The sequence below is a fragment of the Musca vetustissima genome, unplaced genomic scaffold (genome assembly GCF_032173495.1).
Source record: "Musca vetustissima isolate MV318-11 ecotype Yass unplaced genomic scaffold, APGP_CSIRO_Mvet_v1 utg58036, whole genome shotgun sequence".
Classification (NCBI taxonomy): Eukaryota; Metazoa; Arthropoda; class Insecta; order Diptera; family Muscidae; genus Musca; species Musca vetustissima.
In genome coordinates this window covers 1-69709 of record NW_026873980.1, presented here as the reverse complement: position 1 = coordinate 69709, position 69709 = coordinate 1, and the positions used below count along the sequence as shown (strand labels likewise).

Here is a 69709-nt window from a genome sequence, read left to right as displayed (position 1 = left end):
TGTTTGCTATCACTTTCTCTTAATATATCACTTTATATGTTTTCCACCACACAGAAAATAATTATTTTCGCAAATTCCAAAAATAAAGCTTCTATATATATTTTCTCAATATATAACTCCTATTATGTGCCTTTCGTCAAATTACAACAAACTTTTAAAGTTTGATTTGGTATAAATCTTTTTTGTTTACTCTTTTTTAAAAGACAATAAAAAGCTTTATATATTATTTTTAAAAATATCTTTATTACTATATATTTTGCTTTATTTGTTATTTGAAAAGTCGCTTCTTCTTCAAGGAATTTTTGTTGGTTTATTTATGTCTATATTTTTATATTTTATTTTCATATTTATTAATTTATTTTTATAATAAATTTATTTTGCATTTTATTTCCATTTTGTGTATGTGTCTTTTGTTTTATTTTTAAATATTAAAATAATATTAAAAACCTAGAATTTCATACACAACAAATATGCGTTTTTCCTGGTAAGTGTCACAAAAGTGTTTCCTAATATTTTGGAAATAATAATACGAAGACAACTATATAATACTACTTTAAATATATTTAAAATTCTCCCAGTAAAAAATATTACAAATTTTTAGGTTTTCCAATAAAAATCCGTTTAATATTATATGAAAAACTTTCAGGCAGAACAAACTCTTGGGAATTAAAATATAGTTTATCCAATTTTTTATTTATTTTCCACAAATTTATTATTCTTCAGGGAAAATAAAAATCCGTCCACCTTAAAAACGTAATTTTACGCCAATTGATCTGAGGCGTATAAGTATTGACAACAATCATACGCATTAGATGACACACGATAATAAATTTTCACACTAAATCTTCAAATGTGATCTATGTACATTCCCTCTTCAAGAAGTAAATAAAATGATGCTCAAAATGCTACATCAAAGAATAATTGATTTGAGGCGTATGTGTATTGACAATTATTATATTTCGTTAGGTCCATATCAAGAATAATTCCAAATTAAATGAAGATGTGCGGCCAACAAATATTATTTTCAAATTATTTGCAAAATTTCAAATGCATATGAAAGGCTACAGTCGACTAAATTTCAAAAAAAGAAACTAAATTTTATGCAGCTTTATCTGAGACGTATAAGTGTTGACAGTAAACATACGCCTTAGAGATCAGGTTAGGCGTATACGTCTCGACAGAAATCATACGCATATGGTCACCCGATAGAAGCACATTTTGCAAAATTATGAATTTTCCACATAAAAGAAGATTATTTTAAACTCTCTTTCAAAATTTAATATTCATTATAAATATTTGAACACTACTTAACACTATTGAATACTCAGTACAACCCTTCTAATCAATTGTCCAGATTCCCTTCACCGTGGGTTGTATTGTGATATTAGGCCTATTATTGGCATCGACTCAAAAAAAAAAAAAAATAAAAAAATAAGTATTGGGTTCACTTCATCACATAATTATAATCTGATCATCACCGAAAGTAATAGGCGTTGTCCTTGATCATAACTGGATCCTCATGGAAAATTTCAGCGATCAGCGCTATATTTCCGGTTACTAAATAATATATTGGGTTACTAAATAATATCAGAGTACGTAAGCATATATATTTAAATATTTAAGTGTAACTCCCACATCCGAGTACATACGAGAATATAATTAGTATCAATTTAAAGGTCAACCACTCCTCTTGGATATACTATTAACTTCTCGGGTCTATGTCCTTCAGGAGTAAATATATACGCCGTAGAATGCCTCTAGAGCAACCAGAAAAAACCGACAAAAATTAAGTATTTGGTCCATTTCATCTCCTAAATATTAACCGATCTTTACAAAAACAATAGGGGTCTTCAATGGCCAGAACCCATCCTACGTGCAAAATTTTATGGTCCATAACTGTGACCTGTATCGTGTTTACAAATTATAATGGACGGACGGACACACATGTCTAGATCGACTCAGCTAGTCGAGATATGACAATCGGTATAGGACCAGTATTTCGCGGCGTTACAAACTTTTGGGGCTGCACAAAGCTATAATACCCTGACAATATAGTTGTGTAGGGTATAAAAATTCCAAACTGTCCAAAAAATAAATTTTTAAATTTCATCGACATTTTAACTGCAAGCATTAGAAGCGTAATAATAAAAAATATTCGTCATTGAATATAAATTTGTCTAAGGCGTATAAGTGTTGGCAGCATTAATACGCATAAGAGGTCAGATAAGGAGTATACGTCTCGACAGTAATCATACGCAGTATCGTCACACTTTAAAGCCACATTTTTAATCTTGATAAATTTTCACATGGTTTCTTAAGTAAGGAAAATTCTTATATAAGTTTACAAATCGAGAGTTTCGTCAGTTTTTTTATCCCTTCCAAGGGCGGTCCTTTATAAGCTCATAAATTAGACCGTTGTTTGATAAATGACGTCTTCCTTCCAGCTGAATAATTTTTAAGTTTTGGAAATATTTTCTTAGTCGTAGCCCAATGTGAGCAATTCAACTGCCTTTCAAGATGTCTGAGGCCAATCCCGGTACCAGTTTTCATGAGCACAATTGAATACAATTGACTTAACAAATGTGACACAATTTTACTCTCGATTGGCCATTTTTTTACTTTTCAAATCTTAAATTTTCTGACATTTTATCCAAAAACTCGTGCAATTCGACTACCTTTCAAGATGTTTGAGGCAAACCCGGTACCAGCACCATATAAATACTCAAATGACTTCGGACATTTTTGGGTGGCCATTTTTTTAGATTATAGATTCCAAAATTTCTTTTTAGTTCAAGTAGGCAATGAATGTTCGAACCTCTGTTTCTAGAAGAGTAGAATGCCCATCCTAAATAAATAATTCCGGAGCAGTCTGTAAATAATTCCGAAGCAGTCATCAACTCTTCGTGTTCTATTATTTGAAGGGTTTACCGTTATTGGGTATTTTCTGAAGATAAAAATATGAACAATGAAAGGCCTCGGTGATCTAAGGAGTCTAAACTAAGGACAGCTATCCCTTAAAACAGATTTTATTTATTTATTTCTTTATATGTTTCCCAAGCCACCAAGTTTTTAAATCAAAACGCTGGGTTTAAATAAAAATTGTCATGGCGTATACGTATTGGCAATAGTCATACGCAGTCATGGTCATTAATTACATTCAATGGTTAATAAATGACACAGAGTTTAGGAGGGAATAGTAAACTATTAGAAAGAGTTTTGCATTATTAGGAAATAATGCGTTCTTACTGAACCTCATCAATTTCAGGTAAGGCAGTTCAAGATTACCTGTTTCGAAGGACTGTAAATAATGTTAACACAGTCAAAAACTCTCCGTATTCAATTGTTTTGAAGGTTATTGCCTTTTGAGCGTTAAAAAATACAAACTAGACCCTATAATCCTGGGTCGATACCATAATTTTATGAAATACGTTTCCCTTTAATCACAATTTAATTCGTTTCGTAATATGACATATTTTTCCAAACCCACATGCAAGGGAATCATACCCATTAACAAAATTGAATTCACTCTGAATTTAGATTGAACTCGTCATGACGTATACGTATTGTCAATATTCATACGCCACCATGGTCATTGCAATTTAATGGTTTATAAAAGAAACAATGCTGAAGAAGTGATAAGTTCAGGGAATTCAATACATTTCCCTTTTATCGCTTTTTAATTCATTTCGGAACATGAAACATTTTCCCCAATCCACATACAAGGGAATCATATCCAGTTTCATACTAACAAAATTGAATTCACTCTGAATTTAGATTGAATTCGTTATGGCGTATACATATTATCAATAGACATACGCCACTATGGTCATTGCAATTTAATGGTTTATAAAATAAACAATGTTGAGGAAGTGAATTTAAAAGAAATAAAGATAGATGAATAGCGGACTATTAGGAAAAGAGTCGGACAATTAGAATAATCAGTGGTTACTACACATCATATGATCAGTCACATGAGGTAAGGCACTTCCTAAAATTAATTTTTAATTTGTTTTTCTGGCATATGGAAGAACTGAGCCAATTCCATTAATTCTCACGGTACTGAACAGTACAGTTTAATTATAGGAACAGCCTTTACTGGATGAACCTGAAATGTACCATTTATTTATATCCAGTTACAAAGATCCCAGTGAAACAATCACTATCCTATATAATTTAATTTTCTGACATATAATCTAAGCCAACAGCTTTCCAATGAAAACGTATAAGTATTGACAACCCTCATACGTAGGGTAGCACACAAGACATAATTAACAATTTTAAGTAAATAAGGAAATTTTAAATAAAAAAGTTCAAAGCATCGAAAGGAATTCGTTGCCACCTTGTTTTGCCACCATTAAACAGGTTACTTCTTTAATATGGGAATCAAACTAAATTTTAGAATATATAGAAAGGAATACTTGATTAGCCTGAATATGGAGTATACGTAACGTCAACACTTATACGTAGGTTGGTAAGCATTAAACATTACTACATAAAAATTCGAGCAATATTTCTTCAGATTTTTTCTAAAGTAATAATATTTTCAAGTTTAAAAACTTATTTAGCATAAATTAAATTGAATTGAAGTTTTTTAATAGAAATGAAATAAAATATCTATTTTTGTCCATTATGGCGTATAATTATTGACAACACTTATGCGTAGTAAAGTACACAAGAAAAATAATAAACATATATTTTTACCATTTCCAAATGGAATTACAAAAGAAAATATTATGAAAGCCTTTAAATACTTTTTAAATGTTGATTATGTTGATACCAAAAAGTATAGTGTTGGCATATACATTTTTCCCTCTACCTTTAAGTTCTGAATTTTAAATATATTCTTAACTGACTTGTATTAGGAAACACTTAAATTGTGACCCCAAATTTAAACGCATATTTCCGTTGCTCAAAAACCCCCAATCTTAAAAAAAAAAAACTTTAAACAACAAATTCTTCACTTGTTTATTAATCGAGATTTAAAAAAAGGTTACTACATAATAAAAAGCAAAAAAAAAGTTTTAATAAAAATAAAATATTTAAATAGTTATAAACAACACACTTTGCATGTTTGTTTAAAAAACGAACTTTTAATATATAAGATAAATTATATTAACTACGTACATATATTTATAAATATACACATAAACTAACACATATACACTTATAAAACGAAACAAAAAAAACTACATACACAAAAAACATACAAATACTCACTTTAGAAAAAAACACATAAAAAATAATAAAAACAGATTTTAAAGGTGAAAAAAATTTATTTAACATTTATGAAATTGATAGAAATGAAAACAAAAAAAAATCTATAAAAAAAGAAAAACTAAATAATAAAAAAATATTATTGAATATACTCACAACAAATATAATTTATAAATTGTATTTGTAAATGATTTATTGAAATGAAATTAAAAACATATATGGAAATTTAAATAATTTAAAAAAAAGAAAACAAGAACAACAATACTACAACAAAACAAACAAATAACATGTATGCTGAAACCTAATAAACAACAAATTGACTATATACATATATTTATGATTATATGAATATTATTATAAATATATTAATATTATTATTACTACATATTTATCTATTACATAAAACAAATTATTAAAGATTTTAAAAAGTAAAAACCAACAAAAATTGCTTTTTTACTTCAAAACTCTACTTCTTTGAGATCTGAATCTTTCAGTTTAGTTCATTTCCTTTCATATCTAATTTTTTTGTGGAATTTACGTTGTTGTTTGTCTTAGAGAAACAGAAAAAATCAAAGAAAAAAACCAAAACATATTGAAAATGGCCGCTTTAAATCGTCCTCTTAATTTGTTCGTTCACATCGTACATATCTACTTGTATTTCTATTTTGTTTCGTTTCTTTTTTTGTCTTTCTTTCTTTCGACTTGAAATTACTTTTGGAGTGCGTGCGTGTAATGTGTAATCATCATCTAGTTGTATGGCTCTCTAACTTTCTCTATATATATTTCTTATTGTCTGTCTATCTTCTTGTAATTTTTTTAGTTTTCATTTTTCTTTTGGTTACTTTACTCAATCACATAAATAAGACGAAAAAAAATAAGAATTATTTTCCCCGATGAATCATTAATCCAAACAGAAGACCATGAAGTAATCAGCACACACACACACACGTTTAATTCTCACGATTGTAATCAATATAAATATATGTGTGTGTGTATACACACATATATTTTTATATGTTCGTATAACATAGATTGCGCGTAACTGTATGTCCTGCCTTCCTGCCGTAATTGTTATAAATGTTATTATTATGGTTTTTTGTTTTGGTCTTAGAATCCCTTAAAATCGCTATTCTTTTGCGGAAAGATTATTATTTGTTGCTTCAATTAAATATTTGCTATGTATTTTTTTATAATTTTATTTATTACTTTAAATCCCTGATCCTTTTCTGTTTTTACGTTCCTTTTTTCTATTATTGGTGGCTTTGATATTATTTGATTAGTTTGCAAGAGAAAATTTAAATTAATGCTTCTTTCAAAAATTATTTTATGTTATCTTCACATTTTTTATGTACAGGGTGCCTCTAAACAAATAATGATATAAGGTCAAGTGCGTATGAGTAACGACAACAAGTATACGCAAGGAAGTACCAATTGATTTAAAGAGATATTGGGAGGTATTTGTAGAGATTGGGGGTAAAAAAGGAAAATATAAAATATTATTTACAACAATGACAGGACTCAAATCCTCAAGATAAGGAATTCAGAAGAAAATCAAAAGGACTTACAGAATAGTAACACGATTTCTTGATGTTTTTATGTACAGGGTGCCTCTAAACAAATAATAATATGAGGTCAAGTGCGTATGAATAACAATAGAAAGTATACGCAAGAAAGTACCAACTTATTAAATAGAAAAAGGGTGATATTTATAAAAATTGGTGTTTAAAAAAACTATTTGTACTAAATTGATAGGAATAAAATCCTTAAAATAAATGAATCAGGAGAAAATCAAAATGATTTACAGAATAATAACATGATTTCAAGTGCGTATGAGTAACAGCAATAATTATACGGACGATAGCACCGATTTATTTAAATAGAAAAGAATAATATTTGTAGATCTTCGTGTTCTAAAAATTTTAATGAAATATTTTTACTAGACGGACTAGAATTAAATCTACAGAATGATAACATGATTTATACTGCGTATGAGTAATAACAACAATTATACGCAGGATAGTACCAATTTATTTAAATAGAAAGGGGTAAAATTAGTGCTCTACCTATTAAAATAAAATATTTTTCACCTGAAGGACAAGAAGCAAATATCAAAAATGCGATACTCTGGTTAAAACCAAAAATGAGAATTAAAGAATACCTTCGAAAAAATCAAAACTTTCCACTTTTATTTCAAATCAATGTAGATTTATTTTATAAAAAAAAAACAATATTTTAGCAAATTAAGTTAATAAAAAATATTCAGAATCTTCGATAGAGAATATCATACGCTTAAAAATATGTTCTTGTGGTTTAAAATTTGCTACATCATGCGAAAATTCAATGTTCTTAAAAAATTTTTAAAATACTGGCGTATAAGCCATGACAATAATCATACGCATTGTAATACCATAACCTTTCCTGAAGGAATTTTATATATATATATATATATTTCATAGTGCCCAGTCTTTCGACCTTAAGGCTGGAATTGGAATATATATAGAAAAAAAATGCAATCTTTTAAAAGAATATTTAAAGTACTGGCGTATAAGTCATGACAGCATTGTAGTACCATAACTAAAAAAACTTGTTTTTGAAAATAACCTTTCCTGAAGGTATAAAAATGTATAAAAATGCACTAGTTTGACTGATGTTTTTAATAACCCTATTTTCTGAGTCATAATATTCAATCATATTTCTAATAAGTTGCCATTTGAGTCGTATAAGTAATGACAATAATCATACGTAATATGTTATCATATTTATAATAAATATCCCATGGCTTCAAGAGCAGAATACTTGCTAATCACAGTAGTCTATATTTTGAAAATATATTCCGAAAATATGAAATCAATACCAGAGGCACAAAGAAAAATTCCACTTCTTTCTTTGCGAACTACTCTTTTTTGTCAGGGTCATATTTTGTGGTGAAGTTCAATATTGTCTTCTATGTCCTCTTCTTTAGATTGAGGCTTTAACTTAATGGTCCATTATTTAAGAATCTTAGACATAGCACACAAATCTTCAATAGAAAACCATTTACAAGAATATTTGATTTTAAAAGTATTGACGTATAAGTCATGACAACAATTATACGTAGTAGTGTACCATCACTATCAATTATCATTTCGGAAATTCGAAATTTCATACTTATTAAAATATCCTGCAAATATTTGGCACTAACTTGAAAATATTTCCTTTAAATTCCACAATCATACGTAGTATGGTACCATATTTATAATAAATAATTCCTGAACTAAGATCCCCCATGGCTCTGAAAACTACTCGCTTATCACAGTTGCCTATATTTCTAGAATATATTCCGTAAAAATGAAAAAAGAAAAATTTAATTGTGGAGAATATGAATATTGTCTCTTTCTTCTTTAGACTGAGGATTTAACTTCATGATCCATTATTTAAAAATCTTAGATATAGCATACAAATCTTCGATAGAAACCCATTTACCAGAATATTTGATTTTAAACGTATTGACGTATAAGTCATGACAACAATCATACGCAGTAGTGTACCACCACTAATTTAATTTCATTTAGGGAATTAGGAATTTCGTAATTGTTAAAATATTTGGCACTAACTTGAAAATCGATCATCTGGATCATCATAATCTATTTTGATTTAAACCCAGATATCAAGCACCCTGTACATATAAAATATAACAACAACATTTTTATTAATTTTATATTTTTATTTAATTCTTTTTTCAGTTGTAAATTTATTTCCCCTCTTTAAGTGTTGCTTATTCGCTTTTTAAATCTCCCACTTTTTGGTTTAGCTTCTTCGACATATTTCCTTATATCATAATGTCAATATATATATTAAGAAAAATAATTCAATATAAATACACACACACACACCGTACATGTCATTTATGTATAAAACAACCAATACAAAAAATTAGTTAACATAACTTACTAAAATATTTAATATACATAAATGTATAATATAAGTAGGCTTGATAATTATTGGCGCACTGGCATAATTGTTATTTTTTGGCAACAAATTTCAAATATACTTAGTTCACCGAATGATATATATTGCTATATATTATTATAAATATTACAATAATTGCAATATAATTTTTATAGCAGTTTTGCGGCTTGAAAATCGAACTGAATAATATACAAATTAATTTAAAAAGTAATTGATACAATTAGCATGTTTATATGCTATAGTAGAAAAGCTGCAAGAAATATGCAATAGTAGAGAATATTCAAACAAATTAAATTTTAAGCTATAATTATTAGTCATACGCCAAACGTCATATTTTTATATAAAATACGTGGATCGAAAATGAGAACATTGAAAACATTTATTAAATGAATTTTTTAGACTTGGAAATTTTAGTCATAATTAAATAGATTTAAAATCTAATCTAGTGGCGTATGAGTATCGACAGCAATCATACGTATGAGGTAACAAATTCCGCAGTTATTGAGAAGTGCATAATATTCTAAGAATGAAATTATCACATGTGTATAAAAAGCAAGTATACTCAAGGTATACCCAATCTGAAATATTTCAAAAGTAACACTCTCATACAAATTATAAGAATTCAAAGGAAATAGAATATCTATAGGGATCCCAACAAGTGGCGTATGAGTATCAGCAGGAGTTATACGTTGAATAGGATATATAAAATAAGATATATTTACTTGAACATAATAAATATTTAAAGGCAAACATTTAAAGGTTAGATCTCACAACCTTATATCAAAAATATGGATGATGAATATGATGCATACTGTTATATATGCGATTTTTTTTTAATCATCGAATGAGTTTTGAGAAGTCTGTAATATTAGAAGTCATAAACTCAACACTAAATTCATTTTACTATTATTTTTATGATTGCCAACAAATTCTGTAAATACGATGTTACAATAGATTGTATTGTTTTTGTTTTAATTCATAAAATAGAATTGAAACAGAATATCGTATTAAGGGGACCCCCCACATTCTCGGGGTCAAAATTGTTTTTGATTTAATTTGAATCTACACTAATTCAAGAATGTCCCTACAAAATTTCAAGTGAAAATCTCAAGAACTCTTGAAGATATAGCCGATTTATTGTGTCAGCATAACGGGCTTCTCAAACTTTAAACGCGTTTTTCTCTTTTGCGAATGGCGGGCACGATAACTCAAAAACGAATAATCCGATCGGTTCCAAATTTTGACACGTTTCTCTGGGAGTGTATAGCTCTCGTATGAACTAGGATAAAGCCAATCGGAGAAGAACTTCCTTATTTTTAAACTTAGTTTGTGGAAATAAAATAGGCGATTTTCCAAAAAAAAAAATTCAAAGTTCCGCCATTTTGTTAATTGTTGTGCGAAGTAAATAATCCTAGTTAATACGAGAGCCAGACATGTACTCTTTCTAACACCGTTGGAATTTTCGGATTCCGATGTTCCAATGAGGAGTTATCATGCCCGCCATCAAAAATAAGGACTTTTGTTTGATCACAAAAAACAACAACAAAAATTTTTTGTTAATTATTTTTCTTCCTTTTTAAATCTTCAAATATATATGTGCAAAGTTACAAACATTAACAAGCATTGGTATTCATTTACCAGCCCATTTAAAATCTTAAAAATAAAAAATCGAGAATGGGGGGTTCCCTTAATACAATTTAATAATGAATATTACTTATGCCCAACAAAGGCTAATTAATAGAGTTGCTCATACGCCCCTTTCGACATCATACTTCCGCAAAGTATTATTATTGCCCATTTACCGATCTGAGAATATTAAAATTGTTATATGCTAGGAATTTTACACACTATATTAAAAAAATGTGAGGCATTTAAACTAGAATATAAATGATTAATATATATTGACATTATAAGAAAGAGGAAATATGTTTCAAAATTTTATTATTTTAGATCTCCTAAATCCCCATTAGACTCTTGGCAGGACAACGTCCTTATTTTACAATTCTAATTCAAACACTCCAAACTACGTCAAACTATCCCTTTTTATTCTCTCCTTTGTCTAACATATCATTGTTTTTGTATTCGTAAACAAATTACACAGAAATACACAGTGGAACACCTAATTAGATTATGCAGACAAACAAGACAAGCTTTTGGATATCCTTAATGATTTCTTTCATTTTTTTTTTCGTAATTGTCGGTAGTTTTGCATCCATACAGCGGGGAAGTTTGTACTCGTATCTAGTTTGTAATACATTTTTTTACAGCATGTGAAAAGAAATTGTTGGCTGCCAAAGTAGCCAAAAACAATACCACCACAAGCCACCACCAACAACAACAAGGAGACATATTTGTCAGCTTTCTTACATCATATCGAGGATTTTTAAAAAAAAACATTTTCTGTGTCATTAGCATGTTTACAAACATATATCTATTTAATTAAAAAGTTATAAAGAAAACAAAATACAAATAATGCACCATCAAGGTAAGCTGCACTTAATGGCCGTAGTGAGCAGATGAATGGCAAATCCAAGACTATCATAAAAATAACATTAAAAACATATAATGTCAGCTACATATTTGTTTGTATTGTGAGAGATCTAGAACTCAACTCCACTCTACAACTACTATTCGTCCACCAGCCACCTTCATTGATGAATGTTTTGCTAAATCAATCAATCAAAAACAAACTGTGTGATATTCAATCCGTAAGCTTTTTTTCTATATTCGTTATATTTACATATTTATATTTCAATATAAATAATCTATTTATATATTAACTAAAAAACTATTCATTTGGTTGGTTTATTACATATTTATAAATAATATTAATTAATAATTGCTTTGTATATTTCAGTCTTAGAAAATTATTTTTATTTTGCTGTGTTTTTTTATTTTTTTCTTTTTGTATATAAATTATGTGTTTTTTTAATATATATAAAATGTTTTTTTTAATCTTAAAAAAGAAGGAGTAAGCTTATAAAATAAGATATTTGAGCAACACAATTCTCAGGTCAGAATAAAATATTTATAAAAAGTGTAGTAGTCAGATCCCCTATTTATCACCCTATAAGTTTATGGGAGCGGCCAGAGCCAAACTCCTGAAACTATTTTGAATATCATACTACTTAATTAAAAAAAGTGTTTAAGCCTATTATCAGTCGTACAATAAAAATTTATTCTTTGGTGTAGAAGGGAAAAACATATATTCAAAGGACAATAAACTAAAAACTAGGGATTCCTCAAATATTTTTATCATAAAAGTATTTCAACATTGAAAATTATTCATTCGAAATTGTTAAAACGGCACCGGTTATCGGTTATAATGACTCCTATATAAAAGTCCCGAGAAAAGTTCTACCCTATATTTTATATCGTTTATAATAACATATCGCTTATAGCGACCAATTTCGCTATAAGGTTTGAAATATTGGTCATAAGCAGAAATTATTTCTAGGATATTTGGTATTGAGAACGAGTTATACCGACCCACCTTTTGGTAAAGTCGCCAGATAAAAATAGTCCCAATTTCGGTATTTTATAGATTTAATTCACATATTAATTCACATTCTGTCATATCTCTCATAGCTGGGCCTTGAAATATTTTGAAGTTCTTTGTTGCATTTTCTTATCGAGTGCCTCACCACAATAAACAGTACCCTAGACCCACCCCTAATTTTCGCTACTCATCCGTAATTTCGAATCAAGATTTCTGTAATATAAATCTTTTGTTTCACAAATATAAAAAGGTTTTTTCGAAATTTTTTTTTCCAAACTTAGTTCAAGTTCGAAGATGGGGAGTATCGGACTTTCCGATTTGAACCAAACTTTGCACAGCCTATTGTTCTAGACCCAGTCCGATGATGGAACCTATTGGTCCACTCCTTCTGATACCTCCTCCAATATTTTTAAATCCAATATCAGGCGAATGGAATGTCAGATTTGAACCAAACTTTGCACAGTCTATTGTCTTTGCCAAAACTAGACCCAGATGGGACCCATTGGTCCACTCCTTCTGATACTTTCCCCATAGCGGGTCAATATTTATAAATTCAATATTAAGCGAAGGAATAAGAACAAAACTTTGCACAACCTATTATCTTTACCAAGCCCAGATCCAGTCCGAAGAAGGGGCCCATTGGTCAAATTTTTCAATATGTGTAAATCTAATATCAGGCGAACGGAATGTCCGAATTGAACCAAACTTTGCACAGCTTCTTATTTCTACCAAGCCTAGATAAAGTCCGAATATAGGGCCCATTGACTCACTCCTCCTGTCACCTCCCCCACAAATGTTCAAAATTTTCAATACTTATAAATCCAATATCAGGCGAATGGAGTCTCCGATTTGAATCAAACTTTGCACAAAATATTATCTTTACTAAAACCTAGACTCAGTGCGAAGATGGGACCCATTGGTCCACTTCTACTGGTCTCTCCCCTACAAAGGCTCAATATATTATACATTTTTAAATTTTATCTGGAGCGAATAAAATAACAGATTTGACCAACATTAAATCCGAAACCACTTTTATAAAAACATATACCTTATATAAAACGAATAACAAAACCTGTGAGTAATTCCGAAGACCTCCGTACACCATAGCCTGAGGGTATATATCTGTCGGCAACACCGACTAAAAGTTTTTTACTTGTTAGTATATTGAATGTCCTAGATGATTTCTCTAAAAAAAGAGGTTATAATTTGGAATTTCGAATTCCCAGAGGTCTTCTATTTGCATTTTAAAGGTTTGGCACTTTGAAGTTCTGATCAATTTTAATTATTTTGAAGCTTAAAAAAGAGGATTTTTTTAACTGAAGAGGTTGTAATTTCTACTAGTTTAATGCCGCTATATAGCTTTCTCAAATAAAAATATTATCAATTGAATTATTCAGAAACTTTATGATGCATTTTTATCTGAAAAGGTTGTCACTTTAAATTTCGGATTCCTAATGGATCAAACACCTCCTGAAAAACATTTTCACACACTTTTCTGTCCCGATCGATTTTAGATCATTTGTGAGTCACAACCACTTTTATCATCCGAATTAAATCTAATTTGGCATTTCGGTTTTTTATTTAAATTTCGAGGTAAGCTCCATACTATGGTATCCGCATAATTTGGTATTAAGGGCTCGTTTTTTCAACCGAATGAAATAGTTTGATTTTTTTAGGTTTTTATAGGATATCAAATATTTCTACCGAATATATATAAAAGTACGTCCACTTCATATTGGATGGTATAAAGATTTGGAGCTGATCGAACTTAACTATCTCATTATATTTCATAAGACGGAATTCCTTGCAATTTTTTATAAATGTGTATTCGACAGCTAATTTCGATAATTTCATCTACTGAATATTTCATAGAATTTGACTTAAAAAAAAAAAAACAAAATATTCTTTTGGCTCAAAAAATAAATTATCGATATGAACCATTTTTTCAGCCGAATTCCAACTCATAGAGTTTAGATCCATTTTGCACCTTTTATATCATTGTTTTTACCAATATTTGTATCTTTACTCCTTCTTTTTTGTATATCCTAACTTACCCATTATGTTTTTAATTATATTTTCCATGTTTGATATATTTTATATTGTGTTTTTTTATTCATTTTTTAAATTACTGTTTGTACATTATTTTATAAAAACAATCCCTAAGAACATATATTAACTAAACTTTTTTATTTTTTCTTTTTTACCATCTCCAGGTACGCTTCTACTGTAAAGCCAATATATATAAAAAACAAAAAACAAAAATACTTACCTTTATAGAAATACATACTATTTTACTGTTTTAATATTTCCCAAACAAGCTCGAACTAACTAACTCAGAAACAACAAGAATAACATAAAAAACCCAAAAACAATCAAAAAGACAATAGAAAAAAGTATACAACACAAAACAAACTTTAAAAACACCTCCTTGCAACACCACAAACACAAAAGAGAATAAAAACATTTTCAAAATGAAAATGTTTTTCCAATATCTTTCCAAATGTTGTAATTGTGTACACGTACTAACCCAATATTACGTTTTTTGTTTTAGTTACATTATTAGTCTGTTGTATTGCTTTGAAAAAAATCCCAAAAAAAAAAAACTTTGTGCTAAACAACATCGCAAAAGGATGGAAGAAGATGATGATGAAAATGGACACATACACACAATATGCTTCTTATTTTATGTTTTAGAATATTTTTGAAGAAACCCAAACAAAAAAGTAGTTAAGCTTACAACATCAAGAACAACAACAAAAAGACCTAACACAATCCTCCACCAAACACCACCTGTCGCCCACTTTTGAAAATGGTAAAGCGAACGTTACAACCTGGCTTTTTTATTATTGCTTGATATTTGCCTCTAGTAGTGTTTTTTAGATGCTCCTCCCAAGATGACAACAACACATCACCATCCTCTGTGTGCTGTATGCGCTAGTACCAACAACAAAACACTTGTCGTCCTGAATTTCCCCAAAAACCAACATAATATCACTGTAAACAGTTTAACTTGTATACATCGATACAGATAATACACCTACACATATACTTACACATACATACAAACGCCTACATTTGCACCATTGCACTTTACTAATATTTTCTTTCGTCATACAATATTTGCTTTGATTTTATTTGAAATATTATTTTATATTTCTCATTTTTGTAAAATTGCCGAAATTTTCGTATTTAAAAATTACAGTCTGTTAAGATAGACTCTATATTCAAATTGTTGATTATTTTTAATATTGTCCGAACTCGTAAAAAACTCCTATTTAAATACCTTCAACCATAAGGATATACACAGTCGAAACCGTCTGTAATGACATATCGGTTATGACGATGGTCATGCTCATTAGCCGTTGTTATGACCTCATTAACCGTCTTATGAACTCATTAACCGTCCTTTTGAGGAGTTTTGAGAAAAAAAGAACCGGGTTTCTAAAATTTTGAACCGGGTAATCAGATAATAAACCCGGTTCAATAAATTTAGCACGTTTTTTCATTAGCTTTCTTATGATATGCATATAAGGTATAGAAACCGGTTTTATTATCTTAATATCCGGTTCAAAAATTTATAAAACCGGTTCTTTTTTCCTCGAAATTTACTTTTTTTGCATATTTGGCATAACTTTATAGGTTTTAAGAAAGCAACTTAGACGAATCCGACAGTTCTACATAATTAGGATGTACATATACCGAATTTATTGGAACACATACATATGGGGTTTTTGGTGACAAGAAAAGGGTAAAATTTAGAATAGACCCATAAATCGTTAAAATATCGACTTCCCGTATGTTAGGAATCACCTAAAATCTTATAAACAACATTTGTTTAGAATATTGCGAGGATGAAAAATCGCATCTTGTGATAATTGGAGTCCGGTTCAATAAATTAAGGACGTAAAGGACATACAAGGAATCGAGATAGAAGGACGCAATGTTCTACAAAGAAATTCTTTATGTGATTTTACTGCAGAAATGTAATTTCTAAAAATACATTGAATAGCTACAAACGATGATGGAAAGCTCTCTATTCGTAAATAATAAAGTCGTCAGCAAAAAAAAAACTCTGAACTTCGACCTATGACAAATTTTTCCTTTATATACTCAACAAGGTCTTTCATACCAAATAGGAATTTTCCACCCTCTAGACCATGCCCCCGATTTTGTCACACAGTGTTATTATTAAGTACATGAACTTATTAAGTAGATTTCTAAAATCAGTAAAAAATCAAGTTTTTTTTCTGACGTATCGGTCAGGTCTTCACAATCTGAGAAGGACGATAAAAATAGCACGAATATCGAATTTTTGACTTTGAAAACGCTAACTGAAATCTTCTGGGCGACATTTTTATACACTCAGGCTTATGACTAAGGAGGGGCTATAAACTTTGCTACTGCAAAAATATGCCTTGCCGAAATATTGTCTTATGACCCCATGTTTCAGATAATTTGGAGTCGATTTTCAAATATCCATTTGTCTGTCTTTCTGCCTTGCCGGTTGGTGCAAGCTTAACACATCGTAACATTTCTTACAAAATTAGTTCAGGTTCGAAGATTAGGAGTATCGCTGAACTCCATCTGGTATCGTACCCACAAAATGGTCAAAATGTTGCTGAAAATTAATTTTATAATATCATGTGAAAGGACTCTCCGATGTGAAGCAAACTTTATACAAACTATTAGCATTACCAAGTCTAGATCATGACCGTAGATGAGACCCATTGTTCGACTCCTTTCGGTAACTCTCCCACAAATGGTCAAATTCAATATCAGGCGAATGGAATGGTCCGATTTGAACCAAACTTTGCACAACCATTTATCTTTACCAAGTCTAGAGCATGTCCGAAGATGGGACCCTCTGGTCCATTACTTCTGGTACCTCCCCCACAACAGGCAAATGGAATGTCCGATTTGAAGCAAATTGTGAACAATCTATTACCTTTACCAAGCCTAGATCATATCCTAAGATGTGACCTGTCGGTCGTCTCCTTCTCTTATCTCTCCAGAAGGGGTCAACATTTATAAATCCAATATCAGACGAAGCCAAGCTTTGCATTGACTGTACCATGCCTCGATCATGTCCGGAGGTGGTACACGACGGTCACCTCCTTCTGGTGCCTCCCCCACAATAATTTATAAAGTTGTAAATTTAATTTGAAGCGAATGGAATAGCCGATTTGATCGACATTAAATCCGCAACCTCTTTGATAAAGAAGACCTTCGCAAACCATACACTGAGGATATATACCTATCAGCAACACCGACTGACAATTTGTTATTTACGAAGCTCAGAGTCTTCAAAGTCTATATAATGGGGATAATCAGTATCACATCCGATTTCAGTGGCTGAGCATTCGCTTTTACGTCATAATTACAAACGCCTCAGTCAATCTGATTCTGATGCTAATCTAACTGACGGGTTTCTCAAGACACCGGTCCCGAAAAAAAATCAAAAATTTATATGAACCCTGTATTTTTTTATAATTAATCGACGAGGTCAAAATTATTTTTATAAAATCCATAATAAAGTACCAAGTTTATTTAATTTGTTATTTTGTCGGCACCGCTTCGAAATATTCACCGAATACTCCCAAATAAAATTCTATGTTGATTTTGTCACAGCATAAATATACCACAAAAATCGGTATTTTGAAGGTTTTAGTCGCATTTTTTCCACCGAAGAAACTGTAATTTTACAATTGGGGTTCTCGGATGTAGATAAACATATTTAGAAAAATTCAATAGAGGTCCATGTTGTGGTATAGCCCTCATATCGACGCCTCCGAACCATAGTATGCTAAGTCGAAATTTTGGTAACCATCGGCCAATACAAACCAAAGTTGTAAGCAAAAATTTACTTAGCATGGTATATGAAACTTCCATACTTTGAGAGCTTCTACTAAAAAACTTACTTTTCAGACTTAGCATATTCGGAGGCGTCGATATACAGGATTCGTTTTACCCACATTATCCCACCAAAGTTAATGTAGTTTGGCATTCTGGGTTTTTGGAGACTTACATACATTTATACAAAAAAAAAAAATCGATATAGGTCTATGTTTTCACATAGCAGACATATGTGAGCCTCATCTTTCATTCGATGTAGCTATTACTTAAACTTTAACCATTTTTCCCCACCCAATTGGCTGTAATTTGTTTTTGTGGCCTCTTGTATCGTGAAAAAACATCTTTGGAATGCATACTTAGTGGGGGTTTACAGAAAAGTGGGCTCGGCCGATTCCTTTTGTTAGTTTTTTTTGCAGATTTAAAAAATGCTCATATTTTGTAGGCGCTCTGAATTATTTTCGAATCTTAAAGTACACATTTTAATTCCAGAGCACTCCTAGATACTGCATTTTCATATTTATATTCTGTCAAAATTCGAGTAAACCTACTTTAATAATTATAGATTATACTCAGGGCATGGGCCGGCTTGAAATTCTAATTGACTGCTAAATCGTTATTTACCAGTTTTTCAATTTGTTGTGGAAATGCAAGGTCCTATAAAAAACCTCTTGGGCATTTAAAACATCAATTCGTTTTTAGATCGGAAACAAGCCTTTTTCCACATACACTCCTTTAAATCACCAGGCATAATGAGGAGTATATAACAATCACATTATAAATGAATCCCAATTCTTCATTCATTAATTTATTACAGTTAATAATCTTAATTAAATAAATAAAACTATTACCCTTCATATGGCACACTAGCAAGTTTCTATTTTACTCACTCAATAATTCTCTAACTCTCTATTTTTTTTTTTTTTACTTCCATAAATAGTATTCTATAAACAAATGCAAATATTAAAAAAAAATAATAAAATAAAATCAACACAAATTGCATACATTAAGCGCACACTAACAGACAATACAACAAAGAACACCAATACACTTAGACAATACTACCACACCTAAGCAAAAAAAAAGTCCTTCAATACGTAAACCAACCAAAAAATGGATTCTCATATAAAAAAACCAAATACAACTATTACTACTACTACTGTTACTGTTATTACTCTTTTGGTCTATTCTTTTATTGTTTATATATTTTTTATCGAAAAAAATACCGAACATTTTTACAGGCTTGTATGTAGTAAGTATTGTAATGTAAACAACAAAAATGATCATATGTATGTTTTTTTGTAACTGAACTTTTTTAACTAATATTTATAAACAAAACTAAATTATTTATTTTTTATACAAAAAATATCAAAACGCTTTTTAAGCATAGCGCGCATTACTTTTTTTGTTTTATTTATTTACAAGCTTTTTTATTATATTCTTAATAATACAGCTTTATTTTTGCAGAGCTTAATACTATATGCCCCCTGCCGGCCTCTAAGCAGCTTCCGATGCAAAGTGATGGCTTTTATCAAAATATACAAATACTAACGCTTATATGAGACCAAATTGTGTATTTCTTGTGTGAAATTTCTTATAAAAAATATTTATAAAATAAATTATTTGAAATTTTTTATTTGTAAAATATTAGATTTTATGTTTGTATTTGAAAAGACAAAAATAAATTGAATTTTAATAATTTTTATTATGTTATAAATTAGTAAATTTTGTATATAAACTTATTTTCTTTAATTTTATTTGCCACAAAAAACGCTTTGTTGAGCCTCAATTTATTGTTTGCATAATTGCAATATTTTTCTGTTTGCAGCTTTTTATAATTAAGGTATTTTATTTAAGATATTCAATTATAAATGCACAAAACCATATAAAAAATTACAAAATAATGATTTAAATTGCCTTAAAAATGTTATGACTCTTAAATGGAAAAAAAATATTCTCAAATTTTTTCATATTTGGAATATATTATGAAAAATATTAATTTTATATCTCCTAAAATTATGCAACAGATTTTGGTGAATTTATTACTGCTTGATAAATCGGTAAACTGAAATCATTTGATTTGTCAACTGGCGTTATGGCAATGTAATTGCAAGATCTGTTGCATACTTTTAGGCAAATTATGAAGTAATTAATATAGTTATTAAATTGAGTGAATAGTCCAGCCAAATGTAGAGATTTTTCCTCAAATTCAAAATGTTTGAAGGAATAGAATTTTAATATAGAATATTAACAAGATATGTTTGTTATTTTTACCATTTACAGCCTAAAAGTGTGCAATAAATATGGGTACAGAAAATAATCCAAAAAATATATTGATCTATATTCATATACATCCCATGAAAAATATAAAAATATCTGTTGCCATAGATGTTGTATGAATGTTACATCAAAATGAGTGCATACTTTTAGGCTACTTATATAACAACATATGTTTTACTATCCTAAAGGGCTCCCATCTTCTTCTTTAATATTTACTTATACCACTAGGATGGTTCTGTTATTGAAAGTGGAAAATGTCGTTGGCAGTTTAGGAATTTTTCTATTTTCAGCTGTTTTCCATACAAACTGGTAGTAATGTGGTATTTTAGGTTCATGGATGTTAAAGAATTTCTTCCGAGAAAATATTCAATATAAGTATATTTTATAGAACCCAATCGATATGACAAGGATTGATTATTTCGTGTTTAACATCTTGGAAGAAATTTTACAGTATTGGTCCATTATTATATCAAACCTATCGGTTTATAATTTCCAACATAACTGTTTGTAATTTTGCATATCGGATTCTCAAAGAAGAAAATATCCTCCTGACAGAAGGTTTAAAATGTCAAAGTCCAAGTTTTGGTATATCCTCCATCGATTTTGGGGATAATATATCTTGCAGATAATTTTCAAATGGAAGAACATTTTTCAGCCACAGTGGCAGTAATTTGGGATTCACAGCATACACCGTACATCCAAGAAAACAGTTTTGTAATAGAAGTCTATGTACTGATCACCGGCTCTTCAGCGGGTTTGTCTTTTTCTAACAATATTTGCCAACCAAAGGGATTGTAATTTTTGTATACCGGCTTCTTAGGGGATAGAAATCCTTTTTACCGCATTTTTGGTTCTTCATGGTGAAAGATATACAAAGTTTGTCCTGAAATGAAGTGAAATCGTAGGGTTTTAGAAGCGGTTATAATTGCGGATTTTGAGGATCGGGTATATTCGCCTTGTATCTCTCTCGAAACATTCGTGGTTATATTATATAAATAGGGGTCTAATAGATGTTATCACCTCAATGTGTAAAATAATTGCTACTACAATAAAATTCAAACCAGAACTGCTAGAGAACGGCAAAAATTTCTCATGTCAGTGGTGTGCAATTTGTTTGTTATTGAGAGATACATTTTTGTGCAAAAACCCTTAACAAAGGATAATTTTACTGAGGCAAATTGAGGCTGATACTATTTTCCTAAGCTTTAGAAACACCTTAAGGGACAATTTCTTACTGATTCGCAATTGGCTCCTAAAAGTATGCACTCAACATTTGAAATTTTTAGACCTTTCTTTCAGCATTTTATTACTAATTTATCAATTACTGATATAATCACTGGTTGTACTTAAATTGTCGATTTCATCCTGAAAGTATGCATTCAGCACAAAAAAGAACAATTATTCTATAAAAAATAAATTAAAATCATTGCATCGTTTCTTGGTTTAGAAGTGAAAGCCACTTAAGGTTTTTCATACTGAATTTTCGATTCGCCCCTGAAACTATGCACCCAACATGCGAAATTCATTTAAAATCACTCAATTAGTTTGTTGGTCAAAGAAATTATATCTCTAACACTGATTATAGGTTGGTCATTAGCTACCACCTTAGAACACAAACGAATTGTAAAATTATGCCCCTCTTATTTAAGTCCTGCAGTTCTACACATTCTGATCAAATTAGTCATTATTATGTTGTTAGCCACACCACATTATTCCACCTTGTTTGCAAACAAACAAAAAAACCTCATTACAATAATAATAAAAATTCCTGGCCAACAGGTTGCCCATTATCCGAGAGCCCACAAAAAACACAACTGAACTTTCTTTCCCTCACCCCACCCATTGAACAATATTTTAAATGCAATTTTCTCATTTTACATATAGTAAATTTCGGTTGTGTTTTTTTTTTATTTTTTCATTTGTTTTTCTGTGTGGTCGACATTTTTTGGCCGGGCAATGACAAAAGTTTTTCGCTTAGTTTCGTTACGCTTTTGTGTTGGGCTGGTTTATCTCTTCTATGATATCATTCGCCCGCCCGCCTTTAAAACAAGTTAATAAATGTAAATTAACGCCTTTTATTTTCAACTTTTTCAGTTCAGTTGTGAACATGGGGTTATGGGAGTAGTTTTTTGTTTTGCCATTTTGGAGTTTTGTGGAAAAGCATCTGCTATTACATGTTAGCCGTAATCCCAAAGTGACTCACTACTGCCAGCGTCCGTACCACATACATTTAAAACGTTCCAAAAAAAGACATTAGTCCTGAATTTTTGTCGGGGTTTTTATTTTCTTTTTAGAGTTTTTTTCTTCTTCTTTGTTTTTATCCCTGGATTTTGTGGGAGTACATAGAATTGTAATTTGTTTTTAGACAATGTGGCGGCATCGGCTGCCCACTCAATGAAATGAATATTTTCAGTTGTTTTTTGAAGTCTTTTTGCGGGGTACTAAAAATACCATAGAAAATATCTAAAATAGTAGACAAACAAACATACTTACTTTTATATATGTATGGGATGGCAGACAACAGAGTCATGATCTTTTGCCTGTTATCATCATCACCATCCTTCCTAAAGGCAGAGCAAAAAAAGCTAAAACAAATAAAGAAACCCAAAACTGAATTTAATTGCCTTAGTGTCAAATACTATATCTCAGTCACGTAGTAGCCAGGATTTTGGGGAAAATGTTAAATTTTTAAAATTTCAAGATTTAATGAGGTTCTTTTATTACAATAATTAAATTTCAGGACTGCATGTTGAGAAGGTCAGCCATTATTATCTAAGTATTTTTTTAATAAGAAATAGGTTTTAATGACTTATGTCATGAGGCCTTATGTGTTCGCTATTCCAATGACAAGAGCTACAAAGAGTAAAAAAAAATAATGCTTGTAGGTCTAACTCCACCCATTTTTGAATTTTGATACATTTTCGATATTTGTGCCAAAATAACTCACGTTTCAGACATTGTCCAGGAGATTTTGAACTCAGCCCACACTGGCTAAGTTCTGATCTAATGACAAAAAAAAAAAACTCTCGAAGGTTCTCATCCCATTTTATTTCAATTGGAGAGGTGTATGCATATTCAGCTCTTGCCAAAGGGTCATACGATTATTGATGGGTATTTCATGCAGGTTTTTTTATTTTTTCTTTGAAAGAATTTTTTATACACTTTATCATGAGGAGAACATTCAAAATACCTAAAATCGATCAGAATTTTTATATAGATTCTTTGGAGCCTGGAGAAAATAAAATATCAAACTACAGACACTCAGGTTGGAAAATTTCTGAGATAAATCCAACTATGTAAACTGAATTTTTAGTCTAGAGTCTGAATTACCCTCATTTGTTATTTCTGATTAGAATTCTGTACACCTAATGAAACCCCAACATATCAAGTTAGAGCCATTTCGTTTGAAAACACCTTTTAAATCTTGAAAAGATCGAGACACTCATGTTTTAAATTGTTACAAAAAAAAAACAACTATGCTGTACATTTATTATTAAAATAAAAATGTAATTACCCTAGCTGTTATTTCTGATAAAATATATATGTTCAATGCAACTCTTTGTTAGCCTGGAAAAATAAAATATCAAACTACACCCTCAGGTTTTCAAAATGTACATGATATTTGATGCATTATGTAAGCGAATATAAATAAAAATGAATTACCTTCATTTGTAATTTCTGATGAGAATTCTGGACATTCAATGAAAACCCAACATATCTATTTAGAGCCATTTCGGTTGAAAACACCTCTTAAATCTTTAAAAGATCGAAAATTGTGGACTTAAAGCGTACATGTTTTAAGTAGCTTTAGGGTCTTACGAACCTATTCCATTTTCAAAATGTACGATTTGTTATCCGTAAAATAAAAATGTTTTAAAACTACACCCTGTCAGCTGTTTTACATAAAACATGTATGTTTGATGCATACTTTTAGGATGATTGTTTATACCTCCAGCCTTCTAACTAATGAGGGTATATAAACATTGCTACGTCAAAAATATGCCTCAGTGAAATCTTTTTTTGTGCCAAATTTGATTGAAACTATTTAGAGTCGATTTAAAAATGTCAGTCCGTTCGTCTTCGAGATCGGAATATTTCGTCCAAACATATATCCACTTCTAGAGGAGAGAATATCGGTCCACTCCTTGAACATAATTTTCTAATTTCATATATCCGAATTAACCAACCTTTGCACATCATAATATTTTTACCAAGCCAAGATCACGGGTTCACACCTTCAGGTATCTCACCCATTGGCAGCTGTTTTACATAAAATATTTATGTTTGTTGCATACTTTTAGGATGATTGTTTATACCTTCAGCCTTATAACTAATGAGGATATATACCCGTTGCTACGGCAAAAATGTGACTCAGCGAAATACTTTTTTGAACCAAATTCATTTTAGACAATTTGAAATCGATTTACAAATGTCAGTCTGTTCCTCTGATGGTGGCTGACATGCACTATAACTCTCGAAGGGAGTAACCTATTAATTTAAAGTCCTGTAGATCACAATACTTCTTCCAAACATATATTCACTTCTAGAGGGGAGAATATCCGTCCAACCTTTGCTTTGCACATCGTAATATTATATTTTTACCAAGCCAAGATCATGTCCGAAGATGGGAGTCATCTGTCCAGACTTTTTGGTACCTCACCCACAAATTGTGTTGAAAATTAATTTTAGATAAACATGCGAACAAGAACATCCGATTTAAACAAATTTAAGAAAAAAATTGCTCCTCCTCGGCTCTAGACAGTAATTCCGTAGACCTCCGCCAACCATAGGCTGAGGGTAATATCTTTCGGTAACAACGTCTGTGTAATATCTCCAGGGCCAGGCCATAAATTTTTTAATATACAAAAGTTTCGAACATCTACACACTGTGTAATAACTTACAACTTATTTTTTATTAATGGATCAAATATTAATTTGAACTTTTTGTAATACATAAAAAATAATAATAATTATTTTTATGTGGTTTTGCGCAATTTAAATAAAAATATATGTTTATTTTTATTAATTTAAATTATAATTCAAAATGTTATTATATATCCATATTTAAATTTGTTATTTTTATTCAATTACTGAATTAAATTTATTTACAAATATTTACCAAACAAAAAAATACTTCTTAATTTTTCAATACTATATATTTTTCTATTCTATTTTCTTTCTTTTTTTTCTTACATGCTTACTTGTCAATCATTAAATAAAAAATTTTATAATAACCAAAAATCAAAACTGGAATTTGTGCCACAAAAAAATTAAACACTATGACACCCACCATACACAATATGAACGAATGCATGCCACCCAAAATCAAATCAAATAAATAAAACAAAATATCAAAAAATATATATAAATCAATAATGAAATCTAATATCAAATTGCATGTTTCCAAAACGAATACAACACACATAACTAATAATCTTTCTTTTTTCAAATTTCTGTGTATAAAATATATAAATTTCTATAATTTTTATTATGATATGATATAGCTTCTAAGAAAATACCCATAAATGCTTCGTATGTTATATATACCGATGAAAGTGGTCAGGTATTTGTGAAATGAAGCTTTGAGCTTTTTCTAATTATTTTCTTTTTTTAATTTTAAATATTTCAACACCAATTTTGCAAATGCAAGCCGCCAACAATTTCAGCTTTAAAATATTTCAATTTTATGTTATTTATATTTTTTATTATTATTTTCTTATTTTATGTTTATGCCTTCTTTAAACAACAACAACTTAAATAAATTCCCAATTGTTTCTTGTTTTTTTTTTTGTTTTCATTTATTTATTATTTTCCTTTCCCTTCTTTATTAATTTTGCTTTTATTTCACTTTAAATCAAAATTCCCTTTCATTTCATTAAGGGCAAAAAAATAAATAATACCAATCCAAAAAAAAACACATTTCCTAAAGAAATCAGCAAGTTTTGTATTCAACAAAAAAAAAAAACGATATAAAAAATTAAACATATTTTTTTAAATTATTTTAAATTAGTCTTTAAGTCTTTCCAAAATCTATATGTTAAGCATTATAAATAAGTTAATATTTTTTATAAAACAAAACACCAACAAATCTCTCCGTTCTACTGATTTATCTACAAAGAAAAAATTTGTGTTTCAACGTTTCAACGTTTCGACATACGACACCATCTCCGTTCCAGCAGTACAAAAGAAACCAACAACAACAGTAGCAACATCTTCGTACCACCAGTAGCAGCCACCCTATAACACACCATATGGTAGATAAATTGTTATTATATTCCAAGAATACACAGAGACACCATAAATTTCCTGGATTCCTATGGCAGTGTTTGGCAGTTTTTTTTTCTTGCCGAGCAGCAACAGAAAGCACGTACCATTGCACCACCCACACATACAATTTCTTTACTGTGTACAGGGTGAAGCGTATGTATGTATTTTAAAATATTAAATTTGATGTAAAATTGAAAATGGTGAATATTAAGCTAAAGAGTGTGAGGCTCCGAGACTACAGAAAACGAACGTGTTGGGAATTTCAAATTTCTTCCGGAAATATTATACTTTGCAAAATTAAAAATCTACGTTTTGAAAGTGCTCGATGTTGTTTAATTCTCATAAAAAACTCCTTTGATACCCTCCAGAAGGATAGTTTAACTTGAATTTAGCATCGGAAACTCCATAAGGATCTAGATGAGATTAATATGCTATTCCGATTCAGTCATATCCGATTTTTTGTTGAAATTGCGATAGAGTTCGCAGTATTTATGATAGAGCTTTGGTAGTTTGCACATATGTTTCTACTACTCCAAGTGTATTTGATACAGAAAATACCGTATATAGATTCACATTTTAGTATAGCCCCCCTCCTATAGCGTTACCGTCCCAGATTCGGTATTTTGGAAATTGAAAACGCTTCAAACGAGATTTTGTGATATTATTGCAGATTTTTGTAATGTAGGACCACGTTTCAGCATTGTCTATGCATAACGTTACCTCCTCATTTATGGAATATTCTAGGTTTTAGTCACATTTGCCAACCGAAGAGGCTGTAATTTGCCATTGGAGCTAAAAAGAAAACTAAAACATTTGAAGAACTTCTTCAATATAGCTCGATATTTTGACAAAGTCTCCATATAAATGTCCGTCTCAATTTAATCTACTTTGATGCTCTTTAATCCAAAATAACTGTAATTTTGTGTATTTAGTGTGTAAAAAACTTCATTGCAGAACAATTTCAATTCGGGTTAATTTTTTTCATTGCACTTGCTAATAGAAAAGTCGCAATTTTATTGTCCGTATATTTGAAGGTCCTAGCCTACCAACAAAACTGATATGTAATATTTAGGGGCATAAAAATCCTTTCCCATGTTTTCACATATCTCCAAATATTAGTTATTTTAATGAGGTTGACAAATTTCGATCCAACCTATTTTAAGTATTTATAATGCGCAAGAAAATTATTGAGGGTGAAAACTTTTCGACACGGTCGATTACAAAATCTCCCAGCAGATTTTTTCCACTTCACTCCCATTTCTGTCTGCAAATACATGCAGGATCTGGAACAGAGCTTATAGTTTGTTAATGAAAATAATGTTTAAATTTTGGTTCACCTTGTAGATTCTATGTTTGTCTTTAACAGCCACCGCACCAAAGTTATATTAAGCAAAAATACATTCTATAGAAATAATTTAACTAATTGAAGAAGATCAGAAAGAGAAACATGTTTTTTTTTAAATTTACTTTATGCTTTAACTTCGCACCATGAAATCAGAGCAAAGGTCTAATATGTTATCGAATGAGGCGTTTAAAAAATTAAGTTTATTTGTTAAAAAAATAAAGTTTGTTGCTTCCACCAAAAAAGTTATAAACCAGTGACCGGAGCAGTATAGTCGGACGGGGCCGACCACATGATACCCTACACAACTACCACGGAACTCAATTTTTCTGCGGATGTTTATTCCGAGCATGGGCAATATTTCTTGATATTTGCACCCTCTTGCCCGATTAGAAGTAAACAGCACCTCTTCCTCACACTGACATATTTTCCAAATATTACGAGTATTCAGTACAGCTATTGTCCAGACTCCCTTCACCGTTGCTTGTGTTGTGATGTTCGGCTTTCATTTGTGGTCTATAGATCGACTCGAAAATAACACAAAAAATTAAGTTTTCGGTCCACTTCATTCCAAAATTATTATCTGATCATCTCCGAAAATTATAGGCGTTGTCCTTGACCATAACTGGAACCTTATGGAACATTTCAAAGCGATCAGCGATATAGTTCCGCTCTCTAGAGTGATAATGCGTTACTATATAATATACGAATACGGAGATACCTGTAAATATTTAGGTGTAACTTCCACATTAGAGCACATACAACAATATAATTGGTTTTAATTTAAAGTTCAACCATTCCTCTTGGATATAATATCAACTTCTCGGGTCTACGTCCTTCAGGGGTAAATATATACGATAGAATACAAATTTTGTCATTTTTCACACAAAAGTCAGGGTCCATTTGACCCGCTAAATATTGACCGATCTTTATCAAAACAGGCATGCTTATTCTTTGGCCCGATACCCTTGTCCATGCAAAATTTCACGATGTTCGGGCCATTATTACGGCCTGTGGAGCGACAAGAAAAACCAACAAAAATCAGCTAGTCAAGATATGACGATAGGTATACTTAAAGGTGGGTCTAGGACCAATATTTCGCGGCGTTACAAACTTTTGGGGCTGCACAAAGCTATAATACCCTGACAACATAGTTGTGAAGGGTATAAAAATGCAATGATTCAACTGGTAGAGGATTTCAGACACGATTTTTTACCTAATTGGTAGTAATTTTGTACTTTGAGTTCTCATTGGATAGCAAATCCCCATACCAAAAATTATGGATATCTGTCTAAGATATCTCTACCATATAACGGTATCCTGCATTATTTTCACCCATATTTGTTATAATTTTATGTTTTGAATTCTCATTGGGTAGTAAATCTTCCCAATATCGATACCGGTCCACTTATTATATCCTATACTATGTCGTTGGGGTATCATAGCTCTTAACAGCCCAAGAGTCTGTAACGCCGCGAAATATTGGCGTGCGTCACATTCCGACTAGCTGAGTCGATCTAAACATTTGTGTTCGTCCGTCTGTCCAATATAATTTGTAAACATGCTTCAGGCCACTGGTATGGACCAATCGTCAGAAAATTTTGCATGTAGAATGGGTTCTGGCCAAAGAAGACCCCCTATTGTTTTTTGTAATGATCCGTTAATATTTAGGGGATGAAGTGGACCAAAAACTTTATTTTTATCTGTTTTACTGTTCGGTCTAGAGGTCACAATTATAACCCGAACACCACCAGAAAGGGAATCTGTAAAAATTTGTATTATCTTTAGTACATATACCCGAGAAGTTAATAGTATATCCAAGAGGAGGGGTTGACCTTTAAATTTATGACAATTATAATGATCGGTCAATATTCCGTGGGTGAAATCCACCAAATCCTAAAGTGGCCCAAATTTTTTTATGCAAAATATGCCAAGGTAAGGAAGTGGAACTGTTGACCAATAATCGGTCAAGAGGGTGGAAATATCGCGAAATGTTGCCCAGGTGCAGAATATAGAACAGCAGAAAGTCAGATTTTCGTGGTAGTTGTGTAGGGTATAATAAGTTCGACCCCGTGCGACTATAGGCCTGCTCACTGGTTAACACATAATTTGGTATTTTGGGCAATTTTGAGCGACTTTTTGAACCAAACTGTCTATAATTTTATATTTTGAATTCTCAGTCTCCTTATCAAGAATTATCAACATTGGTTCACTTTTTTAGATACCCACCATATAATGGCGCCCACAATATTTATACGCTACACAACTATGCTGTCAGGGTATTATAGCTTTGAGCAGACCCAAGAGTTTGCAACGCTTCGAAATATTGGTCCTAGACCCACCATTAAGTATACCGATCGTCATATCTCGACTAGCTGAGTCGATCTAGACATGTGTGTCCGTCCGTCCGAACCGAAGTGGCTGTAAATTTCCATTGGAGCTAAAAAAACTAAAACATTTGAAGAACTTCTTCAATATAGCTCGATGTTTTGACAAAGTCTGCATATAAATGTCCGGCTCAATTTGATCTACTTGGATGGTCCTAAATCCAAAATAACTGTAATTTTGTGTATTTAGTGTGTAAAAGACTTCATTGCAGAACAATTTCAATTCTGGTTCATTTTTTCATAGCACTTGCTCATAGAAAAGTCTCAATTTTATTGTCCGTATATTTGAAGTCCTAGACCCAACTTGGAGTATACCGATCGTCACATCCCGACTAGCTGAGTCGATCTAGATATGTATGTCCGTCCGTCTGTTTATTATAATTTATAAACACGATACAGGCCACAGTTATGGGCCAATCTTCACGAAATTTTGCATGTAGGATGGGTTCAGCCCAATGAAAATATTTAATATTTAGGGAATGAAATGGACCAAATACTAAATTTTTGTCGGTTTTTCTGGTCGAAGCATCTCGAATTTTTACATGGAGAAGGGGATTGGGCCAAAGAATAAGAATGCATATTGTGATAAAAATCGGTCAATATCTAACGGGTCAAATGGACCCTGACTTTTGTGTGAAAAATTACAAAATTTGTATTCTCTAGCGTATATATTTACTCCTGAAGGACACAGAGCCGAGAAGTTGATAGTATATCCAAAAGGAGTTGTTAACCTTTAAATTAATGCCAATTATATTGTCGTATGTACTCGGATGCGGGAATTACACTTAAATATTTACGGGTGCTTACATATTCAGATATTATTTAGTAACCCATTACCCACTCCACTAGAGGACGGAAATATAGCGCTGATCGCTTTGAAATGTTCCAGGAGGTTCTAGTTATGGTCAAGGACAATGCCTATAATATTCGGTGATGATCAGATAATAATATTGGAATGAAGTGTACGGAAAACTTAAATTGTTTGTGTTTTTTTTAAGTCGATCTACAGGCCACAATTGAAAGCTCAACATCACAACATTACCCACGGTAAAGATAATCTGGACAGGTACAGTCATCGTCTACTGAATATTAGAAATATTTTTTGACATCTAGTCGGTCTAGAGGGTGCAAATATCGCGAATTATTGCCCAAGCTCTAAATATATAACCATAGAAAGTTAGATTTTCGTCGATGTTGTGTAGGGTATCATATGGTTATATCATATCACCGCCTCCGAACCATAGTATGCTAAGTCGACTTAGCATGTTTTACGTACGATTAAAGAAACTTCCATACTTTGAAAGCTTCTACTGAAAAACTCACTTTTCAGACTTAGCATACTATGGTTCGCAGGCGTCGATATGGTTGGATATAATCCCTGGTGGATATTAAAATTGTAGAGACCTATTAGAAGATAAATATTTCCAGAAATCGAATGGCATCATATACGCAACCTGAAATATGGTGTCTTAGAGAAATATGTAAATTACGGTATTAAATACCTTTTGAGAAAATTCAAGATTTTAAAATAATTATCTTTTCAGAAAATTTTCAGCCGTTATTTTCAACCGTCACAATCGCGACAGTTTTGTAAAGCATCAAACAGATTAGAATTCCATTCCCAGTTTTCTCTGTAATAGTGGTACAATATTCAGTAATTGTGTGCATTATTGAAATTCCTCTTTGTAATTTCCCTTTCGTAATCACGAGGGACTTTTGCCCCTCTTTCGTTATTCTATGCTGTCTATTATACTAACAAATCAATTTATTTAATGACAGCCTTAAAGTAGGCAACATTATTCAGTTAATTCTTAAGAAATTACTTTTAATGATTAATTAATTGCAAAACATTTTATATTCGTCAATTATTGAGTTCGTACTTTGAGAAAATGGAATTAGCAATCAGAGAATATTAAAAATCGCACCAACCCATTCCACGAATACTAAAAATAGCATAGGCATATACATTATTACACTTAATATTTAATATAAATTTACTTTCAAAGGAACATCGATTACCTTTTGTAATATATCCTTTTAGCTAAAGGATTCAGTAAATGATTTTCTTGTTTTTTTACCTAATCTCCCTCTTTGCAGTAGCCTTAGTAAATAGTTTGTTTAATGTTTTAATTACTCTACGACTACTACTCAGTTAGGTGATTATAGCATTTAGGATAATTACTTTTAACATTTTAGATAAACACTGTTAAATTATTTATAAAAAACTGACACAAATCTTGTTGTCGATTTGTCAACAATGACACGAAGAAGGATAGAAGATGGGAGAAATGAGGGGAAAACAGAAATTCTAAGAATATACAAACAACACCTGCATTAGGTGTATTTGATGGAACCGAACACAACCACACCAAACCCCTCCCACAACACATGTGTGAATGTATGTTTGTATTTTATTTGTTTCTCTTTCCGTCTTTACCATAGTTATCCTCATTGTATTCATTCTTTATTGCTAGAAAATGTTTTCTACCGAATTTTTCAGGCTTAATTGAATTGACCCTCTTTCTGGCCAGTGTTGCCTATACAACCACATCCAGTTGTGTGATGTATGTGTGTGTGTGTGAGAGAGTGTCCATTTCGGCTTGAAAACTATCCTTTTGGCCTGTATGACCACAACGCCAACAACAACAATAAAAATTAACTAAATTTTATATATAAACATAGATTGAATCACACACACACAGAGACACACCTATGGGTGTGTTTTGGTATATGGTAGATATATACATTTGGCCCATCCTAGTATTTGGTTGGGCTCCGCCACCCATCCAACCCCTGTCACCCTACCACCAATGAATGGCAAACACTATTCATTATTGACACACCTGTATTTGCAGCAACTAGCAGTGGTAGCAGCTACTGCTGTTCCCTACCCGTGCCATGGTTTTGGTCGTGTGTCCTTTTGCCCATTGAGTCGTTTGGTTGCCTGCTTGATAAGTTTGGTCGATGATGATATACGATATACGTAACGATATATAAAAGTTCTTCCTTTTTTATATAGCCAACCTATAGTTTGTTTAACTGGTCAGGTGGTGTGGTTGGTCATTAACAAGTTAAGAGAATCCATTGGTGTATTGGTTTCCAAATAGCCATCCATCCAACCAAACCACCCAACCCGTTGTCACTCGCTTTCAATGGCACGACTATGGCAAAAACAAAAAATGTGTATAGCGTGTTTGCCACGTGAGTTTTTTTTTTTTTTTGTCGCGCTGAAACGTAAATTAGGTTAATCAAATTAATTGCGCTTCCGCGCCTTTATACCAAACAAACCATCAATTTTAAAGAGTGCTTTGTGTTGTTCATGGTGACTATGTCGATGTGGATGTTGATGGTAGTGGTAGTAGCAGTCATAGTGGTGGTGTTGGTGATGGCATATCAATGAAGCATTTGCAAAAAAATTACCAGAAGTTATTGTAATACAGTAGAGGACGAAATTGCTTGGGACAAGAGGAATAGAAGCAATATTTTTAAATCAAAATTGAATTATAGTATACGGATAGAATATAAAAAAATATTGGAATCTAATAATGATTTCATCAGCTGTTATGTATGTGGGATACATAGTTTTAGGGGCTATTAAGCATTTGTAAATAACCAGATGTCATGATACACTCCGTTGCAAAATAATTTTGGACAAGGACTCGATGAACAATATTTTTAAATTAATATTCTGCGATTATTACAATTCTGCGATGAATTTGATTTGATAATATAAAACAGCTGATCGAATCAAAACTATCACTGAATATTAATAAATTGAATGTGTGAAGTGCATAGTTTTAGGAGCAATTGAGGATGAGCAAATTACCAGATGTCGTCATACAGTATTGTGTCAAATAGTTGTTCACAATGTTTTATTAACAATATATTTTTTTTAATCGAAATGGTATTTTATTTTTCTAATTGCATCAAAAATGTCATATAAACTACAGAGTTATCTAATCAGCTGCTATGTGTGTGTGGTGCATAGTTTTAGGATCAGTTGAGGATGATCGAATTACAAGATGTTGTCGTCAGACACACAATATAGTGTCAAATAGTTGTTCGCAAGGTATTACGAATACTAATTTTAGACCGAAATTAAATTTGATTTATCAAATGGATTCAAAAAATCAGATGGAACATATGCAAACCATTCGTAAAAATAATTTAAAACATTGAAGTGGCCTATATGACACAAGCTCTATATACCCACATTTTCAATCAAATCAATGGATAGACGAATCGTGTTTTCTAGTATGATTTCTATTTTACAAAAAAAAGTGAATCATATTGGGCCTAGGGTCAAACAATGATGCGAAATATCCTTCAGACCGAAGTCAGTAGTCCTTCTTTCTATTGGCACCTCTGCCATATTTACTATTGAGTTAAAGTGTACTATACTTTAGTGAGGTTAGAGTTTGAAAAATAAGGTTTTTTAATTTGTGTGTACCATGCATGTTTTTATATGATGACAAATCGAGATTTTCCATTTAAATTAATCGCCCCTTCAGGTCCAAGAGTATTATAAAGGCTCACTAAATATGTAGTAGGTAGCTACTTAATGTCGTAGCTAAAATACGCCATCTATTGGGAAAAACAATTTATTATTTACAAAAATACAATCGATTTGGAGGCATATTTTTAGGGTCTTCATTCATCCTCAGATCTATCCGGAGTCAATACCCAGATGTCTATTTATCGATTTTTATAATTTGGATAAATTAGTGTATACCCTGTATGTTTTATTATAGGATGCTAAATCAATTTTTTCATTCAGTCCCAGATCCTTCCTGAGTCAATGTCCAGTTATCTATTTCCCTATTTGCATAATTGCGGCATACTTTTAGGAATTATAAAATATAAACATAAGGCATTAATTCTATGTCGATTAAGATCGAGCTTTTGAATTCTGCACATCAATTGCTACTACTCCCAGGATGTTTGACAATTCATGCAGATCGACCCATTAAAAATTATCAGCATTGTTCCACTTTGTAGAATCCCAAAATACCCACACAATATTGGTGTTTAGGGATTTTGGGCACGTTTTTCAATTGTAATTTTAAATTGTGGACTCTCTCCTACCAAAAATTAATAATTTAGGCCCAAGTTACAGGTTATCCTCCATATAATGGTACTACTCATTCTTTGGCATTTTTGGAGATTATTTGGGACATTTTTTAACTTTAACTTTAATTGTGGAGTGTAGAGAAGTTCCTTACCCATTGAATTTAAGAAATGACTTAAGCAATCCAAATCGGGCAATTTACAATTTTCTGTAAGGAGCAGCTCAGTGTCCAAAAATATATTATTGACCCTTAAAACAAAAATTGAAATGTAATAAAACGCCAAATATTATACTTTTAGGAATTTATTTAGGTGATCATAATTATTATTTCCCATTCTTTTTATATCCAACACAACTATACTGTCGGGGTATTATAGGTTTGTGCAGCCCCAAGAGTTTGTAACGCCGCGAAGTATTGTTTCTAGACTCACCTTTAAGTATACCGATCGTCATATCTCAACTTTCTGAGTTTATCTAGAAATGTGTGTCGATCCGTCTGTCCATTAAAATTTGTAAATACGATACAGGACACAGTTATTTTGCATGTGCGATAGGTTCTGGCCAACCTATTGTTTTTGGTAATGATATGTTAATATTTAGGGGGTAAAATGGACGAACAATTCTATTTTTGTGTTTTTCTGTTTTACTGGTAGCACTAGGCCACAAGTATGACCCCAATACCAGGAAGGGAATCTGGCCAAATAATTATCCTGACTGTTTTGATGAAGTCAGTCGATATTTAGCAGCTCACATGTACCCTGACTTTTGTGGATATATACTCTTAAGTGTATATATCCAAGTGGAATAGTTGACATTTAAATTGCTACCATTTATTTGTTGTCCGACTATACTGCTCCGCTCACTGGTTTTACATTAAAAATGTCCGCTTATTTTTATTTTAGGATAATATTTATTACTCCTAAATGTAACTAAATTTGTTTTTGAATTTCGAGGACGTTATAACGACGTTTAAGGTGTCTATGTGTCTATATTTTTTATTGGTCATAACGACTGTAAGAACCAGGTGTTTAAATATAAAATGCCTTTCAAGTCCACTTATGGTATCAAACCAAATCCTTTTCTCCCAATACCAACATCGAGTAAACTTTTAAAGTATTGAATTTTTTTTTATATTAATTATATGAATTTATTTAACATGCTTCGGAATGTCCGATTTGGACCAAATATGCACCGTTTTGTTGCCATTTTAAAGGCATTTCTCCGATCGACATTTTCGACGACCGACCTACCTGTGCGAGGTGCAACTTAAACATCAAAAATTCCTGAACGGAATCTACCAATCCCAAATTCCACATAATTGACTGTTACAGTGTCGGAACCATACACATACACATCACAATTTTTGGCTTGCATTTTCGCCTTTTGTCTTTGTTCACTTCCATTTTTAACACATCTTTGTTCACTTCAATTTTTAAAAAAAATATTTTATTTTACTGCGTAATGTCAACTTTCCAACCAGCATAAATCTGAAATTGTTTCATCGATACTTTACGAGAAATTTATTAGTACAGCCATCTGCCGAAAAAATAATGAATTTCTTTTTCCTCAACCTAATATCAGCTGACAAATCCACTTCATTTGAATTGCCTTAACAGCTAGGAATTGATATTTCGATTTACAAATCAAGTCGATTTAGAAGGCAAAGTCTAAACGTGCCTTTATTCTCCCAATGTCTTCCATCTATTATAAACTTACACGTCTAAATTATATGTAGAGGGAAATCGTTTTCAATTTTAAACGATGAATAATTACAAGAATTATTGCTGCATACTTTTAGGAAAATTTTAGTACAACAGTTTTCTCCTGCAGTTATTTCAATTAATGCTAGATTTTCAAAATATCGAGTAAGTGTTTAAGGTTTTGAATTATTTTTCTTTAATATTTCCACTTTCATCTAAATTTTCGTTGCAACAGATCCCTGCCATATAATCCAGCGAAATATTGTTATGGTGTACATATTCTTTTTACCTTCAATGTGTCTTGTTACAAACAAAATGAAATAAGATATGGTTGTATATGTATATATCGAGACACGACAATGTTTATTTTATATATAAATAATTGTGTGTGTTTTGTGTGTCTGCTACGCTGTTGTTGATGATGACGATGATGTCACTACTTTGTCTTTGTATTTAAACAATATTGTACAAACACTAATGATGGACGTTGGTTGGAAACTCATCAAAACAGCAACAACAACAAGGAAAATTAAAATGATGATAATGATGTTAATGTGTTTGTTGTTGTTAATAATAAAATAATAATGACAATGGCGTATTTTAATGATGATTACTACTGGCGACACTCCTTTCACTCAGACAATGATGGCAAACACCAAAAAAAATAAAATTGAAAATAAAAATGAAAATCGCATAACAAATCAACCAGGCGATAAAAAGGATATTTCACAACGAAGGAAAAAACAACAACAAATTATATATCAAATGCCAAATGGTGTCTTCCCTTTTAACATAACTTAAATAGATTTTTTTCTTCTTAAATTAATTAGTTTGTAGTGTAAACAGAATTTTAAGGACCAATTTTTCCCCAAAGAAATTAAATGAAAAATGTATTTTTCTTCTTCATGTTTCTTTTTGTCTTTTTATGTGTTATTTGTTTATTAAAATCATTATGAAATATGAACAATGCAGCTCATAACTCCGATCGGCGGCTATTATATCACACACAGTGCCCTATTGTTATAAATGGTACTGTGTACATTATTAGGTATGGAATTTTTTTATAAAACTTCCCTTCAAAAAAATATGCTACAGATTTTTAGAAAAAAAAAAAAATAAAAAAGTTACACTGAAAGAAAAAATTTGTTCAATGTTGCGTTGCCCGGGCTTAAGTTGAGCTTAAAAGCTTTTTTCTCCAACAAAATAGATCAACTAAGAAAATGGTTTTGGTTGGAAATGTGAGCTTTTTACAAAATGTGCGTTGCTCAGGCTTAAGTCGTGCTTAAAAGCTTTTTTTCTCCAACAAAATAGATCAACTAAGAATATGGTTTAGGTTTGAAATGTGAGCTTTTAAAAAAAAAAAAAAAATGGAGTTGCACAAAGCTTTTAAGCTTTGTTTAAAATGTATTAAATATTTAAAATGCATTAAAAAAATATAATACACTGAATCTGGAAAAATTTTTCGCCAATGTGTCATGTGCTTAGTCCAGGCTTAAGTTATGCTTAAAAGCTTTTCTTATATAATACCAGCAAAACGAGAAATGGGAACAGTTAAAATCATTTTAAATAATTGATTAGGATTTAGTTGTCCTTTTTACGGAACCTAAATATTTTTGGGTGTGAAAGTTTATAAACTCTCCCCAATTTTGAAATGTGAGCTTTTTACAAAAAAGTTTTAGTTTACCAAAAACTGTAAATTTATTAAATAGGGAATTTTCAAAATTCCCTTCCCAAAACAAAATAAAATTAATAACTGAAAGTAGAATTTGTCAGCAATGCGTTATGTGCATAGTCTTAAAAGCTTTTCTTATTTAATCCCAGCTTAAATAAGTGCTTAAAAGCTTTTCTTATTTAATCCCAGCAAAATGAGAAATGGACCAATTGACAACATTTAAAATAATTGTTTAGGTTTTATTATTACGAACAAATGTATCTTGTGAAAGCTTTTAAGCTCAACCTAATTTTTTAAACTTCATTAATATGCAAAAAAGTTTTAAATTAAGCAAAAAAGTGAACAAAATAGATGGAACAAAATTATTAAATTAAAAAAAAGAAAACTAGTTGACTATGTGTTATGAGCTTTAGGCTTAAGTTGTGCTTAAAAGCTTTTATTATCAAGAAAACAAGCAATGGGAAAATCTACGATCAATTACGGGAATGTTTAAGGTTTGCTTTTTACAAAACAAGTTTTAATTTGCCAAAGCTTTTAAGCTGGAGTTAAAAACTTTCTCTGAAAACTTGGCTATTAAGCTTTCAAATGAGAAATATAAAAGAAATTCACTTTATTAAGCAAATGGTTTAGGTTTAATTTAGAGCTTTAGTTTGCCAAAGCTTTTAAGCTTGACTTTAAAACTATTTTCAATTTAGAAAACTATCACAAAGCTTTATTGTGCTTTTATTTTCAAAAACCATAAAAGCTTTTAAGCTTCAAATTTTCTTTTCGTTAGAAAAAACAACACCAACTTACAATTAGCTTTCAAAACTTTGCTTTTAATAACTGTCTTCTTCCTTTTCAACTTTTAAAACAAAATATTTTCCAAAAAAAACTACAATAACAACAAATACAAAATATCACTTTATAACCATAATGACGATAATGATGTGTACCCAAAAGCTTACTTGTCTTTTTTTCATTCTTGTTTTTTGTCTCTCTTTTTTTTTCTCCATTTATATATTTTTAGTGCCATCATTTAGGATATGTAACTGTGTGTTTGTTAACCATAATCGTAACTCTTAAAAAGCAAAAGACAGCTCTCTACTATTGTCTGAATCTCGAATCAAAGCAAAGCAAATCAATCAAATCAAAACCCGTAAAACGAAACAAATCACTTAATCACTTAGGAAAACGAGCCTAGAGACAAGACCCAAACATGAATGACAAATGCATATGTCTTGCACCCAAAGTTTCATTCATATTGAAGATAAAACAAAAAATAATTAAAAAAATTAAATCAAATCATTCCCAAAAAACAAACAAAAACATAAATGTGATATTAGAAGAAACAAACAAGAAAAAACAAAACGAAAACTCAAGCAAATCTCTAATGTTAAACCACAATCTCTAATCTAAAAACCCCCCAAAAAAACAAACAAGCCTAGAAAAAAATCGAAACCAATTTGAAATGTGAGTTAAGTCAGCTTATATTTTATATAAATAAATAATAATATATTTTTGCTTGTATTTTTTTCAAAATACTGGCCATAGCTTCTTTTTTGTATAAGGCTTTCTCTTAGTTACACTATTTTAAACTATCTCTATCATATGTCTGGTGTGTGTGTTTGTTTGTGCGTGCGTGTGTGTCTGCCTGTTGTAATCCTAGCTGATGAAACAAAAACAAATCCCCCTCCTTAAGAAAAAAACGGAAATTAAAACAATCTTCATAACTTGCTGCTTTCTTTAGATATGTGCAAAGAGCTTTTTCTTTACTATAAACACAAAAAATAAATAAAAAACAATTTCAATCTATACGAATCAATTTCTGCATTTATTACAATATTTCATCTTAATTTCATTGCTTTGTCATGTATTTTTTTTTTGTGTTATCCTGTTTTTAAATATTTATTTATGTTATTATTACAATCTTATTGACAAAAAACCTCAAATACTCGAGTTAGTTGTCATTTTAAATTTTTAAATAAAATAAATACATTTTACATATTTTAAAAGTCATATTAAAAACTATTTACAAAAACAAGGGCTTAGAAATATGTAAGATTATAATCTATTTTCATAGGTGAACAGTATGTGGCAAGATTTAATAGCAATATTTATTGTAAGGTGGAACATTTTATAATCTTTTTTAGAAGAATCTTGCATATTTTTAGGGAGAATTTGGAGAACCCTTGAATTTGGAAGCCAGTACTTCGATTTAAATGTGAACTTTATATTCAATGATATAAAGCGTGGCATACTTTTAGGATATATTAATTTGTGGTTCACAAATGTTTTACTATTCCTTTAATACTCAAATTATTATTACAAAACAAAAACTATTGCATACTTTTAAGATAAAATAATTTATGGGATCCCTATTACGGTTTACTATAAAATATAACACATTTTGTCCTTATATAGTATAAGTGTTTTTTTTTTTTTGGTAAGAAGAAAGATTGAAAAGTACGACGGTTAAGTCCGACAGTTGGACATAAACTAAAGCCAGTTAAAATCTGTTGCTCGGTCTAGGAAGGACACATTTAGAAAAATATATGGTATTATTATACTTCTAGAAATTTTGTGTTCGGAGTGATGTCCTACAGTTTTTCCCTTCATAATCCCTTATGTCATTTGGGTCATAAAACTAGAGATAGGTAAATCGACATTTGACTAATTGAAAAGTCCAAAAGTCGAAGTCGACTTTTGATCTTAGAAGAAATCTCAAAGTCGGCTTTCAATTTTCTTTGTAAGTACCACAGACTAAATTGTGCAAAAATATACATTTCAGAACTTTATTTTATTTGTTGACAACAATTTATGTAAAAATAAAATTTTTAGTCAATTTGGATTGGTCGGTAAAAGTCGAAAATAGATTTTGTACAGGTTTGAAAAAATGGAAAGTCGACTTTTTAGTCAAAGGCCAAAATCGAAAAGTCTAAAAATCGACTTTTTGGTCAGAGGCGAACACTTTAACACTCGATTTTCGTATAATTTGTATGACCTCAATCAATCGCCCTCCGATAAATGGTCTTCTTGGAAGTCGTTACCTTTTTACCAGATCCCGCACTGTTCCTGCTGAGTGTTTCCCCGTAGGTCATTTCCTTCCTTGGAACCAGTGTACGTTTTAGCATTGTTCTTTCCTGGACTTTGTTGCAACGGATGGCAACAATGTCTTCATCAGATCCATTCCTACCTTTTTACTCTGATGAAGATTTTTTTTTAGGTGACTCACTTAAATTCCTTTCCATGAACGATCTTGTTGGGTGTTTCTATATTTTCCCACAATTTTGTGTGTTTTCCTCTTCTCCAATCCTTATCTTTACCATTTCGAAGAAGACAAGGTTGGGCACTTACTATGTCTTAAATTTATCTTGGCCAGGCCTATTATCATCCCTGTGGAAGACTTCACTTCTTTTATAGCAGTGTCTTGTTCTGTAGACCAATGACTTCGAGCAAGCGAATTGTGGCGAATTCGAACTCAATACCTATGACAAATACAGCCTTATTTATCAATTCTTGGCACTAGCTTCCTCAGGACGAATGAAATTGTAGCATTAGATAGTCGCCCTTGAATTCGTAGCTGAACAGATCGATAGGATCCCTCCTGGCAGAAGGTGATAAAAAAATCAAATTTTTTATCGGTTCCCACTCTTACCTATGAGCCTTTTTATTCAGTTTACCGAACTAAGGCTATTTTCGTCGATCACGGCGTAACAAAGCTCGACTCTATAGTGCCTCCTGACATACGATTTCGGCTCCCTACCGTTTGTAGCTTCCATCTTCCAATTTCGGGCAATTCGGTTAGTTCTTTTCGTATTCTCGGTCTCTACGGAAGATTCCGATGCAACCCCTTAATAATGAATCTAGCTTGTCTGCCCTCAGTCGATGGATTTTCTTTGGGATTCCCGGTCTTTATGGAAAATTTCAATGCTCGCCGTCTTAGAAATAAATCCATCGTCGCCGCCCTCAGCCGATGGATTCTTGTGGCAGCCTTTTTATTTTTGGGTTGACTCAGTTTTTTTTTTTTTTTTTGTTTTTTCCGACTCGGAATTTTAGTTGAAGTCCCCGATGGTCTCAGTACGTTGGGTTGAGATTTTTGTTTTTTGGATCAATATTTATATTTTTTAATTAAATATTACTTTGCATTTATATATCAGCAAAAACAGTTCACTTATTGATGCATTGGTACCTCTAGGCGTATAACTATTGACACTACGTATACGCTTTACTTATGGTTTAATAGATATAAGTCTAAAACCTATTGTAGGCGTTATTATTCCCAAATTCTTCTATTTCTTGCAGTAAACTTTTTAATTGTTTGATTCTTCGCCCTTCAAATGGTAATAATTATATAGAAAGTCGAGCCTAAAAGCAGGTTTTAATTTGTTGTTTATTTATTTCCAATATATTGAAATTCCTTGAATTCCATTCTCAGGAAAATAGTTTTTTCATAAAATTCATATTAATAATTTTCCTCCCATTTTTTGGACAAGAAATATTGGTAGATCAATTAATGAACTGGAAAGATAGTTTGGTAGTTCTAAAAAAATGATTTCTACGAAGTTAAAACACATAAACTAATTAAGGCCCACACTCAAATCTATCCATCCACATTGAAGTTAAAAAATATGCCACTCTCACTAATAATGCCTATAGCGTAATTCAAATATAAAGTTTTTGAAACAAAAATCATTGAAAAACTCCTACAAATATTAAACTTTTAATTTTTTATTTATTTATCTATAAACAAAAATAGTGTATTACTTGATATTACCTCTAGGCGTATAACTGTTGTCACTACGTATACGCCTTATCTGTCGTTTACCTATAATGCGAGAAAAATAAACCTAAAACCTGAAGTAGTTTTGAGTTAATATTTTATTATAATAGGCAGTCGATGATATATATAAATATATATATATATATTAAAACTAAATTTATTAAAATTCTCCATTAATACCTTGCCACTTACTGTCGTCCTATATGAATATGAAAATGAAATACCTCACAAAATATGCATCATATTTTTGGCTTAGCTTATAAGAAATTTTCAACATAATATTAATTTACTTGCATAACAACTAAAATTTACTAGACATCGGATTAGGAAATATATATATTTTTCCATAATCAAACAAAATCACATTAAATAACACTATTATAACGACATCAAGAAAATTAAATCAATTTACAGAATTAGAAAACAAACAAAAATGATCTGACTACAAAAACACAAAGCTTCTTTTATTTTCCTTTAGTTTTTAAGAAACTTTTTATTAGAAGAGGAATTGAAAACAAACAAAAATATAGTTTTAATTTTATGTATTTGTTTTAAATTATATTTAAATGTATAATATATATATTGACATCTATTTAATATATAGTATGAAATGATAATATTAACAATATTTATTAATATCTAAAACAAAAACAAATAACACATTTATAATTATAACAACAAAAAATTATTATTATACATATTTATATACATATATATGAAAAATACTAATTTTTGCTCTTTTTTCTTTCTTTTTTTCTTCTTCTTTTTCCTCTCTTTGATATATATTGAAAAAAAACAAACAACAACTACACAACAACAAAATTCCAAAATTATATTTGCTTTGGTTTCAAAATTTTAATTTCATTTTCCAATATTTGATTTGAATAACAATAAATTTGGATATTATCTATGTAATTTGTTTGCATTTGTATGAAAATGAAAAAAACCTACAACAACATTGCAACACGATCCAATTCAAAAACAACTCTATGCTGTGCTCTATTTCTACAACAACAACGAACAACATCAACACAACTCTTCTTTCTACCGAACAAACAAAAAAAAAATCATTACAACACCAACAACTGTACACCATCTCCTCCAACAACAACAACAACAATTTAATTTTGTTTTATTTTCGGTTTTTTTTTTCTTTTTTGTTTTCCCTTTTAATTTCCTCTTTCTCCTTCTTGTTTTTTTGTTTGTCTGTAAAACTCTTATATAGTTACTGGACACCCTCCCGGTGTGCCAAGATTTTAATAGATCTATGTGCAGTCGGTTAAATTGTAGATTCGTTCATTTAACTGAAGGTAAGTGCATGCTGCTGAATTTTATTTATTAGTTTTATTTTTTTATTATTGAATTTATTTTTGTATTTTTTATTTATATATAAGGCTTACTTAGTGTAGTATATCATATAACAAAAGTTTGTACTTAGTTGCTTTTTTTTAAATTACTTGGAATATTGTCACAAACGTATATTACATTTACAACATGATATTAAAGAGATATGGATTTTGTATTTATGTTTTTATTTTGTTTTTAAAATTATAATTTGTTGGTTTCTTTTCTTTAAATTTGCAAATTTTATTGAGAAAATATGGAATATTTGAAATCTATTATAAATGAGAGATTATCTTTAAGGATGAATATTATACATTATAATAATATATAAAAGAATATTTTTACTAAGAATTAAAATATAACTTTAACAAATTGTTTTTCTAGAATATATACCCAACAAAGCATTTCAAATCTTATGAACATTTCCACAACGTTATTTTGTGGACAAAAATTAATGTTATTACCCATATTTCAATTTCAAAATTTTAAAAACGGCTACTTTTTCTAGAAAGTGTCACAGACACAATGAAATCTTTCAAATTTGTCAGATATCATGTAAGAAAAATCAAGCATGACTATATTCTATTCAATTTGGTCCATTAAAAATGATATTCAGATCTTGGGTCACAAGAAAGAAGCTCTGCTTGTTTTTAGTTTTTTGAGGCGTATAACTAATATCACAACGTATACGCCCTATTTGTCATTAATAAATGTTGCAAATACAAATCGAGCAAATAAAGGTTAATAACGCGCTTGATATAACGAGATCTATCTATAATAAAGAAAGGATCGGGTAAACGTAGAAAAAGACCATGAAAAACAGACGATGGTTGATTTCTTGTCATTAATGACCCTATGTAAAACCTTAAAAGCGAAATTTTTGTAAAAAAAAATGTAGGTCAAAAAATTTTATGTTGTGGTTTTTAGCAGGACGAAGAAATAAGAATATATTTAAATCAATATTGCTCGTTTGATTTGTATTAAGACATGTCATCTCATAAATAATCTGCAATGACCGCAAACAAAGATATACAGCTTTCCCTTATGAACTTTAGAACGACCAGCAAAATATGTATCTCGCCAGAACTCAAAACTTGTCCTTCTTTGTTCTTTTTTAGTCGCCAAAGGCATAACGGATTTTCCAACCTCAGACCATGAGCTCCATTTGGTGTACAATTTCGTGTTCGCTCTGCTTGCGACACCTTGAAATACTTGTCTTGTACCAAAATATATAAAAAAATTATATTTTTGCTAGCAGCAAACATTTTTTATATATTTATTATCAACTAGCAGACCCGGAAAACGTTGTTTTGCCTTATCAGAATGGCATAAATTTAGTACCCAATCTCTAATCGGGCAAAACGCAAAGAATCTATATAGCGCGCCATCTGTCGGATGAACTTCAAACTACACAGAAACACTCCTCACGCCACATAGTACCTGTACATACAACTTGGTCAAAATCGGTGCAATAGTTTTTGAGTTTAGCGATCACGAACATATATAGAAATAGAGATAAGCAGTTCCAAACAAAATTTATCATTATTGTATGGAACCTTAAGGCGTATGAGTACTGTCACAACGTATACGTTATTACAATAAATGATGAAGGATTTCTAAATAAATACTTTCTTCCAAATTTGAATTGCATAAAATAATATAAGTAATTATATTTTTGCTAGCAACTATATTTTTTTAAATATTTAAACGATCATGATGATCTATCTTATCAAAAAACCGTTCCATGTCCAAATTATGAATATTGTATGAAACCTTGAAGGTGTATGAATGTTGTCGCAACTTATACGTTATTACAATAAATGTCGCAGTATTTTTAAATATATAAATTTTTTGAAGATTTATTTCATATTAAAAATTCCTATCTCAATTTCCATGCCAATTTTTTTGAAACGGTTCCAATACAAAGGCCTCGCCTGATAGTCCTACAGTGAAATGTCACGATCCCATTTATGACATTTTCAAAACCAATTGGGTATAATTTCCCATACGGACTCATAGTGGGTAAACAACATATTCACACAACATTTTCAATATATTTTCCAAATTGGGGTATTTTTAAGGTACGACTTATTCAAATATAATATGTAATACTAGCTGACCTGGGCAAACATAACTTTGCCTTAAAATTTGATTTTAACTGCAAGTCTCGTTCCTTGCAAAGTCATGACAGACTTATGTTTCCCTGAAGAATGATAATTGTTCAAATACCGATTACTGAAGCTGAATATTGCGCCATCTATTGGACAAACTCCTCACGCCCCATAGAGCATGTACATAGAGTCTGGTCAAAATTTTGCAGCAGCTCTTGAGTTTAGCGATTACAAACATACACGTAGTTTATATGTATATAGAGATTTCGTTTACTTAGAGAATAATTATGTTCCTGGTGAAAAATCAACAATTTCCAAAAAATTTTGTCGTGAGATATAATTTGGCACCACCTATCGCCACAATAGTAAGATGATAAATCATATCTAAGACGGTACTGTCGGTCGTATAAATAATGTCATAAAGTATACGCAGTCGATATAAATATAACTCCAAAATGCTAGTTATTAAAAAGGAGAAGGTACTTTAGGTCGTATAATTGGTGTCGTAATGTATACGTAGTAGATATAAAATTTACTCCGAAATGCTTGGTATTGAAACTGGACAGCCTTTTTTTTGGAAATGATTACCAAATTTTCTAATAGATTTTGATATCCTATATAATTTTGATTCGATTAAGATATGTCCATTCGTCTATTAGTCTGTGTGAATAACTGGATACATCTTGAAGGCAGTTACGGATTTTATATAATCTTTTAAATTTTTATTGCGATTTACCAGATATGGAATAAGGTTTAAAAATTGATGTTAGGTGGCACCAGACTTATTGGTACCATAACTAGGTAATATACAATTTCTAATGAGGTTCATTGTGCCGTATGAGTGACATCGTAAAGTATACGTTACGCTTTCTGAATAAATAGACGAACATCAATTTTAATTTTGCACTACAGGTTATGGGTACCTTCTCTATCGTTCCAACAAAGGTTTTTATCGAATTTCACTCCGGTTTTATAGAAGATCTCCATCTAGTTATCACTATAACTAATATCTTTCAAATTATGTGCTAACATTGCAATTATTGATTTTATTTTTCCTGCTCTCGGAAATTTTTCTTTTAGAAAAATTGGAACATAGCTAAGTTTTACGTTAGAAACTCGGAATTCAGCATAGAAAAAAGACAAGGGTTTCCATTCATGAAATTTTATTTAAAAAAATAAAAACAACACGATTTTTCTGTAGAAATCACAATTCTGCAAAGTATGTCTTTAAAAGAATTTTATACTGCCCAGTTTTTACAGTGTTTTAATTAATTTTTTTAAATAAATAGTGGCCTTATTCAACAGCAAAATGTTTAGTTTTATCGTAAAAATCCCCAAATCAGTAGCTATATTATTTCAAAAAAAAAATATATAGTTATAATTAATTAAATTATATTACAGGGTGTAACGACCTATTTTCACTGAGCAGAGCACTTGGAAAAATATTTAATGGGACCGCCCATTCTCGGTTTCAAAAAAATTAATTTTAGTTTTCTATTTAATTCGAACTTACACTAATTTAAGAATGTCCTTTTAAAATTTCAATTGAAAATCTCAACAACTAGTGAAGATATAGCCGAATTACTATATCAGCATCAATCGACGGCAAAAGTGCTTCACAAATTTTAAAAGCGATAACTCAAACACAAATAATACAATCCGTTTCAAATGTTTACGTCTTATTCTGTACGTATATAGCTATTGTATGAACTAAGGGTTCAGTAAAACTGAATTAATTAATTGTTAAATTTTTAATAAAAAATATATTGTTAAATTTGAAAGAATTTCTTTAAGAATTTTAAGCAACCGACAACAATGCTATAAATGTTAAAACTAATTTTATTATAGTATATAAAATCGTATTCTTTATAATTATTAAAATATGGAGTTAAGCAATTATGCAGATTTTAAGACTATTTTTAACATTTCATTTTTAAGTCACATTGTTAAGTGAGATTTATTTTAAATACACCTTTATTTTTATTTGTATATTATAAATTATAGTTTCATATAAGATTTTCACAAAAAACCTATCATACTAATCAAAATTGTTCTCGTTTTCTTTTTTCCAAACACCCAAAATTCTTTACAGACGATAAGGTTGAAGTATGTGATCAACGTGTGGCTGTGTGTCGTGATCATGCCAATGGTCAGTGCAGACGTAAACAATGTAAATATTATCACATACCAATTGTATTACCGCCGGCAAATATAATGGCAGCATTAATCAATGGCAATACAAATACAAACAACAGCAGTAGCAACAACAACATCAACAGCACTATCAGCAGCAGTAATACCATTAACAACAACAACAGTAACATAGCAAATCTTAACAATCAAATACAACAACAACACGAGTTTGAACAACATATTTTACAGCAGCAGCAGCAACAACAACAACTTAAAATACCCACATCTGGTGGTGTAATACCGGCTGTGGCAACAACAATTGCCACAACAAACTATAACAACAATCTGATTATTATTGAACCACATCAGCAGCAGCAACACCAACAACATTTCTATACGCCGGCCACCATTAGTTATACCCAACATCCATCAGCGATGGCCACACCAAAAGCCTTGACAAGCCAATCGAGCCAATTATTCCAGGCCACACCCACAACTCATATAGCAGCAACAATACCACATATCTATCATACCTCACCACATCAACAACAGCAGCAGCAACAACAACAATATCAACAGTTACAGTATACAACTGCCAATACAACAGCATACCAAAGTGGCCATCAACAACACACCGTACATCCCCACCACCACCAACAACAACCACAACACCATCATCATCCACATCATCAGTCTCTGCATCATTTAACCTCACCCTATTCTCCATCGGCTGCCTCCACATCATCATCTGCCTCGTCGTCCTGTTCCAAAGCCTGCTCACCCACATTGTCCAATACGACGACACACTCAACGACATCCACGGCAACAATACCCACACCGATGGCAGCTAATTACTTGCCTTTAGCAGCAGCAGCAACAGCACCCCTGCCACCCACGACCACAACAAATTTCCTAAAGGCACCGCCACCACCACCACCCGCACACAATGCTGCGACCGCCATGACTTTAGCCATCGCCACCCAGGCACCACTCGTCTTGGGCTGTTCCACCCTGTCCAACAGCAGTTACAGTACGAATTGCATTCCAATTTTGACAACGCCGCCAGATGTTGGCGCCCTGACAGCAGCGCATCATCATCACCATCATCATCCGCATCAAACCGGACATGCGACAGCAACAGCCTTTATATATCCGGCAACTGCGCAACCGCAACATTAAATCAAATTCGTACACTCACACACACATACATGCGTTAAGTATGTATGTAAGTTAGTTTTTTTGTTTTTGGGTTTTCGTGGAAAATTTGTATTATTGTAAGTCACTGAAGAAACTATGTTTATATATGGTATAAGATCTTATAATAATATATATGTATGTATATTTATTATGGATAAAAAAATATGTATGTTTGTATGTATGAATGATTTTTGTAATGTACTTTCACATACATATTTAGAAAAAAAACGTTTAAAATTTAATGAAATATTTTTTGTTTTGTTTTAATTTTAATTCTAGTATTATTTTTTTAATTATATTATTTTTGTTTTTGTTATTTTATATTAAATAGTTATGTATAAATGTTTTTAGTTGTAAGGAATTTAAAAGAAATTTGGTTGGTTTTGAAATGAAATCGTAAAAGGAGTAAACATTCTGAAGGGTAATCTTCAATAATTTGGGTTTTTTTTATTAGGGATTTAATGAAGAAATGTCAGAAATTGTAACAAAAAGTAATGCCAAGTTTTTTGATTTCTAAATTGTTTGAGTTTCTAAATTATATAAAATTTCAATGAGTCTTTATTTGAAAAGAATATTCAATAAAGTCTGCAAAATTTCAAAAGTGAGTTCAAAATATTGTATCCGAAAATAAAATTTTAATCCCAATTTTTTGTTCCATTGACTCTAAAATGTGAAGCCAAAGTTTCATTATGAACAGACGTTAATTACAGTATTTAAAAATATTAGTTTATTTAAATCTATAGAAAAATATTCAAAAATACCCTATTTGAAAAAAATTTAAAAAAGTGGTGCCACGATCTAGAAAATTAAACCATATATCGAAAAAATATTCGTATCGTACATAACAACTATTACAATTATGGTTTCAAGTGCAAGAGAGGAAATGAATAGGAAAAAGTGTAGCCAAGTTTGTCAACTAAGTAATTTGAGAAAGTAAAGTCAATATTCTGTAAATTGTGGTGAATTTTAATAATATATTTCTTTCATATATTCCTATTCATGAATATTACAGAAATTATTCCCTTCATTTCATTTGCGAGAAAATTTTATTGATCAAATAATTGCAATCAAACTTTTTGGATTGTGGCTACGAGAGAAAAAAAAGTACATAAAAACAATTAATATAAATTTGAGATAAAAAAAATTAATAGTGAGGCATTCTAAAAAAGTGTTGCCAAGTCAAACATAAATTGAACTTTGCATTTCTCCCGAAAACTTTCAAAACTATTAGTATCTGAACGAGTAAATCTCACGAGAATTTCACATGATGCAATAATAAGGTGATGTATCAAAACAAAAACATTTTTTTTTTGTCTCGATTATCTGTCAAATTTTTCCTTATAATATTTCAAAAATTTGGCAGCATTGCACATCGAATTCAAGTAAAAATTAACACTTTGACAGTTAATCAAGACATCAGCTGCTCTAAATGGACTACCTATTCATTGTGCCATGGAATTTCATGGGAAGGCGTAAAGCAAATTTGAAGAAAGTGAAGCCAAGTTTCAGTGTGCTTATGATAATTCAAGTACAAGAATCCCATACGATTTTCAAAGGGAAGAATTTATGTCACTATTCATTATGCAAATAGATTATATTTATATGCCTTTTTTGTCGACCGCCTCCGATCGAACCTTCAATTCCTTCGAAAGACCTTCATTGCAATTTTAACAAAAAGTGATGCCCCATTTATTGGTGTCTGTTGAAATTTAATTATTAATAGATCATAAAATACATTCGTCAAGGAGAAATGAAATATAATTTTCAATAAAATCGTCGTCAAACAAAAAAAAGGTGATGCCCATTTAACTCAAGAACAAGAATACCATACGATTTTCAAAGGGTGGAATTTATGTCAAGATTCATTATGAAAATATTTTATATTTATATGCCTTTTTTGTCGACTTCTTGGATTGAACCTCCAATTTCTTCCAAAGGCCTTCATTGCAATTTAAAGAAAAAGTGATGCCCAATTTATTGATGTCTGTTGAAATTTAATTATTAATAGATCATAAAATACTTTCATCAAGGAGAAATGAAATATAATTTTCATTAAAATCGTCGTCAAACAAAAAAATAGTGATACCCATTTTAAGATAAAAACCTTCTATTTATCGACATTTTTTCAGAAATTTAAACTAAATTTTTTATCGACCAACAGATCGAACAATATATATCTTCTAAAAATTTATTATCCAATTACAATCAAAAAATTTTAAAAAGTGATGCCAATTTGCAATTTAAGTATTTCAGTATTACAAAGTAAATAATAAATATATTCTTTAGAGAGCAGTAAAGCAGAATTTTTAAAATAATCGTAAAATAAAATAAAAAATGCTGCCCAGTTTGAAATTAAAATGTTCTAGTTTGTGTAAATTTTAATCACCGTTAAATTTGTCTGTCGATTTTCATATTTTCTATAAATCAATTGAGTTTTACTATTGGCAATATTAGTCCCAAAAAGATATGACACTTAAAAGTGAAGCCAAGTTGTAAAAATCAATAGCAGACATGTTCTAAAAACTACATTCTTTAACGAAGATATCAACCCATGATCAACACTAGAACACTAAAAATATTTCAAATTATTCCCAAAAATGTATTCTTTTGTTGCAAATATTTCTAACCACCATGATAGAAAAAATCTAATTTCCCCGATAAGAAATAATTTGCTTTTGGCACCCGAAAATACGGATTTATAAAATATTTAAAATACAAATATATAAAAAGTGATGCCCAGTTGTTGTTTTCATATCGTGTAGTATATACCAAATTTATTCAAAAAGTGGATAATACAACGAATAAAAAATGCATCGAAGAGGTTTTCAAACATATTTGAACAACTTTATGGTGATGTCAATTTCGTATTTAATGCTTTTGCACTCAAGGTTGCAAAAGTAGAAAAAGTGGTGCCAAGTTTTAAAATCTTTTTACCAACATCTTTTATGAAATTCCTATTCAGCATATGTATTTTTTTAATGATCTTCAGCTAAATCAAAATCTAAAATATTAAAAGGTGATGCCAATAATTTTTCGGCAACCATGTATATAAAGGTTTGTAGAGTTGAAACACATGCGAAATATTTCATATTTTTACAAAATGATTGAATTTGAAAAAGTTTTACACGTTTGGCCGTTCAAAAGTGATGCCAAATTTGTAGGTCCTTTCTGAATCGTGTATGTCTATTCTGAATCCACAGTATTATATTATCCTTCAAGGCAATGTGCTGAATGAATTAACAGTTTTTTTCAGTAAAATTTATTTAAATGCTGCCAAGTACTATTTTTAGTCTGCAGTAGTTTCCAACAATTCGAAAATTAAACATTGAAAAAATGTCAATGCTTTATTATTGTAGGAAAAATGCAATGTTTCCAATGCAACATTTTAAATTTTCCGAACATATAATATTGGCAATTTTTTGGGAAAATACGTAAAATATCACAAAATTTTTAAAATAAAAAATATATGTTCCCAATCTGAGACTTTGCCCCAAATAGCCCATATTGTTGAAGATACCCTTGATGATTTGATATGATCTTTTTTTCTCCATAATAACTTCAATTTTAAATAAAAATTGACAAATTAATGTTGTGGTTACCCAGCAAAAAAAAAAAAAAAAAAAAACAAAAATGAACATCTACAGTTGTCAGATATATATTTTTCCTAAAAATGTATATGTAAAGAAAATAACAATTTTGTTTTTATATGAAAACAACATCGTTTTTTTATTACAAAAATGTTGTTTTCTTTACAAAAAAACAAAACTCCTTTGTCATATAACACCACATTTTTATATTATAGTTTTATTTCTTTAATTAAAATCCTCCTATCCTATATGTAGTTATATATAAAATTATTTCAATTTCACAATATACACCCAATTAAAAAAATATATAAAAAAATACAAAAAAAAAAAAAAAAATAAATTCAAACATTTACCTACACAATTACATTCACTCTTAACACAACAACTACAACAAAAAAATGCAATTTCAAACCAAACAAAACCAACTGACACATTTTTTTACATTAAAATTTTACTCAACACAAAACAAAGAAATAATCAAAAAAAAAAACTAAGAAAATGATATATGATATAATTAAATACACACAAAGAAATATGGAAATTTACACATTTTTAGAGTAACAAAATAAACTACTACTACTATTACTCCTACACCACAGACAAACACACACTCACTCACTCAACTCACATACACAATTAAGAAAAAAACAAAACAAAACTATATTTGTATTTTAAGAATAAAAAAACAATTTTGAAAAAAATATAGAAACATAATTTTATAGAAATTTCTAGGAAACTAAAAATAAAATAAATTAAAAAATACAATGAAATAAATAAAAAAAAGATAAATAAAATAAAAACTACAGAGCTGTTGAACAATTTATTGAAATTATACAAACATAAAATAAAAACTAACAAACAAAGAAAAAAATATTAAATATTACAAAAAAAATGAAGAGGAAGATAGCGGAAAAAACTAAACTGAAAACATCTTCAGAAAAAAAAACCAAACAACAACAATGAAAATACTACATAGAAATCAAGTAGAACAATGAAGAAGAAATACTAAAAAATAAAATAGAAAAAAAAATAAAAACGTCATTAAACATGAAATTTTAGATGAAAACAAAACGTAAATTACGAGGGTGGTTAATGAAGAAAGGAAAGACACTGTTCATACCGTAAGTAGTAATTAAAATTCCTAGGAATATTTCTATGCAACATAAAAGTGATGCCTAATGTTCGTTTTCGTCAGTTATTACTAAAGAATTTTAAAAATCTACAAAATTAGATAATTATTTCGAAAATTTTAAATAGTAGCAGTGAAGCCAAGTTAGTTTCTGTAACCACAGTTTTTAAAGCTATTATTTGATTTCGTCGTTAAAAGGGTATAACGGGTTTTCGAAAAACGTAAAAGTTATATAAATGCTACCTAGTCCACAATGATAACAAAATACATTGGATTGTAAGGATGCTAGAAAATATAAAACCCACATTTTATAGCTTTCTATCAAAGTTCGAAGAGAGTTATGCCAATGTTCAGTTCAGATTTAAGTGTTTTTCCTGAACAAACATTTTATAAAAAATATTTTATCAACATTGCAAGTTGTATGACTCTGGAGTGAAGGTGGAAAGAAATAAAAAATGTGTATTTTTTTGATTTCGTGAAAGGTGATACCAATGTTCCATTCTGCTCAATGGTGATGTATCAAAACAAAAATCTTTGTTTTTGTCTCGATTATCTGTCAAATGTTTCCATACAACATTTCAAAAAGTTGGCAGCATTGCTCATCGAATTTGAGTAGAAATTACGCACTTTGACAGTTAATCAAAACATCAGCTGTTCTAAATGGACTACCTATTCATTGTGCCATGGTATTATCCACGTGAATGTTTACAAAATTCAATGGACTGTGTATGAGGCTCTTAAAGGAAGTCAGAAAAGATAAAACCCACAAGTTTTTAGATTTTACTCAAAATTCGAAGAAAGTGATACCAATGTCCAAAACAGATTTAGAAGTTTTCCAAAAAGAATATATTTTTTAAATAAAAAATAGTTTAACAACGTTGAGAATTGTATGGCTCTGGAGTAAAAGCAGAAAAAACATAAAAAAAGTATTTTTGGATTTCGTGAAAAGTGATACCAATGTTCCATTCTGCTCTATGGATCTCAACATATTTATTAGTCACATGAATGATCACAAAATACATTGGAATTCATACGAGGTGGAGTTAAGGCTGAAAAATACTTATGTAAAAAAGTGATACCAATGTTCAGTTAAGGAACATGCGGAAATCTTAAAAAATATATTTTTGAAGCATATTACAAACTTTGGGAGAGTGAATAAACATGAAAACTATTAAACGAGAAAAAAAGTGATGCCAATTTTTCATTAGGACTTAAAGGAAAGTAACAACAAAATTTTGCCAATCCAAAGACATAAAAATATACAGGTTTTCATAGCACCTCACTGATCACAATATTTTTCAAAAAAAAGTGGTGCCACTATTTTCTAAAATTATGTTTGTCTTACAATTATTCTCTAAATTGTTTGGCTATGGATCAAATATGAAAACATGTAGGCAACAAACTTTAAAAATTGTTTATTTTGAAAAAGTGATGCCAATATTTAACTAAGATGTATGAGTTTTAATAGAAATATTTCGACTTAAAATTAAAAAATGGCGGACATTTGAGAAAATAATTTTGGAAAATCGCTGATTCTTGACCAAAAACCAAGTTAAAAAATAAGGAAGATCTTCACCGATTGGCTTTATACTAGTTCATGCGATAGCTATACACTCACAGAGAAAGGTGTAAAAAAATGGAATCGATTGGGTTATTAGTTTTTGAGTTATCGTGGCCGCCATTCGCAAAAGAGAAAAACACGTTTTTTGTTTGAGAAGCCCTTAAGCCGTCACTTGATGCTGACACAATAAATCGACTATATCTTCAAGAGTTCTTGAGATTTTCACTTGAAATTTTGTAGGGACATTCTTGAATAAGTGTAGATTCGAATTAAATCAACAAAAATTTTGACCCTGTGAATGGGGGGGTCCCCTTAAACCAGCATTCAGAGATTTATTCACATGTAGTTTGAATAGACTGCAGTAGGCATGTCCGATATACTTCCTAAGCTATGTAAGATCTATAGAAAGAGCATAGTGGTATTTCCTATAAAAATAAAAAAAATAAATAGTGAATAGACATGAACGATTTTAATTTTTCTCATTTCTCAAAAAAAAAATGAAGCCAATATTAAAGTTTGACTCCATGGGAAAAAATCATGGATACCGTAAGTAGAGTCTTTTTTTAAATATTCTTTGGCATTAAGGTAAAACCCGATTAAGATGTTCTGACTTAAAAAGTGCTGCCCATTATTCAATTAAAATTCATGAATGGATGGATGTGATCTTCATAGTCGTTAACAATTTACCTTCCAGTTTAAAGGGAGAAAGTAAGCATTTTTCAAGTGATGCCAATGTCTACAAGAAGTATTAAGAGTGTAAACATGCTGTTGACAATTTTAACATAATGGACCTGGCGTAAAATCAGTATCAGCTTATCAACTTTTAAAAAAGTGGTGATAATTTAAAAAATATTAAAGAATAGAAACACCAATCGTCCGATTAAAAAATAGATTTTTATTAGTTTTGTAAAAGTGGTACCAATGTTGTACCCAATTGTTTGATTATTTTTCTTCTATCCACTTTAAAATATTACTTTATGAGTACTTTCCTCATTTTACAGTTTACGAAAAAAATTTTACAGACTACGAAAAAGAAACTGCAAATGTACGATTTAAAATAATATAATTCGATGCAACTCCAAATTCTACAATATGTCCTTTTCCAAGTCTTCTGCAACCACCCTTGTCATTTCACACAAATATATGACAGAGTTTACATTTCCATTAACAATAATTAAGAAAATTAAAGGTTGATGAATTATTTACAACAAACTAAACAAATAGTGTAGTAAATATTAAATAAAACAACAATAACAAAAATGAAATCCAATAATTTTTCCCCAAAACCAAAAATAAATAAAATTCCCCTATGTTAAGACTTAGAAGTGAAAACAAAACAACACATTTTTCAAAAATGTGTGTTTGAAAAATATTGAAATGAAAAAAAAACAAAACTTAGAATTAAACTTTAAATAAAATATTGTGAAAAAAAATAATTAAATATTAAAAAAAAAACACTAGTGTTCCATATTCCGATTTAAAAACCCCCAGAAAAATATTACTAGAAATTGAATGAACTACAGTTAATTTTTTTTTTGTTTGTTAGACTAAAAATAAAATAGAAAATAAAATAGTAACAATAGACAGAATGACAAACAACTCTACGAAAAAAATAAATAACCCCTGAAATCTCCCTTTAAAAGGTTTTTATTGGCCCGAAGTTGTTAACTAAAAACCCCAAACAAAAAGGTAGAAAAGGGGGGTTTGAAAACAATAAATATTTATAGAATAAAAAAATAGAAAGAAAACTAACTAAATAATCAAAATATTAACAGAAAATACAACAAAAATAATATTTCAAACCATAACAAGAAACCAAAAAACAAAAGACGGAATAAAAGAAAATCCGAAAACAAAAGTAAAGTCACGTCCTATTTTTGCAACAACGATTTATAACCGAAAAAATATTACAAAAAACTGATGAAGAAGACAAAAAAAAATATTAAATATTTTTAAAGACAAATGAAAATAGTAATAAATAAAATTCAACAAGTTTTTTTAGACCGACAGAAATCAACAGAAATACTTTGATTTTTTACAACAACAAAAAAACAAACAAATAACTGACACTGAAAGAAAATAAATTATATATAAAAAATAATAAAAACATATTTTTTTATATAAAAATATAAACACATTTAAGAAAAAATCAAACAAACAAACACTTTTACATTATTAAGTATGAAAAAAATAAAATAAATAAATAATATTAACAACAATACAATACATTTACATATATATATTTACAAAAAATATTATAAATAATTATAAAATAAAAACAAACATAAAACCTAAACATCTTCCTAAGTTTTCTTATTATAATTTTACATAAAAAAAATAAATATTATATTATTTATAGGTTCTATAAAAAAAAAAAATAAAACAAAATTGTAATATAAGAAAATAATATAAAAAATATTGAAATTTTTAAAATATAATATTATATAAATAGTTACAATAAAATACAGATGAAGAACAAGTTCCAATTTACAAAATACAACAAATAGCAATTTTATTTAATCATTTCTTTTTTTAATAATTTAAAATTTAGTTGTTTTTTATTTATAAAATATATTAAAACCAGTTATAAAACACCAAAAATTAAAACAAAATAAAGTTAATTGTGAATTCCTGAACCAAACAGAATTATTAACTCGTTGGAGAAATAGCTGTATCCAATACTTGGACAGATCCTCAATTTATGTAAAGGTGCGTATGAGTGATATATTAATAGCAGTCTCAAGAACTCGTTAACATTTAAATTGGTGTTTTAAAAATGTGAAGGAATGTGAATATGGACATAAAAACCTACATTTAAAAAATACTATAAAAAATTATGAGGTTTTTATTACAGTACTCCGTGTCGTATAAGTGTGGACAATACTAATACCACCCATTTCATCATTTTTCCGGTACACAATGACGTATGAGTATCGGCAGTACTTATACACACTAATAATTTCAACTGATTTACTTAAAAAATGTAAACTGTTTCCCACTTTATGATATGGAAATAATTTGAAATATAACGTTAATATTCCTTATATTACCGATGAATGACTCCCTTTCGTATGAGTGTGGACAATACTAGTACCACCCTTCCGTCTTTCATTGTTTCGGTACACAATATCGTATGAGTATCCACATTACTTATACAAACTAATAATTTAAACTGATTTATTAAAAAAATGTTAACGGGTTCTCAATTAATGTTATGTAAACACCAAATAATAATACCAGCCTTTGGCCTTTCATTGTTTCGGTACACAATAACGTATGACTATCGCCAATATTTTACTTGAGAAATTTAAAGCTAAATATAACGTTTATATTCCACATATTTTATTTTAAAATTAAATTTTTAATTCATTGCTATCATGAGACGTATGAGTGATTAGAAATAGGACCCAAGGATTTTAAGGAATTTCAAATTTTTTTATTTTTTCATGATATGTTTGTGGAGAATAACATTCTTCATTTTCTATAATTTAATATAAATCATATGCTAAGTTCTGATTTCTACTGTCAACAACTGGACCCTTTGAAGATAGCAAAAGAAAAGAAACGGCCAGATTTGGCTAACAGGAGATGTGTCGTGTTCCACCAGGACAACGCTAGGCCACACACATCTACAGTGTCTCTCCAGAAACTTGGCACCAAACCATTATCATATTTTTCTTGCATTGCAAAATTTCTTCAGTGATAAGAAATTGGTATCTAGGGAGGATTGTGCAAATCGACTACTAGAGTTTTTTTGCAAATAGAGAGCAGGACATCCCCAACCTAATATTTTTATATTCTGAGGAATTAGGAAAAATAAATTACTGATAAAGAAATTATTCTATTGCGTGTATCGTGTATGAAAATAAAGCTTCTTAATAAATGACTATAGTGATGAATCAAGTCAAGAGAAACACTTGAGATTTCTCTGAACCTGAGCAGGACCAGGTTATTTTTAGATTATTACTTTAGAGAATTTATGTTCGTGTATGGGTCAAGTAACCCGCAGGGAATAAAAACAAATGAAATTTAAGGCTTATGAGAAAAATTACTGCTAAAGGAGTTCTTCTATTCCCGAAATTTCTCTTAGAATGAATCCATAATATCGTATATGAACTATGGTCGTATATACATTTAGGATGATTACCTTAGGTCGAATAATTGACATTAGTAGTCATACTATCCAGGGGACAACAAAAGAATTCTCTAAATGCTTCGTAATAAATGACTGTAGTGTTTTTTAATTTATTACTTTGAAGAATTTATATTCGTAACCAGAGAATAAAAACAAATAAAACATATAGCTCATTAACAGAATTACAATAAAAAACAATCTGTAATATCCTCAAATAAATCAATTAGGTCGAATGTTAAATCCCGGTTATATTTCATTATTACTTCGAAGAATTTCAGGTCGTATGAGTTATGTTATTAGTCATACTACCCAAGGTACTTGTTTTGCGCTTTTGGATTTTATAAACCAATGATGTTTATTTGTTCCCGAAATGTAACTAAAATCTATATATTTTTAATTAAAATAGAAATTCACAAATTTATTCATAATTTTATATTTAATTTGGTAAGAAAACCTATATTGATTTCTCTGTTTGGAAATAATTGAAAATTTTCAATAATTGCATTTTTTAAAATTTTATAATTGAAAATGATTTCTCTATAAATTAAAAAGCAACAGATATAAAATATACATTCTTCAGTGTGTGAGAATATATTTAAAATTTGGGTACACTTTGACGTATAAGCCTTTTTAATAACCATACAATATAAGGACCTAGTTCATAAAAGGAAAAAAGCCATAATAAAAATCATACACTATTGTGTGTGCCAAATTTTGGCTTACACCAACTTCTTGACGTATGATTATTGTCATAAATCAATTGTCCTGTCCGGAGATCAATTGAAATGTGCGAATGTTTTTCACTATATAATGTAGCTATTAATATTTTCAATAGTCATATACCAAAAAAAAAATCAAAAGTCGTAACTTGATTGATTTTTTTTGTCAGTTTACCTTGACCAATCAATTGAGATTTCTACTTCTCCAACACTCTATAGAATTATTAATGTTGAAAAATATTATATTCCATTTTAAAAATCCGCCCTTATGTACTTCAAAATATAGCAAAATTTTACGTATGAGCGTTGCCGTTACTTATACAACCCAATGAACATATTTCAATCAATTGAGATTTTTTTTACTTCTCTGACACTTTATAGCATTATTAATATTAATAATGTTATCGTATTTTGCATTTCCACTTTCACAAAAAATACCACTTTTTGATTTGATTTTTGGTGTTTAATACCCAAGTAGATTTATGCAAACATGTTCATATTATAACATAATTGAAATTTATTTTCTTTCAATTATGTTTATATATTTAATAATAATAAAAATATTTAATATTTTCAAAATCAACTAATAAATATTTATATTATTATGACAAACTGCATGATAATGTAGTATACTATGAGAAAAATAAAAATACAAACAAATAACAAAATTAAAAGAAATAAAATAAAAAGAAACCAAATATAATATACTATGAGGAAAAAAGAATTGAAATGTGATCTTTTTTAATACATATATATACATATAAATAAAATGATAACAACAAACAGAAAAATTATTAAAAATAAATCAACCACAAATTAACAATAAAAAAAATTCAATAATAAACTACAAACAAACACACACTCATATACCCATAAAATCCACTAATACAAATTTAATAAAAACTTGCCACTCATTCTTTATTCCCCAGTAAAAATGAAATAAATAAATAAAATACCCTATACCTTAGAAAATCTAACACCAAACACCTAAGAACAATTTACAACACTTTCCACTACAAGTTACAAAATAAATATATATTTTGTGTTTTTTGTTAATAATTTATTTAATATATTTTATTTTTATTTAAATATTTTAAATGATCGACTATTTTTCGTTTATTTTTGTTAAAATTTTCTCAGTGTATTTTTTTAAGGACTGGCTATAATTAACGGAAATAGTTTCTACACATTTTGTTATCAAAATCCATTGCATATAAAAGGCAAAATATTAATTTTCAAATAACATATATACTCAAAAAATCAAGAAAAATCGGTGTATATCCTAGATGTACTAGACGTGAATATACTATTTTTACATCTAATATTTTAAGTAGTCTTCTATGGAATATGACAGCGTTTCAAAATACCAGGTGAGTTTTAGACATTTACACAAAAAACCTAGTATATAGCCTTCGACAATTAAAGGATCACATATTTGCAGAACATATTTATTCCTGTATCATTTAACAACATTTTCTGTTGATACAACATGTTTGTGGGACTTCTAGGCGTATAAGTATTGCTAATGCGTATACAACTCATTGCCCTCATGATTGCAATGACGTATGAGTGTTGTCGATATTTATACAACAATTATTTTACAAGATTTAAATGATGCAAAAATTTTATAAAAATAAAATCTACCAAGAAAATAAGTTTGGTCAAATTAAATCTCTCACTACTTCTGCAGACCCAAATCATGATGCTGATAAAATTGCGTCATATTTGGAAAACTAATATCAGAAAATTTAGTATCTGCCTTTCGGAAACTGAAGGATCTCATATTTGAAGAGCACATTTCTTTTCGTATTATTTAACTAATTTTTCGGCATCTGTTGGACCCCTGGCCGTATATATATATTGGTAATGCGTATACAACCCCTTGTCATTACGATTACTTTGACGTATGAGTGTTGTCGATACTTATACATCAATTATTCCATTGCAGTTTAATGGTTGCAACAATGTTATAAAAACAAATCTACAAAGAAAATAAATATCGTAATATCAAATCTCCCAACACTTCTGCGACGCTAAATTCTGATTTTGATAAAACCTCTTTCATAAACTGTCCACATTTCCGGACCATGTCTCCTCAAATTATAAATGTTGTAATTTATCACACCAAGATTGTGGTCTAATTGACCCGCCAAATTTTAACTGGTCATCATAGAAACATTCATTTCTATTCGGTAGCCAGATCCCCATCCTGGTGTGCGATTATGTGATGCTGGAGCCTTAAAGGACCAATAATATAGTTTTCGGATCATTTGATCCTTTGGGTAGTAAAGGGTCATTGCCGAAAGTATAGCTGCCGTCTTTAGTTTCAACTAAACTTACATGCAAAATGTCGTTACTATTGGTCCATAAAGAGGATTATACTTTGATAAAAATAAATTATAAACAGACAGATGTGCGAAGTGACACACATAGCTACATATGATGATGGATATACTAAAAGGTTGGTGTAGAACCAATATTTTGTGGTGCTACAACTCTTTGGCCCCTGGACGGATGAGTGTGAACAATATTCATACCACGTATTGCTCTCTTTATTTTTTTGTGAGGCATGAGTGTTGTCAGTACTTATACGAACTATTCCTGTTATTAAGAAATCCAACATTTATAAAGTGAATATCCAGATAATGTGATTCCAGCAAATATAGATCTGATCCTCTAAACATTAGCGGTCAAATGTCCTTACTGTTGGTTCATAATGAGGCCTATACTTTGATAAAAATATATATATATATATATATATAATAGACAGTCAGACGTACATTGTGACACACATAGCTAAGTATGGCGATCGTTATAGTCAAATGTTGCTGTAGAATCTATATTGCATGGAGCTACAACTCTTGGGGCCCCACAAACACAAACTGAACTGAAACTACATGCAAAATACCGTGACTATGAGGCCTATACCTTAATAAAAAATATAGTAGGAAGACAGATGTGCGTAGTGATACACAGATAAGACGATCGGCATATTAAAATTTGGTGTAGAAACAATATTTCGTGGCGTTACAACTCTTGGGGCCGCCCAAACTTTTTGTGGAACCCCTGGACGGATGAGTGTGAACATTACTCATACCAGTGCTCTCTTAATTTTTTTATGACGTATGAGTGTTGTCAGTACTTATACGAACTATTCCTGTTATTGACAAATCCAACATTTACCAAGAGAATATTCTTTGTAGGATTGAAAATAAGGATCTTCGATGACAGATGCAGAAAAACCCGCCATAAATATAGTTTTGATTTATTTGACTCTATAAATGACTCATTGTCAAAAAAAAAATCCTCAACTGAACCTACATGCAAAATATCGTGACTATTGGCTCATAATGAGGTCTATACAGTAATAAAAAAATATAGTAGGCAGACAGATGTGCATAGTGATACACAGATAAGATGATCGGCATATAAAAATTTGGTGTAGAACCGATATTTCGTGGGGTTACAACTCTTTGGGCCGCACAAACTTTTTGTGGAATGTTTTTGTGTGAACATTACTCATACCACCTAGTGATCTCTTCATTTTTGATGACGTATGAGTGTTGTCAATATTTATACGAACTATTCCTGTTATTGACAAATCTCATATTTATCAAGAAAATATCCTTTGTAGTATTGAAAATAAGCATCTTCTGACAGATACTGTGATTCCAGGAAACATATGCATGATATTACTATGATTTGAATGTTGTATTTATTTTCTCTGGAACGTATAGCTATGGAGGATATGTATAAGACTGATTGTCATCATAATAATTCCTTCGTAGGTTAAACATAATGGCTGTTGAATAAACTAGACTGGTAAAACTTGTCCTGATATTATTTGATTTGAGTGTTGTCAATAATTAAATAGATTATATCTTCAATATTTTTATAGAATTTTAAACTACAGTCAAAATTGGTAGCTACTAGCGATAGTCACTATAAGCGATATCAAATAACGCGCAAATCTCTTTGCGGGTCGTTAAAAGCTATATCGTTATATTTGGATATCGTATTGTGATTTTTTGATAATATTAAAAATATTATGGAATTTTGCCCACAATTGACTCGTACTAATTCTACCAGGAGAATTGTGTAAAAGTAAACACCATGATCTGAATGGGTTAATAAATATGTCAAATAAAAATTTACACATATACTTTACTAGGACTCGGGTGCCGTATGATTGTGAATAATACTTATACAACCCATTGTCTTGATTCTTTGAGTACACACTGACGTATCAGTATTGCTTATTACTTATACGACCCCTTATTTTCCTAATAAACTGAACGTTATTTTTATGGATTTTTAATTTCTGGAAATTGAATAGTGTTTACAGTAGTCTTCTTCAATTTCTGAAAAGAAAATATCCTTCCTTATCTGTTGTAAGAAATAAACTCATGACTTTTTGAGTATATATGTTAGCTGATTTCACTATCATTGTCCTTTATTTGATTTTAAATTGCCTAAAAAATCCAGTCCCTATTTACGAATAATCTATGTAATAACTATGTCAAGATACCCAATAACCTACAACTCTTTCGAGTTAAATATATAATATAATAAATATATATATAAAGGATAATCAGCATCGAATGGATATATAATGTCCTATAAAGAAACCGTGACATTGTGTTAACTTTTTTGTATTCATTGCTTTATTCTTTCAACCATTTCTCTATAGGACATTATATAGTCCAGCCAATAAAACTATGACCACTAATTTTAATTTCCTCTTTAACTCTATCCCTTCTGTTTTTGGTTCACCCCAAATCGTTTATGAAGACAAAGAATAAACAAAACTATGCCTAATATGTTTCCGTCCATTATAAACAGACCTTAAAGGAATATACAAAATACCAAAAAAACATACATACATAGTTATGTAACTCCCCCCTCTTTATATGAATATATCTATATGGTACATTATATACTTAACCACAAATCTAAAAACTATGAGAATCTTCTAAAACCTACAACTACCAACCAACCAATCAAACTTACATACATTTTTTTGTCTAACTATATATACATTTTATTTGACACACAAATTTTTCAATATAAAATAAAATCTAAACTTAACCTACAAAAAATACAACTTTACCTAAATAACAAAAAAACTAAAACCTTAACTGATTTTTTTTCTATTATAATTTTTAAACTTTACAATACCAAAAAACCTATATACACCTAAAAAACAAACACCTACACACATTTAAACGTAAAAAAGTTACTATTAATTTTTTAACAAAATAAAAATAATAAAATAAAAACAAATGTGAATTTAAAAAAATCTTTAAAAAAATATCAAAAAAAATTACAATAGATAAATAAATAACAATAAAACCAATAAAAAAGGAGTATAAAACAAAATATTAAAAAAAAACACAAATAAAAAAATTGTTTTATTAAAGTAAATGATAAACAAAAAATTAACAAACAAGTAATTAGAATAGTAAAATAAAATACAACCATGTTCTAAACTTAGCATGTAAGTTTCGAAAGGAAAAAAATGAATAAAAATAAATACAAAATAATAAAAATATAAAAACAAGTTACACTTAACAGAAGAAAATAAGAAAACTTATTCTAATTTTAGGTATTTTTAAAATTAAGTATTAAATTTAAAAATTAAAAACTTAATACCAAACACTACACTAAAACACAATAATACACATTAAAAATTATATTTTTTAAGCATAAAATAATAAGAAAGGGATATCTGTGGGAAATTCTCATAAACAAGGTGCGTATACATTTCTTCGTTTGCTATTTAAAATAAAAAAGTGACAGGGGTGCGTATGAGTATTGTCATCATTCATACGAACCCATAACCTAATGAAAATGTTTATAATTTACAATTATAAATGATAAAAAAATCAGTAAAATGTATAAATTTGAAACTGCTGCAGATCTCTTGAAATTTTTTAAATGAGAAAATGTTATTAAAAATCGTCATTAAAAATGAAATTTTACCTAAAGAAGTGCTTTAAATATTGAAGGCAGCCTGTTGTCCTCAAAAATAACCGAATAGTTCATTTGAGTATCGGTAATGATGTATGGTTTCTGTTATTTATTTCGTGTGTAGATGTAAAAACTCTGATTGGTGTTAAAATACTACAATAATTCCACAAGGCGTATTAGTACTATTATTACTCATACGACCCTTGAGTTATCTCAACTATTTATGACCATTATTTTGGTAAAGCAAAAAGTGCTTTGAAAAACACAAAGTTCTAATTCATTTTAAAATACTGAAGATACAAATGTTCGGAAAATAATCTTCAGAAAAAAGAAACGGATTCCTGAATTTAAAAAAAAAAAATAAAGGAGTTACAATTAAAATTTTAGATTCTGTATTCCATCTTGATATCCCAAAAATACTTTAAAGGGCATAATATTTTCATATATTATCTTAAAAAATCAGCTTGGGTTAAAGTAAACCGACAGATAAAAACACGAGAAGTTCTTATCATAGCAGAACAAAATTATGTCTGTTGTTTGGCCCAGTTCATTTAAAAATTAATTATCAACGGATTTTTTACCTTATTATCGAAGTGGTTCAGAGTAATCGCTTTTGTTCTCATCAGTATTGTTTTCGTGGTATGACCTGAATGCGATTCTTTGTGAATTGCTCGGCATGCCCTTAGTATTTATCATGGATGGATTTTCTATGCCCCTTTAAATAGGTAAATAATATCGTCGAAAGACTTTAAATTCATCAAGATCGCAGACTTTTTCAAAATTCGGGACTGAGTACTTTGTAGGACTTGCTTAATAATATATTGACATAAAGCAAAGGGAATATATTTCTTTTCAACTTCAAGTAGCCATAATTAAAATGATTCGGCGTATAAGTGTTGCCAATAGTCATACGACCCAATGTACTCTTTAATATTCTCTCAAAGTAATATCTTCGTAGGACTTCAGATTTATCAAATCCGAAAAATTTAGTACAGATGAAACAACATATTATATTTACCAGATAATCGATAGATTTGTGCAGTTCCAGAACCATGATTCATGGGCATATGAATTTCGGCAATAGTTATACGTCTCAATGCACCCTTTAATATTACTGCGGAAGCAATTTTCTGACAGATATCTTCGTAAGTTTTCAGATTCTGTTGTTCCTTTACTAGTACGGTTTACAATTATAGCTGAAGTTTTCTGAAAATCCAGGTTCGATACTGAACTGAATCTATATGCAAAATATCGTTAATCGGTCCATAATGAGGTCTTTTAAAGTCTTTTTGGAGGTCTTTCGAAGTTGGCGTATGAGTGTTGCCAATAGTCATACGATCCAATGCACCCTTTAATATTGCTGCGGAAGCAATTTTCTCGCAGATATCTTCGTAAGTTTTCAGATTCATCAAGTTCATTCATCAAGACAATATGTTGACATAAAGTGGACATATATTATTGTTCAAAAAGTACAGTTTAGCCTAGGAGCCTATACATTTCGCACGTACAGATGAAACAACATTATAATTACCAGATAATCGGCGGAGATTGTTTTCCAGAATCATGATCCATTGGCGTATGAGTTTTGGAAATAATTATACGACCCAATTTACCTTTAATTCTAGCTGAAGTTTTCTCAAAAGCCAGTTCGTTTCTGAACTGAACCTACATGCAAAATGTCGTTAATATTGGTCCGTAATGACGCCTATACTTTAATTACAAACTATAATAGGAGGACAGACATACGAAGTGATACACATAGCTAGGTATGACTATCGATATACTAAAATGGTGGTATAGAACATATATTTCGTGGCACTACAACTCTTGGGGC

The 69709-nt window shown here is 30.0% G+C and overlaps 1 protein-coding gene across 1 annotated transcript; it reads left to right on the top strand.

The window, feature by feature from the left end:
* The first annotated feature begins 11634 nt into the window (after window positions 1-11634).
* LOC133329753 (ecdysone-induced protein 74EF-like) lies at window positions 11635-50756 on the top strand. The gene is made up of 3 exons (XM_061538220.1): window positions 11635-11647; window positions 49537-49769; window positions 49830-50756. The coding sequence occupies exons 1-3, from the start codon at window positions 11635-11637 to the stop codon at window positions 50754-50756; spliced, it is 1173 nt and encodes a 390-aa protein (XP_061394204.1).
* The last annotated feature ends 18953 nt before the right edge of the window (window positions 50757-69709 follow it).

What these genes read in the sequence shown, in the direction of transcription:
- LOC133329753 (XM_061538220.1), top strand. An exon ending in ACAACAACAACAGTAACATA is followed by an intron (nt 49,770 to 49,829) that starts GCAAATCTTAAC and finishes ATTTTACAGCAG; the next exon opens with CAGCAGCAACAACAACAACT.